At 40.0% G+C, this 60948-nt stretch overlaps 3 protein-coding genes across 4 annotated transcripts; 1 reads left to right on the top strand and 2 right to left on the bottom strand.

Moving 5' to 3' along the window:
• Nucleotides 1-2233: 2233 nt before the first annotated feature.
• Nucleotides 2234-11314, top strand: LOC137168757 (reticulon-4-interacting protein 1 homolog, mitochondrial-like). Its single transcript, XM_067571485.1, has 9 exons — nucleotides 2234-2884; nucleotides 2992-3143; nucleotides 5019-5087; nucleotides 5572-5696; nucleotides 6162-6210; nucleotides 6329-6465; nucleotides 7094-7277; nucleotides 9173-9268; nucleotides 10361-11314. The coding sequence occupies exons 1-9, from the start codon at nucleotides 2605-2607 to the stop codon at nucleotides 10562-10564; spliced, it is 1296 nt and encodes a 431-aa protein (XP_067427586.1). The 5' UTR covers nucleotides 2234-2604; the 3' UTR covers nucleotides 10565-11314.
• Nucleotides 11219-36556, bottom strand: LOC137168756 (beta/gamma crystallin domain-containing protein 1-like). Of its 2 annotated transcripts, none has more exons than XM_067571483.1 (23): nucleotides 36336-36556; nucleotides 36088-36159; nucleotides 34384-35807; nucleotides 30318-33861; nucleotides 29301-29480; nucleotides 28305-28343; nucleotides 27354-27472; nucleotides 26229-26385; nucleotides 25818-25957; nucleotides 24101-24227; nucleotides 22857-22892; nucleotides 21676-21818; nucleotides 21351-21474; nucleotides 20257-20402; nucleotides 18762-18888; nucleotides 18010-18039; nucleotides 17759-17871; nucleotides 17389-17521; nucleotides 15718-15857; nucleotides 14200-14323; nucleotides 13371-13532; nucleotides 12731-12893; nucleotides 11219-11848 (listed from the first exon to the last, which is right to left on the bottom strand). In XM_067571483.1, the coding sequence occupies exons 2-23, from the start codon at nucleotides 36133-36135 to the stop codon at nucleotides 11760-11762; spliced, it is 7308 nt and encodes a 2435-aa protein (XP_067427584.1). In that variant the 5' UTR covers nucleotides 36136-36159; nucleotides 36336-36556; the 3' UTR covers nucleotides 11219-11759. The 2 variants fall into 2 exon arrangements, with proteins under 2 accessions (XP_067427584.1, XP_067427585.1); XM_067571484.1 differs by having other exon boundaries at nucleotides 13371-13529.
• Nucleotides 36557-47442: 10886 nt separating this feature from the next.
• On the bottom strand, nucleotides 47443-50665 carry LOC137169185 (melanocortin-2 receptor accessory protein 2A-like). Its single transcript, XM_067572218.1, has 4 exons — nucleotides 50292-50665; nucleotides 50070-50206; nucleotides 49392-49491; nucleotides 47443-48716 (listed from the first exon to the last, which is right to left on the bottom strand). The coding sequence occupies exons 2-4, from the start codon at nucleotides 50185-50187 to the stop codon at nucleotides 48248-48250; spliced, it is 687 nt and encodes a 228-aa protein (XP_067428319.1). The 5' UTR covers nucleotides 50188-50206; nucleotides 50292-50665; the 3' UTR covers nucleotides 47443-48247.
• Nucleotides 50666-60948: the final 10283 nt, after the last annotated feature.

Here is a 60948-nt window from a genome sequence, read left to right as displayed (position 1 = left end):
TTGTTGCCTGGTTTCATGCTGAATCACGATCACACAGCCACAGGGCCCCCTATTCCCTCTCTTTTCTCACACCTTGTGTCTCTGGAAAAAAAGAGAACATCACATCTGCTAGCAGATGATGTCATTTGCATGAGGCAAGTGTGATTTGTTTTATTTATTTATTTCACCGGCCTATAATTATGAGGACATTACGAGGTGACAGAGATGCTTCTTCATGCATCATGAGAGCTCCTGACAGGAAGCCGTGTTGCACAGAGGCAGCTGCGGTTTACATGGTCACCAGTGTGAAGCAGACCGACTGTCACTTTAAGAGTTAAAAGGCCAACAAGTTGTGGTTCAGGCTATCTTGTTTATGACCACATTTCCCAAAAGAGTCGTTGAGACATACACTGATAGGCTAAAGCCATGCTATAACTGTGAAGCATCATGTAAACATTAAAACAAACCCTCTGTGTATTGCACAGGATTAAAGAGATAATGTTTTCTGTCCATTTGCCTTTGGGTATCTCGGCTAATATGCGTCCTGTCCATTAGTCTTTGCTACACTGGCATGTATTCCACACATTTTTCTCCTGCTGATGAAGCACTCAGCAGTCGCTTTATTGTTAAGCGGACCTCTCAAGCATATTGGGTTATAATTTTTTCATGTACACTGTGCATTTTTATGATAATAGGCTATTACTGCTACATAATGACTTTCTGTGTTTGAGCCTTAATGGAGGCAGTTACATTCAAATCTTTCTCCTCTGTTAGGGTTTAGGTTTGTTTAAGTTTTTGGTTTGTTACTGTACAGCATTTAATCAATTATTATCATAATTATATTATCAACTTATATATTATGTCACTATGTATTATTATTATGATGATTATTATGATCATTGTAACAATGAACATACAATTCAAAAACATTACTGTAATACAGGTGATATATTACAATATTTTCTGCTTTTTTCAAAAGAAGTTCAGAACTTAATATCAACATAATAAACAACAATGACAGCTTTATGACATGATATTTCAAAAATAGTACATTTATGCTAACTTATTATAATTTAAAGAAATATATTAAAAGTAGATATTGATATTGATACTTTTTGTATAACAAAATAATAATATAATAACAATATAAACCAATTGTTATCATTGTTATTACATCAGAGCCTATTCTCTTATTCCATTGGCCAGAGTATTTTAGCTAGAGAATGCAGAGCTTGAAATAAGTATGGTAGTAAAATATAGCAAGGCTGAGGTTAAAAGGACATTGTTCTCTGGTATGAAAGCCTTTGAGAAGGGACACTGAACTGGGGCCAACTATGAACTGATGATGGGACTAAAAGCTAAAGTCTAAGACAGTGGTTCTCAAATTTTTTTCACGTCAAGGACCCCCTGGAACACAAATTAGACCACGGACCCCCATTTGGTAAGATTTTTGCTTTTAGATGTTTTATTACAGAAACTATATGAAACCCATGACCAAAATAGCCATACACTCTGTCATTGTGTTACTTATGGATGGAATTATAGTGAAAATTAATTATTCCCCTTTTTTTCTGGGGATCCCCTGGAACCCCCTCACGTAGCTTTGGGGGTCTGTGGTCCCCACTTTGAAAACCACTGTTCTAAGATAAGGATATGTGGCGTGGGGCTGGACTTTTCTGGGCAATTTTGTTTTGTTTTATGTTGTTGTTAAGTTGCTGAGTCTTAATATATATTGATATAGATTCTGTTGATATTATAAAAATTAATGAAATTAGAATTTTTAAAAAGTATAATCAAATCAGAAATGAAAACACAATGGCAGGAAGAGTGGGATGGAGGAAATAAAGACCAATACTACTAAAGCATTCAAAAAAGAAAAGGAGTAGGAATGAGAGGAAGCAATAGAAACAGAAAGGAGGACGACATTAAATTTAGGATGAGGTTTGGTCACACTGGTCTGAAAACTACATTAAACATCATGAATAAGCTACTGGTAGATGTGAACATTGTAGGCTACAGGAAATGGTGGAGCATGTATTTTTATACGGTTCTAAATATCAGCAAGAGAAGCAGACACTTGAGATTACACTTCAGAAGGAATCACATGACACTTGGTTATAGAAATGTTACAGATCAGTTCAGGTGATGAAGGGGTACAGGGCTATTTTTTTTAGATTTTTAATACGATAGTATAGTAACCGTCCTGAGCCACACTCCAATCCAGAAGGTGGCGGTAATGCACCTAAAAGCTGTTTGCCAACCGACATCACAACAAACGAAGAAGAAAGGTTAGCTTGTTATGTAGCCACCTAGCCGACGAGAGGGCTGCTATTTATTATTTTTAAACAGTGCTTCTTCTTTAAGCCTAATGTAACACTCGATTATACATTTTAAATTGTATGCAGGTATTGTCGTTCATTTACTGGACCTGTTTTGTACATATTTTGGTGTGCCGTGACGTGAGTGGCGACAACCTGGACATGTTAGCAGAGTAGCTAACTTACCTAATTTACGTAGTGACAAGTGTTCCTCCAAGTGTCTGTACGTTATGTAGCTGTCAAAAGCTGACCTTGTATACACAGTCAGCTGAAGGACGGTTTACTCTGAATTGGCTCTCTCAGAGACATGGCGTCAACCAGGCTCCTGTGCTTGTTGAGCGCCAGAGCAGCAGGCTCGACCAAAACATTAGCCAGGGCAGGGTGCAGTGTGTGCTTTAGAAGAAATGTCTGCAGCTCACCTTCAAGACTGCAGAGCTGCATGTCAGCCTGGGTCATTGATCAGTATGGCACTAATGGGGTGTTGAGGCGCACAGAAGAAATCACCGTCCCCCTTGTCAGTTCACCCAGTGAGGTTATGATTCAAGTCCATGCGGCTAGTCTCAACCCTCTTGATATATCTATGAGGGGTAAGTGTTAAATTAATATCCATTAAACTCACTCTGGGCAACATACACACACAATCAGTGATTTTTAGTTGAATGTTTCACCTAATTGCTCACTTGCTTGATTTCAGGTGGTTATGGAGCTAAACTGCTTAAGTTAAGAAGGGATCCAATGTCTGTGATGGGCACTGATAGTGAATTTCCTCTGATCCTGGGTCGTGATGTGTCTGGTATAGTGGTGGACTGTGGATCTGAGGTTACCCATTTTGAACCAGGAGATGAGGTAGGAGCTGCACTTGTGACAAAGAAGGTGTTAGTTGGTTGCATGAACCCAGTCACAATCCCCAGGTGTAGTTTCCTAAATGAATTTGCAATCACCACACGTAGTCCAGTAAGAACTGGAGAAGAAGAAGATGTCCTTAATGCAAGCTGCTCTCTATTAAACTGATTTCAGATCAGTATCTGTGGACTGATGTGGTTTCTGGAACATAACAAAGAGTAGGAACAGTGTTATCCACTAATTATGCAATCTACAACTGTTCCACACCTACATGAAACTACTATACAACTACACTGATCAGGAAAAAGCAATTAATAGCTGTTCATATTAAAAATAATATGACAGTAATACATAAAGCAAATAGAGAGCAAAATTACTGCACTAAGGCCACTTACACACTGATCCACACACGCATTAAAGGAAATAAAATGAGAATTATACACAGACAGCGAATTACAGCACTGCACAACTTTCCTGTAGAGAATATGAATTAGGAGTAGACAATTTGGATAATTTCTTTTTATTAATTTAACCAGAAAACCTGTTGAGAGACAGTATTGTTTTTGCAAGAGAGACCTGGTCAAAATAGCAGCTTAGGGTATATTACACAGAGTCACATAAAACATTCTCATGCAAAATAACATACGATCTAAGAGACATATAGCAGAGTGACTATATAAAACAGTTTCATTTTTCATAAAATTTACTCTGCAAGTGGTGCTTGAGTGCCTGATATGAACACTGTGTTTCTAAATCAAATTTGTCAAGTTGTAAATTATTCCAGGTCCACTGTGTATAATACAACAAAGCAGTTTTGCCAAGTTCAGAACAGACTATGGGGACTCTGAAGATTATCCATCTAGATAAACTGGTCTGGAGAAAATCTGTTATCACAGTATTTCATATGGAAGTTTACTGTGTATTGTGAAACAGTGAATCTTCTGGAAAATGAAGTGAGAAACTATTTATGGATAAGATGGTAAAATAATCAGACAGGAATGGCTAATCCAGTCAGTTAAGTACCAGAAACATCAAGGTTCTTTGTCACATCATATTAAAATCCAATATTTCCATAAATCAGTCCTGCTCATTGATTTACAACAGTGCCTACAATGTTCTAACACAGTGGTTTCTAGCATGGGGGTCAGGATCTCCTCAAGATAAATTTAAAGGGTTGTGAGATGAACAAACAGGATAGTGAAGCAGAAAAAGACACCTACACAAAAGCTTTTTTCTCTTATGAATAACTGAATAATTTGACCTATCCAGACCTCTAAAAATTATTCACATAAATGGAGAAAAAAGTAATGAAACCAGTAATGAGGGGTCACAGGTCAACAAGATTGGGAACAACAGGTTTAATACACCCAACGATGTAAATGAGATAGCTATATAAACGCTAGTGCACAATCACTGATTGTGAACAAATTTATATTGTCTCACAGTATATATCACCATTCCACCAGCTCTATAGTCAAGTCATACAAAGACTCCAAGTTTCTTGGAAGAAAGATTGTGCTTTGCGTTATTTCTGCTTTGTCATCACATGAATGTGACTCATATCAGTTTGAAGATTCTGCTGCGCGCTCTCCCTAACAATCTGAAATTACTGTCCTCACGCAGACAGAAAAACGCAATTATGAAAACCCAGTGTGAATGTGATAAAATTATACGCAGATACCGATTTTCACATACAGTATTCCAGAAACCTTGTCCGATAAGTATAAAAATATCCTTGGAAATGACGACTAATGATAAGAACTGACAAGAACAGCAGACTTAGAGCTTAATAGCTGATCAACTAGATTTAAAGAGAAAAAGTGTAGGTGGTTAAATTGAGTCATGGACGGCATGTTAAATGTCATATTTGTGTTTCAGGTGTGGGCTGCTGTTCCCCCATGGAAACAAGGCAGCCTGGCAGAATTTGTCACTCTAACAGAGTATGAGGTGAGCTACAGAGAAAGTAGAGTTTAAGAGAATTGATTTAGAGCTCTTATGTGAATTGAAAAAAAAAAAAAAAAAATGCGCTGAACAGAAAAGTTTGGAAGAAGTGCATTATGTAGTCTTGAAGTATAAGAATTAATTAGGATTAAGTTTGCTTGGTTGCAGGAGCCACTGTGGCAGCAATTACAGAGACACATAAATTGCCCTGTATTTTTCTTGCTTTTATCGTACTTCATTTAATCTGCAGCTCTGAGCTAACTGCTCTCACAGCAGCTCCAGTGAGTAGACAGAGCTTTCAAATCATAAATTAAAAAGACAAAGGGAAGCTTCTGGGCTTACTTCAGGCGCACTCCCACCGAGCCAAGGATGTAGTTAAAATGATTATTGTTCTTCTTGTTATCATTGTATTGCATAAATTAAAAAGATTGTTTACATGTTGATATATTTGTAACTGTTGACTCTATGTTTTTCTGTCTGTCTCTTAAAGGTTTCCCATAAGCCAAAATTATTGAGTCACACAGAGGCAGCATCCATCCCTTATGTAGCCAACACCGCTCTGTCTGCACTTGTCAATGCAGGTGGTCTTTGCCGAGACAGCTCTTCCAATAAAAGGCAAGCACCCGCCTGATCCTGGATAACCTTAAACTGAACCACTCCACCCCCCCCATGATTCATACACAGAATATTTGAAGTGGGAATCATAGTGTTAGGGGGGAAAAAGGAAGATGTCTAAGTCCATGAATACTCTCTTTTCCTGTTGAGAAATCGATCCTGCAAACTTATCCTTTAATAAGACACCTTTTTCCATTGCATTCATTTCAGTGGTGAAATTGGTCCATTACTTCATTTTAATTGACATCAAAGGGGGGTTAAAATTGTGCCTTTAACCCACAGACTGTAAAAATCTCACCTGATGTTAAATCTAATGGAACGTCACCTCCTCCTTCAATGTAATAGCTTTCAATCCTGAAAATCCCCTTTTTACCCCCCGAAGCTCCCGCTTCTTTCAGTAGCTTCGCTTAAATGACTCACGCAGTAATTGAATGACCCTCTGGTTGCTGGGGTTTCTCCTCTTAGAGTTATGATCACCGGCGGATCGGGAGGTGTTGGAACATTCTCCATTCAGGTAAGACAAAGTGTGCTACCGCAAGCTGTTACCAGTGTCTTTACTCTGCATGAGCATACGAGCCGCTCGTTGTGTCTTTGTGTTTATTTATGACTTTTTTTCCTCTTTGTGCTGCCAGCTATTGAAGGCCTGGGGTGCCCATGTAACCGTTACCTGCTCTCAGAATGCAGAGGGCCTTGTTAGAGGGCTGGGGGCCGACGAGGTTGTGGACTACACAGCAGGAGATGTGGCTGACCAGCTAGAAATAATGGAGAAGTAGGTGTTGTCGCTGTGAACAGTGTGTATTTTTAGAAGTACCCAGCCTTTCAAATCATACAGTACATTATGTGTACAGTGGTGACATTGTATTTTTTTTCTTTAAAAAAGGATCAGAGCAGAATGTTCTTTACTAGCCCAAGGCCCAGACTCTAATTACGTATCATTAGAGTCTGTGCTAGGCCATTAAAGGTTCTAATAAAAAGGAATCATGCTTTCCTCCAGGGCTGCTAGAATTGTGTGAATCTCCTCCATAAACACCACAAATGTGGTAAACATCTCCCTGTCAGCATGGCACACCTGCTTACGGATTCACTTTCTAGTTTCCATGGATACCAGGGCTCAAGGCCTGAATGGACGCTGGTTCACCCCTCTCCCTGCCCCCATAACAAAATTGGTAAACCCTGGCTTTAGCTTGAAGACTAAACAAATGAGCACACAAGTAATCTTTTCCTAACAGAAGGTTTTATCGATTTGCAGGATTCTGGCATAAGATGATAAAACATGCTGTGCCCTCATAAGTAATGACTTGCTATGAAATGTGTGTGTGTGTGTGTGTACGCTTAGCAGTATTTTAAAGCCTCTGCCACCAGGGTTGCACTAAATTTGACTGTTTCTGCACCAACAGGTTTGACGTGATTATCGACTGCGTGGGTGGTGATACAGAGCGGTGGGCGATGGGTCTGCTGAAGCCCTGGTCTGGGGCAAAGTACATCACACTAGTAACACCTTTACTCCTCAACACCGATTCCATGGGCCTGCTGAATGGGACCTTTAATGCTGTATTTACCCTGCACAGCAAGGCCGTACAGGTAAACATGAGCATATACTCATAGTCAAATATAGCTGAAAGATAATTCTGCTGTTCATGGCCTGAAATGCAAATCCACTGGCCTCCCAAGCAGAATTAAGACACAAAACATCATAACATCAATATTACCCTGTTGTTTATTTTATAAAACGCTTTGAGCCCAATATTTCTCATGAATCTGTTAGCATGGGTGTGAACCACAGGAGCTCCCAAAGTGAGATGGAATACTTGATCCCTAGTGGCATGGACAGACAACTTTCTGTAATGGGTGTATACCTGTTCGAGCCAGGTGAAGTTTCTGCTAAGCGTTATTTCCATTCAGTTGATCATATGAATTGATTTCAGTTGAAACAGGGAGGGAAAACTCATGTAAGGACTTGACTTAGCTTCTTGGCATACTCTCTCTCTCTGCAAAGGTTTACGCTTGATCTGTTGAAATATACCCTGCAGGGTGTAATAAATCGACTGTGCGCAGGTGAAAAGGGAAATTCAAGCATCGAGAGTTTAAGTCCCTGCATGTGTGTGAGCTTCATAACTTTTGCGTGTCTCTCCAGCTGCTCTGTTTGTGGAGTGCATGTGTAATGAGGGGTAGTGGATGATCAGGCAGGGACAGGGTGGAGCTGCTCTCAGTCAAGTTGTGCTGGGCAGTGGAGGCACGGAGTTGTGTATGTGTGGATGTAGCTGTGTGTGTGTGTGTGTGTGTGTGTCTTTGTGTGTGTGTGTGAGAGAGAGAGTGGGGGTGTTAGTCTGGATGCAGTGAGTGTGTGCGTGCATTTGTTGGCTGCTGAACCAGCAGTATTTGGTGTTTGTGCAGATTGTAGCCAACTATCTCCCCCCGGCAAATGCCAGTGTTTGTGTGTTTCTTGCCAAGCCTCCGGGCCCCTTTGTCCACGGGAGCAGCCAGGTGGTCAGTTTGGTCGGGCTCAGCCACAGCAGTCACACCCTCAGAGCCCAGCAAGTCTTTCTCATTGGGGAGATCACAGCGCAACTGAGCCCTCTAGTGTTCAACTTCTCGGCAGCACTGAACGATCAGGAAGAGTCAGTTGGTTTTTTTTTTCACAGAAGGGATAGTTTTACCCGAGGCTAAAGAGGTGTGGCAAGCGATGCCACATAATAATATAATTATAATAATATCAAGCAGTGTTTTAGTTCCAGATTAGCACATATGAATGACTCATTGTTTTTTTTAGATGTGTTCTGGTTCACCTTTGTTGGGATTTTTTTTTGAATATGCAAGTTTTTCCTTGTTACATGATAAAAACAAAATACTTGTTTTCAGTAGAAGGATTCAATTTTTATTAACAATCAAAGCTATCACGTAAAAAGGTGAAAGTAGTGACACTATTATGTGTAAAACTGGAATGATCTCTTTTTTTTTTCCAGTCTGCTAGTCAATTGTAGCAAATGTTTCTGTCAACTCATGGTGAGAAAAGCACTGTATGAAACTTTATAGTAAGAAATAGTCCTGATAGAAACTTCCACTAACTATGGTAGTGTAGTAAATAGTTTATCAGCAAATTGACAATGATTGTTTTTTTTCCTTCTATAAAGTCTGTTACCTCTTACTCTGAATACGATGTTACACAAGTCACTGTGATCAGACTGTGTCCAATATTTATTATGTGTGTATTGGCTTGCGTTGTGCCTCAGTTTCTTTTTGTAACTCAAAAAATATACTGATTCAGATTTTTGAGAGTCAGAGTCTCATGGTATTTTTAGCATTATGTTTAAACTCCTGAGGTTTATGAGAATATAGAGATCTAATCAGGATACATTTGAACGGTCTCTTCCTCATCCTTTCACGCCTGGATTACCACTCTGTGTGTTCTTTTATACCCAGTGAGCTGCAGACCTGCCTGACTTCTAATTATTGCCTCCACTCTGTTCACCTCTTAGAATATAATATCAAATGGAGTCTTCTACCGCTGGGGATTTTATGTTCCAGATGGGCCCGCCCTGGACGAGGTCAGCAAGCTGGTGGACGCGGGGAAGGTACAGTACTGCCTTATTAATGATAACATACAGTACCAGTCATACCAGTACTCATTCCCTTGAATGAGAAAGTGTGTCCAAACTTTTGACTGGTACTGTACATACTGGCATACTTGTCATTCAATACCACTTACACCAACAGAGTGGGGGGGTTGAAAATCCTTTCATTTGCACATCAGTCGCAGCTTGAGAGTGAAATTCATGCAGGGATGGAGATCATGCCGCAGAATGAATATGAACATACCAGGGATTCCATACATGCATACATATTCAAGGCTGCCCGCAGCTTTGTTAAGGAGTAAGCATTGCATTCCCGCTGTGCTGGTTGGTTGTGGGTGTGCATGGTTGACTGTTGGGTGATTGAGTCAGGCGCCAGGAGGCGATGAATGGATTTTTAAACAGTGCTGAGCAGCCATTCGCAAAAGCATGTGGGACCTCTGTCCTTTTGTCCCGGGGGCTTATAGCAAGCGGCACATTCAGACCAGTGGCGGGAAGCTACGGACACACACACACACACACACACACACACACACACAGCCCCCCCCACCCACCTCCCGCACACAAACACACACTCTCTCTCTGCATGTCCTATTCTCAGTCAGAGGTGTGGATGATTTCCAGTGTGACGCCACTGCTCTCCCCATTCATTGTTACCAACAAGAGATGCTGACCAGAATAACAAGCCTGGCTGCTCATGTTGTGGGACCAGCACAGGATTGTCCAGCCTCATCACATTCTAAACCCCTCCCTCACTTTTTCACATTTGAGGCTATGAAAGCAAAGATGATGTAGCATTAGGAGCTTGTGACTATTTGTTTGTCTAAATTAAATAAATGACATGAATACTATCATTCCCCAGCTACAACATCTTGATCCTAGATCCAGTAATATGAAAATACTAAAATAAGTCATTTAATCTGGTTTAGAGTCTTTTGTCACAGAAAAATATATGGATTTGCCCAATTTGCAAAAAAAAAAAAGCAAAAGTCAAAACCCATTTTCAAGTACTGTTTAACCCTGATAATGCTGTGAAACTTCATTGTTTCCTGATATTCCACTCATATTCCTTATATTTCTGCTGGCTCATCACAGATCCTGCCAGTTGTGGAAGCGCAGTTTCCATTTACCCAAGTGCCGCAGGCTTTTCAGAAGTTGGAGCAAGGCCACGCCAGAGGGAAGACGGTAGTCAGGGTGGCAGACGAGGACGACAGACAGGCTGAAGAGCTGGTGCAGAACAGTCGCACAGAGACTGCAGAGTCAGAGCAAGAAGTGCAAGAAACGGCAACGCAAAACTAGAGACAGACAGAAAGATTCTTCTCTCTTCTCACTTCTCACTCTTTGACAGCAGCAGACTGTATCATCCAGAGATCAGAGCTCCTGCTGTTGTGCTGCAGACTACAAGCGTGACCTGAACTTGTAATGGGAGTGTGCCAGAGGCTGCTGTTCTTGTTAAAGCTTAAACCCTCCTGCACTGTCTTGATGTTTTCATAAAGGTGCTTGAGTTATGCTGCGTTGACGTCATGGTGAAGTTACTAAAATTGCAAACTGCGGACTAATAAATACCATTCAAGTCAGCATCCAACTGGTAATAACAACCAGGCTTTTGGCAGTTTGACTGATTGCTGCAATCTGTGTAGCAGTTACATGAAAGTACATGACAGTCAGCTGGAAATGTTGTTATCAATAGAAGTTAATGAGATACCAGGCGATGCAGAAGCAGCACTGTAAGACAGGTAGCAATTTGTATTCTGTTGCATCTGCACTTGTTGGGTTGTTTGACTGTTTCCATGAGCACTTGCGCGTTGTTACATGGAAATCTTCCCCATTGTCACATCGCATCTCACATCGCGCATAATGTGAATGCAGAATACAGTAAGTGAGCTGAACACAATGAAACCCTCCAATATAAACTACTTTTGCATCAAGTTGAACATCAAGTGCAAATCAATCTACTGTAAAAATGTATTTAATACATTTATTGACAAAAATACATATTCTGAAAACAACAATGTGTGTCATATAGGTTTGCACAGAATAAAGAGACAATGTGCTAAGCAAAGTTGTATTTTTTGTTTCCTCATGTTGTATGCAGCTGGAAAGTAAGGTAATCATATTGCATAAAAGTTATGAAAACATGTTAACACTGTTTAAGTTAATTACAAATCAGGCAAAGATTTATTCAACAAAAAAGACAAAATATAAACCTTGAGATATATTACTGGAAGTGTAAAATGTAAAGTGTTTCAAGTTCAAACCTCACTATTTGTCAAGTGGGTCGTAATACATTCTTACGGATTTTTTCCCATAGCTCTCAGAGCTGACTTCCTCGGTGGAAACTTTATAGTTCTCCTGCAGCAAAGGTTTCAGCAGACGCTCCAATGATGCGCGTTGTCCTCCAACACTTGTCATGCAGCCGCGTACAGTAACAGAACCTCCAGTAGAGCTGTGCGTCTGATTATATTAAGGATCCAGCTCTGCAGCTCAGTTTTTTTCATATAATCTCCACGTCCCACATTTGGGTCAGTTTATTTGGATCAAGAGTGTTCAGGATCACTTGGTTTTTGTCAAAATGATGGCCCCCTGTAAAAGAGAAGAAGAGATGTTTTTCAGATATTATACCATGTAGTCAATTTTTTTTTTTTTTAAGTGTGTCCTATTTAGTGCATCTGGGATGAGCTTATACTGAATATTAGTAATATTCCATTTATTAGAAACATACAGGACAATCATATAATCACTTGGATAATGAGGCATTTAAAAACATCCTGTTCATTGTTTAAGGTGACATGTAACTTGCCATAGGGTGTGATTGTATGGTCATGTTAACACAATTTAATTTATTCATATATATACGATTTTTTTTTAAATCTGTACCCATTAGATGTAATTGAAAATCTGCCTTTTTGTACACTGACATTATTTAGTCCACAAGGTGTCACTAATTGACAGTGATGTGCAAATGAATGTTTCACAAAACACATGAAAACCCAGTTGTCAGTTCAAGTGTAACTGCAGTTCACAGGAGGTCAGGCACCTGGTGACTTGTTCTGCTGGTAACACTTGTTTGGTTTCAACAAGAGTACAGAATTTGCATACTAAGTAACTGTGGTAGTGTGAAGTGGAGGAAAGTCAAACTGAGAACATATTTGAAAATGATTTTACAATTTGCTTTATATTCTTGTACTTTCAGGTGAGTAGGGCTTAACACATTTGATGAGATTTCACTATAAAACCAGAACATGAAATGTCTGGAAGGTTGACAAACACTGATGTATTATTGGTTAACTTTAACATAGTTAACTGTGATTGTTAAAGTTTTCTAACATCTAGATCCTCTGTGGAAATCTCATCACAGCTGGGTTTTTTTCAAGAGCTACATATCAAAGGTCTTCTATATAAACCATTACAACATTTAAGAGAAACCGGTTTTTATAGAGACACACGTGAATGACTCAGGCTCACCTTTCACCTCCAGGACCAGATCAGAGGTGGGGGTGTAGCGGATAAATCCCTCTGGGGTGATGCTCCAGAAGTGAGCTTGGTCGTCTTGCTCCGGCGTGAGGCCCGTACGGCTTCCTGCAATGGTCACACTGCCACTGGGACTCAGGCAGCACTCCTCCAGCAGCTGACGACACAGGGAGAGGAGTTGGTTGTTTCAGTGACATTTAGAATATCTTTTAAAAGTTGGATTGGTCAATGTTTCATATTTATTTATTATTTATTTATTTATATTGTTTGATAGTGGTACTTCATCTCTATTATATTATAGACTTACCAGATCAACGGTTAGTATGATATGGGAGGTTTGTGTTTTAAAAATAGTTTTAAATGTCCTTGTGTTTGAATTTTTCAATCAAGGATCAACTGACCCTATATAATTAGTTCCCAGGTCTGTGGTATAAAAGTTCAGTTTCAGTCTTTAGTCATAGTTATGCCTTTTGGTCAACCTGCTTTGGACCTGGTCTTGATTCTGATTCTGATGCTGTGATTAAGATGATCTGGACTCCAGCTTGTTCAAAACTCATTCACTATCCTTTCCTAGCACTATTCACAAGTCAAACCGTCCCTGACCTGATTAATAGTATCACAACAGTACTGGTACCTTGCAGTGGAGATGTCCATTCTGATAGAACCAGATCTGCTCAAAACCATCGGTCTCCTCCATTTCTTGAATCCGCAGCAGTTTGATATCATCCAAATCTCCGGTCACTGACATCATGAGCCCTGTCTGTCTGTTCCTTAAATGGAAGTGCACTTGCTTCTGCTCCAAAAACACACACATGACCAAACACATGATCAATGCCTCTACTCAGCAGATGGGAAAGACAAGCTTATTTTTTCAAAGAATATGTTGACATTATTACAAATCATTTTCTAAACTGAGTTTGAGCTTCACAAAATTAAAACCAAGCTTTAAAGGCAGCATCATTCACTCCATACAAACTAAACTATGTTTAATATCAGATTTCAAGTTAATATAAATGTAAGAAATGATGATTCGATTTTCACAGTGGGATTTATTCAAATTTCATCAAAGCTTGGTGATAATTCCCTACTACAGTATACAATTACATTTTTTTATGCCCCAATAATTACAGATACTGCAAAAGCCTTAATGATAACAATGACAAAATTTGCTATAATAAGCAGGCTGTTGAGGCGTGCACTGTGTAGCTTTCAGTCATCTTGTATCCATCAATTACAGCTGTTTTTTTTAATGAATACTGTTGGATAGTGTAATTATGGGCATTTGTTTTTGTTGTTTTCAGTTGAGTCACCCTGGTGCAGTTTTAATTGTTAGAACTGACCGTAGATCAAAGTAGATGAGGTGAACAGGTACAAAACATTTAGAGGTGTAAAAATAAAATGTGTACTTCCACCTTTGTGGAGTACTGATTTTTAAATACAAGAAACACTGTGGTACTTCATACCTGTAGAAGAGGGCGGAGGGATCCAATTTTCTTCCAATTGCTGATCTGATGCCAGTCATGTACCTCACCAGGTTTCAGCAAAATCTGAGCACCTCGATAGTTGACTCCCTCATATAGTACCCACCTGGTAATAAAGGAAACACAGCCAAGTTTCAACAGCTGCAATCAAACCAACTCCACTTCATCATCAGTTCCTCTCTTTAAGCACTTTAACTGGCCTTATGTTATGTGCTGCCAGTTGAATCGTGCTTACAACAGTTATTATATTTGGGCTGTTCATGTATTATTTCTTCATTTTGGCAGTCTGCATGGACATGTAGCTGAAAGTCTAGACAAGAAGTGTGGCTGAGACATGCCTTTCATATTTTTCTTTCTTTCGTTACACTGCTCTCTCATGCGAATGTTGGTTCCTGTAAAATTAATATGCCGCCATTTTGGCCAGGAGATTTCAACCTCATGAGGGCATCCTGGTTAAGTAAAGGCCAAATGAAAAATAAAATACAATGTGCACTTTTACAGAGTCAAAAAAGTGACGTCTGTAATTAGAAATCAGTGGCATATGCATATACCCGCACCTGTCAGGGTTCACTACCATGAATACATTTTCAGCCTCTGAGAAACAGAGTTTACAGTATTTACTAATATCCATTTGCCTTGTGATTTATGATGCTATAAACTCAACCTATGTAGTGTTTTATGCTGGTTGGAAGCCAATTTTCTTTTGAAATATAGCCTGAAATGTTCTTGATTTCACGCACCTCGCCAAAGACAATCTTCTAAAATGTGCTGAGCCACACAGCCATCCAATTTTCTCAGTGATGCTGAACTTTGCTTTTAACTCTGGCCTCAATGGTTCTGTTCTTTGGCTGATTGCCTGTCTCCCCTGTAGTAGGAATGTGCCACTCCAGAGGCAGCTCTGGCACACTGTGAGCCCTTTATTTTATCAGCATGGGCTCACACCTAGAGTCTGAATCTCACACATCAGCAGCAGGTTTCCATCATCGCTCAATCTGTCAGTATTGTCATACTGCATGATAAGATGTGCTGACCCTGCATTCTGCATCTAATGTATTTGAATCTGTGAAACAACCATGCAGGCTCCAAACTGCTGCACCTAAAAAACACTCCAGTGAGCCATCTTCACATGTTTGTCACAGTGACCGACGTGGATCTAATACTGTTTGTACAAATGTAAAGATAACCATCGCCAATTCAAAAGAACACCAAGCCACTTATGTAGAGAGACAACATTGATTTTGCTCCTTTTACTATCTCTAGAGAGGCTAAGAGGCTTCTGAACAATATGTCTGTGAAAAATAAAGGATATTTTTCTGTTTCACATGTTCCTGACAGAAAAAAATGTCTTTGACAGCACAGTGGGTTTAGTCCACAGTAGATACACACACATATATTCACACAGGCTGTTATGCATGAACCTGTCAAACTCACACTAAGAGGAGAACTTGGGGGACGGCTGAGTAACTGCTTTACATTCCGACATAGCCAGTTTATACTCACATGCCTCCCTCCACGAGCACGGACTGGACTCTGCCACAGCCTCCAGCCAGCTGAAGGTTGACTGATCCGTCTGTCAGAACCACCCTCTTTCCCCGGAGGCCATAGCGCTCAAAAAGAGTGATGGATGGCAGTGAAAACTCCTGTCGAGGTGGAGAGAAAGAGGGAGAAGGTATATTAAGGAATGGAGTGGGTGGAGAGCTGCAGGTCATGTAGGTTGAAATTAAGGTTATTGTGAGGTTACCATGGAAACGGACACACTCACACCTTTGTGCTTGCTGGCATACTGTAGATCATAAATGTCAAGATGAAATGAAAAATGCCTTTTTAACCCTTTTAGTTTGCATCTCCGGTCAGATTGTGAACATATTTAACAATATATGCCAAAAAAAATCCATTTATTTGTATTCTTATATCAAAATCCAATCATGTTTTCTTCTTCCTGTAAAACAAAATATGACGTGTGCATACATAGGCTTGAACCAACCAATTTCAACCAATAATATTATGACATCCACAGAGCTAAGATTCATTGTGACACATTATTCAAATCAAATTCCTCCCAACGTTACTGTCTCTCCTGTTTCACTCGGAAATACTTCACGACACGGAAGTTAGATACTCTTGAAATGCTGTTTCATCTCGAGTTTAGTAGCGACTCAATACAGATACACTGGATGGTATAGTTTTTCCCTTCAGCTGAGTTGTTATGTAGAGGACAATGACAGGTAACAGATACTTTCAGAAAAGGTGACACAGGTTTGATATATTTTCTCACACTGAGTGCTGTTTGTCAGTAACCATGCTGCTCATACAACTTTGGCAAGAATATCTTTTTGAAATAAACTTGTAAAATCTTTTATATTCATGTTTTTCAGTTACTTATAAACAAACTACCAAACTTAAAATATATGTAAAGCACGTTTAAGTGCCCTTGTGTATGACAGCTGTAGTATACTGTATGAATAATGTTTTTAACATTAACCATACTATTTCCACTACTGTACACATAGTTTACACATAGCCACTTCCAGTGGTTCTCAATGCACTCTCAATGTCAAATTCCTTGTTTGTTCAAACCTATTTGGCCAATAAAGCTGATTCTGGTAATTTAGCCTTGCTTTTCCTAAAAAAATACCTGGTTGGATGAGTTGGATAAGTTGAATCTTTAAGTGTTTTGCCTGTAGGTCGCTAGCACTATGCAGAACCTGTATTTTAGACGCTAAATTCTCCACTATGTTCACCATCTAGTCGCTAACTGTCTGCTTTTTGTTGCTGGGCAGATAGCGTACATAAAGTTGCAGATTGTAAAATGAAAACAATGAGCTGAAAGATGCTAAAACACTCCGTAGAGCCCAGGGGAACTGCAGAGTTGGGTGATAAATCTTTGTGGGTATGTCAGTGTCCCCTGTCACATTTCACATAGTCATTTGATCCATTGATACCAATATTAGAATAGCCTTATATCCAGATTAACATTCAAAGAAATCTGACTGTTCAACAATGTAATAATTCCTTGAAAAAATTGTTTCAGTTTGTTTCAATGTCCAATTTAATCATGAATGTCTAAACATAAGAAATAGTGTTAGGCAGAGCATCCCCGAAAGTTGGTGGGTGTATAAGAATTAAAATAAAGAATTAAATAGTAGTAATTAAAAATAGTTAAGAACTTACAAAGCCAACAGGCTGTAATGACAGGATGGAGGAACTTGCATTGACACAGCCCATCGCTCTCAGGTCTGGGTAATTTCCCACTTCTAACACGTACATCCTGTCGGTGAAGTCCTGGCCCTCAAATGCCAGCCAGCTGAAAGTAATTCACATGAATATAGGACGTTTTTAGTAAGTGGAGCAGTGACAGCCTGTAGAAGATCCTGAGTCTTACTTTTGTAACAGATCACCTTTGGGAAATCCAAAAGGGCATATTCCTTAAAATCTGTTTTTAAGGGTGGGACAAATTGTTTCAGATAACTATGATTCAATTTATACCTCACAACAACAACCCCAGAGTGATGTTTTGCCCATAGAGTACAGCATTACTCACCTGCCCGCCAGAACCTTGCAGGAAGCCACAGAGAAGCCTTCCTGCAGGGAGGTCACACTGTCCTCCAGAGCGAGGACAGAGCCTTGAAAACCTGGATCAGAGAAAAGCTGCACCTGAGGACACACAAAGCCAAATAATAACCCTGAGTCATCCACTCTGTGTCCCACGCACACTTCATCAGGTAAGAGAAACAATCTCTCAGCAAGATTAGACGTGTTTTTTGTTTTTTTTTTAAATTTGCCATCACCTACCTTAAACTTGGCTGCATTCTCGAAATCATCCTGAAATGAAACAACAGCTTAATGAGACTCATAAACACACTATGAACCACTACAGGAAGAAATACAAATTTTCTGTCATTCCTGTATCACAAAAACCACAGCAGAGGTTACTAGAGTGCTCATGTTGCTTAAAGACACTTTAAAGTGGTTAGGAAAGATAATTCCAAACAACATTATTTTCTTTCTTTATAATTTAAACAGTTTCAAGAAATGAAACTGTTAAACTGTGTAACTTGGAGGCAGAAACTTGTTTAGGATTTTTGAGTGCAGCAGCAACTCCACATCAGACTTTGCATGGAATTGGTGCCTGTTTGTCATCATCTGGTTTGGAACACACATTGCACAGATCAATTTACTCTGGTAATCTACTGTATAAAGGTTTGTCTGTCCAACCAGAGATTCCTGCTCTCCCTCTCAAATTATGATTTGGTCACAAGCATGAGTGTAGTGACTGATCACATGCAAAACCCCTTGGTTAGCCAGACTGGAACTATCAGGGGAAGTGAAAATACAGAAAAATTGCAAAATTATAAATGAAACCAGAAAACACAATTGATGCTATCATCTGCAATTAATTGTGCTGCTCAATCGAGCACGCTGCTGTTGCCATGATTAGACAGAAAATATCTGTTACACGATCTGTCTGTTTAATAACTGGGCAATTTTTTTCACCCAAGCAAAACAAGTTGATTTAATATCTTTGTCTGAGTCACTGCTCTTACCAGCACAATAGGCATCGCTGAGGCAATCCTGGGCTGTAGCGCCCCCCAGTCCTCTGGGCTTCCATACAGGCCTTTTTCCAGGATGTAGCACTCACCACAAAAGCCAGGCTCCTCAAACACAACCCAGCTAAGAAAGAAAACAGAGGAGGAGGAACATAATCGCCCTTTAATTTCAGAATTGACTGTGACATTTCAGAATTGTGTTTTATCTTTTCTTTTTCATGTTATCTTAATTCATGGAGAAACACAGTCTGTGATGCACCCACACTAGTTACCAAAGAAAAGCACAATAATCACAGTGCAACACACACAGTCAAAGCCTTATTCATTTATCATGTATGTCAACAACTCTTGGTCAGGGTCCAATTTGATAAAAGCCACCCACATGGAAGTATCTCAACAGTTATGTACTGTATGTACTTTCTTGGCAAATGTGGCGTGTCTTGGGTAGCAGTGTGTGTTATTGTGTACGGTTGAGTTCTTTCTGCTTGTAATACAGACGGGGGCTGTATTTACATTTGTGGGCCTCTGTGTATCCTAACGTGCAGGACAACAAACAAGTCTCTCGGAGCAACGCTGAGCCAACACACTGAGCCAATCAGAGGCTCGGAAAGACGGCAGCACGACATGGGCGAGGCTGTGCGATATAATAACAGGCTACCAGCACAGCCAGAAAAACCCTTCGATGTTGTGAGAGTCCTGCCTCCTAAAAAGCAGGACGAAATGTTCCACTCTACATTATTCACCATTTTGTTAGTTTCTCCCTTGAGGTAGCAGTAATCAGCACTACATGTTCTGCATTTCATTATTCTGATTTCCTTCTGGTTTTGTTTACTGCTGCATTTCTTTTCAGCTGATAATAGCACAAGGAAAATCCAACAAAAATAGAAACAGCTAGGGAGCACAGCCACATTTTAAGTAATCCACTGGCATTTTAGTTTGATATCTTACCATTCCCGTAGTGTGTACAGAAGATTAGATAAAGCCCTTAACAGGAGCGCACTCTTTGTTAACGATTTTTTAGCGTCAAGGAACACCTCTTCCACACCCTGCATTTATTTCACGTTTATTCTCGTTCCTGAAAGGGTGTGACACCAAGACCAACTTACAGTGAGAGGAAGTGGGGTGTGGCAGACTAAACATCAGTGAACTAGGTAATATGTCTCGACCTGTCAGCATGGGTGGGGCAACCTTACTGCTATGCACCTGAGCTGCAAGAAACAGCAATAAACTGCACAAAAAACAATCACTGGAACTGTAGCTTCAGCTGATTATCAGGTTGAAACATAGGAATGCATCTTAAAGCATGCACTGTATGTTTTTGTTTGTCAGTGGCAGCTGCAAAGGATTGCAGAGGAATTCCAATAAGCATAGACCCAAATTACTTCAGCAAGAGAGGTAATAATACTGTGAACTCATATAACCTTTCATTTCCCATTACCGCTCATGTAGCAGTGAAGGTTACATAGGGTAAAGTAAGATACTTGTAACTTACACACCACCCATGACGTCAATAGACTGCGTCCTCATGCCATAACCTGTGTCATCCATGTTAATAATAGGCACTCTCACGTCAATGCTGACTCCCAGCTCGCCAAAATCTCTGTCGCTGAACATTTTGAGATGTGGAGACATGAAATCCTGTAGCAGGAAGGAAACCATTAGTTAAAAATCTGACGAGCGGCACTCCAAGCTACATCACAAATTAACATACAAACATGGGGGTAGGGCCCTATGAAATCCGTTTTAATTTTTTCCGGATTCAGTTTTATTTCTTCCCAATCTCTGTGTTTTCCATTTTAATTTTTCTGAATCCTTGATTTAAGCACATCAGAAAGAGTGTCTAATCATGTGGTGGATGAATAAAATGTCAACAATTCAATAAGAAAGTATTCAAAATTTAGTCATACATTGAATGAAATGAATATATACCATTGGATTTGTAATGATGCAACACAGCATTGCACTATTTTTTAATCAAAGAAAATGCTTCGATACACAGTACACTCAGACATTAGCATGAAGAGGTGAAACAGGCATGTAAACGTTATGGCCTGAAGTAAATAACTATTGGTAAAACAAGGTTTATAGTTTGGATATTGCTCTGCTCTAAATTTAGCTGTTGGTGTCAAATTCCTCAGTTTTTTGGATGACTTAGCCATCTCAAAGGGCCTCTTCAACATGAATGTTTGTGTGTGTGTGGAGGAGGAGCTGAACCCTGCTCACAGTGAAACACAGACACAGACAGCAGAGGACAGAAGTTGCAGCAACATGCCCTAAATGACACCAAAAAGTAGTAGAGACTCTCAGCATAAAATGCTTAGGTCTTGGAGGGAAAACCCCGATTTTTATAAACTGCATCCACATTTTGGCAAATTCCACAATATAACATGTTTTGCAGTTGATCCCATTTTTATTATCAACTATTTACTTGTTTGTTATGAATCAATTCTGCAATAAAGACTTTTCCGCTCAGAGTTTTCTCTGGCATTTAATATAGATTATTTATTTTCTATTTATAGATTTACACACTAAAAATAGTCTGTGTTTCAGTGGAATATATATATATTTTCCTAGTGCAATACTCACAGACAGTATTGGTCGCAGTGACAGCAGCTGCTCTGAGCCTCCCCAGTCATTGCAGTCCAGGTACTCTCCTTCCTCCAGGATATACTGCTGGCCCTCAAACCCTGGTTGGCTGTAGCCCACCCAGCTGGATGGAAAGAAGATGTTGCAGAGATGTTGCTGGTTAGAGCTGCATTTGTAAATCAGGACTGCATTACATAACCTCAAAATCACCATCTGGCAGTAAAGTTATTCATGGATAAACTTTGCTGCAAGCCAAGATTACCACCTAAATCGATCCTGTGCAAGCAAAGAGAATGAAACATGATGCAATAGAAAGGAAACTCACAGTCCTCCGATGATCTTTATGGAGCCCACAGACGTCAGCTTCTTTGGCTCAAGGTTTGCTCCTTCACTCTCACAAAAACTGAAAATGTCACTGTCGATTTCCAGACAGGTGCCCTCAAAGCCAGGCTTCTCATACACCACAGCCTGTAGCACAGAAAGAAAAAGGCTAATATGAAACTTGACTCATCATTCACATAGAAAGAGTAGATAAGCTGGTATTTAAGTTGTGTTTTTGATTTTTTTAATCTTTGTTCTTTCTCTATTTTTGCTCAAATTCACTTAATTAAAGGACCAGTGTGTAGGATTTTGAGGCATCTAGCGGTGAGATTGCAGATTGCAACCAACTGAATACCCCTCCCCTCACCCTCCCCTTCCAAGGGTGTAGGTGGCCGCGAAATGCATGAAAAACGTGAAAGTCCCTCTCTAGAGCCAGTGTTTGGTTTGTCCTTTCTGGGCTACTGTAGAAACATTGCGGTGCAACATGGCAGCCAACATGGAAGAGGACCTGCTTATGTAGAAATAAAGGGCTCGTTCTAAGCTAACAAAAACACAACGATTCTTATTTTATACACTAACTAAAACATGCTTAGGAATATTACATTCCATGTCTGCCGAGTCCGTTCCACTAGATGCCACTAAATTCTACACACTACTCCTTTAAGTTCTTTTATTCACAGAATGACAGTTGTTGACATTGAGTAATGTTTTATTTATTGATGAATAAACAGTAGAGCATCTTACTGCACTTCAGCATGAACATAAATCATGACCTTCAATAAAAAATCTATCACTGGATACTTTTGTTGAACATTTGTGAGCACAATTGTGAATGTGAGCAAGTAAGGGGTTTTCACCTTGTATGATTGTTGTTACTTAATAATCTTACAAGTACAACATGATGGGTTTAGAAAAAGCTTGGTAAAACGCACTGTGTTTTACAGTGGAGATTTCTTGACCTCACATCTATTTTTTTAGCTTGAAGTAAGATAAACATAGCACTGAGCAGAAAAATCCTCTTAAGAATGCAATGCACAATGCCAACAGACCTTTTATAAAACATGTTTTCCCCTTAATAAGGGGCACAACACTCACAGTTTTACACTGATTATAATCACAGTACATAACTTAATACTATACAAATTAAGTAAAATAAAACCACAGAACTGCATATATTAGCCATACCTTGACTTCATTGGGATTCTCCACTTTATAACCACCCTGGAAGAAAGACAACATCAGCATCAGCAATCGGAAAAAAAGCCATTATTTATTTTTTTCTCAGAAATAATGAAAATTCTGTTTGACAGGGAGAAAAGAAAATTAACACACGCTGACCTGAACTTCTGTCCCTGTGGGTAACTAATTACTGCTAATTTTCACATTGACTGCCTTTACGCAGAGTGCCAGACAGACTCAGAGGGTATTTACATTAAGAAACAATACATTACAAAGTCACCATAGTGAGTCATTTTTAAAACTGATAAGAAAAGCATGTTCATGAAAGCTATATGTATTCATTCTACATGTTACTTTGCAGGCACAAATTTACTAAATATGATAAAGGAAGAATTGTGTGACCCTGCAAGTGGCTCTAAGGCAGTACTTCTATAGAGCAAAAAGCTAATTTTTATCATGCTAACATACTCACAATTACAATGTTAACATGCTGATGTCCTCCCCAGAAAAAAAAGTAATTTAAAACAAATTTCCTGCATTTCTACACCACCTAACCTCTTGGATTAAGTCAAGAAACAGCCACCTGCACTAATCTAGATTAGTTGGGTTGATTAAGAAAACCAAGAATGCATCAAGAACAGTATATAATTGTGTGGATCAGGACAGGAAATTATTATAAGAAGAATGGCTATTTCATATTTAAATTTTATTCATAAAAACATTATGTAGCCTAAAATGGCAGTAGGTTACCTAAAAACCTATTATTAGGAATTGCGAGAAAGTTTCAGAGCTACAGAGATACAGAGCATCACTGTAACCATAGTAACTATCTCTCACTCCTGCCTGTGTGCGCACGGCATGAGAGAAGAGGGAGAGACGTTGACTGAGATTACTCTGAGCTGCATGCATGGGAATACATTACAATATAATAGATTTGTGTATATTTCTTGCTTTCCCTTTGGTGGTCTAAATAACTCCCTGCTGCATGGTGCTGCTGTTACGATGTGCTGCTCTGTCTTGTCTATCTGTGCGCTGTCAGTGTCCTCTTTTCGCGCCACAACATTATCAGTTGTGAATTTGTATTTCACTGTGTGAGAAAAATGGACGTGCATCAGAGCGTGTGAAAAGTGTCAGTTGCGTGAGTCTCACGGTCAGTGCGTGAGAGTTGACAGCCCTGGAATAGCTGTTGAAATCTACATTATGAATCCTTTGAAGTCTACATTATGACGTTGTAGAGAAATGCTACAAACCATTTTAAGCGGTCTGAGAGATCCTACAAATGGTGATGGGAAGCCCCAGGTCTCAGGGTAAGGGTACACTCCTGTTTCCAGCACAGCTAGCATGCCCTGGAACCCCACATCACTGAACACCAGCCACCTGAAGGAAGGAAAAACACCCACGTAGCATTTTAATTAAGCATTAAGCCAAAAGGTCCCTCCACATTATGCCTCTGTATGGTTTTAAAACCAACTTTGTGTCATGACCTTCTGTGTTGTGTTGGTTTTGTAAAACAGTGACAAGATAGAGAACTACAAACTCACTGATGCTTGTTTTTCCCACATAGAAATCAACATCTATTGTTTCCCTCAGAACACAGACAAACAGAATTGATGATTTGCGCTCAGTACATTAAGCATTATTAAATCAAGGCAGTGTTTTAATTGGGTGTTTTATATTTATTTCAGATATGAGTCATGCAGCTGGGGCTGAGAACAAAAGCTAATTGTTGTATAATAAAATATCTTGGGAATGGCATGCTTCAATTCAAAGCCTTTTTCTTCACAATTCATTTTTAGCACGGGCAGCCTCTGCTGGAACTATGCCCCTACCTCTGGCATTTTGAGCCATTATGCAGAGCAACACAATGACTTATACTGATCACCAGATGTGAGCCGCGTGCAAAGAAAATAAACCCAGCTCATTCAGTCAGTGGTGTGGAAGTGATACCAAGAAGTGATACTGACCTCATGGTGCTGAAATATATACAATCAGAGAAGCCAATGAGTCACTCTGGTCAGTGAACTGAAGTGAGTCACGTGCATACAGTAAATTTGTTTATCAGAAAACTACATCTGCTCAACAGTTGCTCTGCTTGTCGCAGAACACCGTAGGAGGAGCTACTACTGAGATAGAATAATTTTGTAACTGTGCAGAGATGAGCTGGCATCTGACAGCAACTAGTTGAAGCTTATGTAGAAATTTAAGGAACGCTGAAACATTTTACAGAAGGTTTATACCAAAGGTGCCAAGGTAAACCTACAGAAATAGCTGTGGGAAAGAGGCCTGCTGTCATTAACTTCCTTCAGGGGTAGGGCACAAAATGTCCTGAATGCCTACACCTCTCACGTGGAAAAACATTCTCCCCTTTGCCAAATTCTCTCCACACCTTTGTCTGTTTCTCACTCTACATGTATTCTCCACCTCTTCACTCTGCTTTCCAAGTGCCCCCCGCCCAATCTGTCTCTTTTCTAACATGCAGCAGCAGGACAGACATTCCTGAGCAGGCAAGTGAGTGAGAGTCAAACCAAAGACAAAGATGAACACGTAGTAGAAATAATCATTATCTCTCAGCTATTTGTCAAAGCCAAACACTGAGAGCATACCATTAAAAAGACAGCACAGAATGCAAGATTTCCAAAGTCTACTCTCCTGGTGGGTAAGCCAGTCATTAGCAATCTAAAAATCACTGCAGAGAACTGGGATTGTCTCATTATCTGCACTTTACGCTTTGACGCAGCGAAGCAAAGACAGCTTCTCCTTTCTTAAGCGCCTGTGGCTTAAATGTATTGTATTTCAAATAATATCTAATCTCCAGATAACTACCACTCTGATCAATCACAATAAGAAGACAATGTGTCTAGTTAATGATTTGATTTTGTCAGCGTGTTCGTTATTGTCATGCACGCTTCACCACAGGTCCATCACAGGGATGTGAATGATTGCTTTTGCTGAAACAGCCATACTTACACCCCAGAGTGAACTTGAATGGAAGCAGTGCTCAGCGGGATGCCAAATGAACCCGTCTCTATTGCGTCGTCATGGTACGGTGTTACTCTGCCGTGTCCCTCTGGTTCAGTAAACAGATCAATATGGGGGATATTGTAATCCTACAGAGAAAGGGAAACAAACACAGCAATTATCAGTAGTGGCCCAAACTGGTCCTTAAATCATTCCTTGCAATGCAACCAAGCGGGATCTCAACTAAGCAGAGTCTATTTCACATTTATTATTTTCTGCTCTGAATGTGCCTGGACTGAATATCAATAAAGCAATATCACATTTTAGCTACACTTCAGAGGGCCATGGGAGGTGATGATTATGTATATTGAGACATGAAAGGGTAAATGAGGTCAAAGTATTTAACCAGTGTGCACTCACAGAGACAGCAAGTCGAATAGAGCCAATCAGCATTGGCAGGTTGTTGTGTGGCTCTGTCTCCAGCCCAGACTCTGCCCACTCATTTGTCAATTCTGTGCCCCCCTCCTCCAAGGCAATGGAGCGTCCCTGGAAGTCAGGCTTCTCGTATAGTACCCAACTGTAGTGAAAACAAAAACATGTTTTCATATGGCAGAAACACAGGATTATATGTTGAAAAAAAGAAAAAAAGGATCAGAATAAAAGCATCTAGAAATGTGTTTTAAAGCAATATTTTGACTTTTTGAGATATACGCTTATTTGCTTTCCTGCTGAAAGTTAGACAAGGAAATTGATAGTTAGCTTAGTTTAGCATAAAGACTGATAACAGTGAGAAACAGTGAGCAAAATCAACAAAATCTGCCTATGAGCACCTCTAGAACTCCCTAATTAGCACATTGTATCTTGTTTGTTTAATATGTCCAAAAAATGGAAGTGTAAAAATGTCAATTTGTGGTTTCACTTCCTGAAGTCCCCACTGGTTACCTCAGGATGTTTCTGCACTGGATTTTGTTACCTTTGGACAGAGCCAGGCCAGCTGTTTTCCCCTGTTTGTCTTTACGCTAGGTTAAGCTAATGGGCTGCTGTCTGTAGCAATACATGTACCAGACAGATAGGACAGTAATATTGATCTTCTCTACTAACTCTCAGCAAGAAAGCAAATAAGCATAGTTCCCAAAATATCCAACACTTTCTTTAAATATCAGCCAAGAAAAAAAAGTAGGTCATTAATTCATGACAACATAATAGCAGACTGTAGAAAGTGAGTGTGTATGTAAAATGTCCTCCAGGAGCCTTAACAGGCAACACTGGCATCCCAGAACCACTTCACACTAATTAGAACTACACTTCAGGAGCACCCCGGTAGCCAAAAGGTTACTGCACATGCTATATAACTGCAAAGTCCTTGGTTCGACTCTAGCTTGGGACCTTTGCATGTCATACCCATCTCCCCTTGTTTCCTGACTACTTCGCCACTATCAGCTCTCCATTAAAGGCCAAAATTGCCCAAAAAACATATCTTAAAAAAAGAACTACACTTCAGATTATCTTTCCATCCTCTAAAAGTTTTAGTTGAATATTACTTACCAGCCTCTAATGACCTTCACAGATATGAGAGGTGAGAGCCGCATAGACGTAGCATCTGCTATATCCCTGCAAATATCATAAGATTGCCCACAGAACTGAGCTTTCTCGAACAACACCATCTGTGTAGAGACATGAAGGGCAGTGTTGCAACAAATCAACACATTGACCATGAAGAGAAATAATCAATGGCAAAATGCATTACTCCATCACATTAAATCGTGATTTACCGAGTGGTGGGAAGGACCTAATAGCATGGGGCTTTCTTTCATTACTCTGTTATGCTACAGTAAAAGCATATTTATGATCCTCTAAACTGAAAAGCAGGGACACCATTACTTGAACCATCGGGGACATACTGTTAATGTAATGCACCACTTTAATATAATAGTTCAATTTTTTTATAGACCAACAGAATATTGAAGTTTGTGAATAATGAACTACTGGCTAAAAACTGGCTACAGTGGATTCTGTTGTCAATATTACTCTTACTTTTACTTAGCCCAAATCAATAACTCTAAACTACATTGTAAAATCCAAAATCTTCTCATGTAATGTGCTTTCTGTTAATGCCAGTTGTTACTGTGGATTCCCAGCACAGCTAAAGCTGGAGGTTGACTGAATTACAACAATGTGTAGGCAAAACAATGTAGTGAAATACTGTATGTTGCGTGCTCAGGGAATAGCCCTCTCTCTTGCAACAACTACTATATGAGCAATTAAGTTCGACAATAATGAAGTGCCACAAGTTCTTGCACTGCATTGACAGCACTGAATTCCACGACTGTAATCACATCCAGCTGTGCAATTGCCCTAGACTGTTTTTTTTATTCTTTGTTTACCCCTAAGAACAACATATGAAAAGCAGATGTTTCCAGAGAACAGACTTGTCTGTCCAGATTCCTCCCTCCATCTTGTTTCTATTGTACGTAGGCAAAGCTGTGCCAACTGTACCTTTCCAGGGCGCTTGTGAAATCCTCTGGCAGTTCTTATCTGGAATGCAAAAACACAGAATTATCATTGCGATAAAGACTGTGGAGCATGGCAAATATCTATGAAGAGCTAGAGAAGCTAATCTGCATTTCTTTGTGCAGCAGCTCTGTGGATAATAATTGTCCTGACCTTTCAGTTCACTTCCAGGAACACAGTGGGTCCATGAAGACTACACTGTTTTAACTGTTCTTAGTCAACTACTACACTAAGAGGAATACCCGGCTGAAGAAACATGTGTCTTTATACAGCATACTTGCACTGGCAGCTACAAATTACAGTGAAAAATGTCAACTGCAGCAACCATCTTGTTACATCAAGTCATGACAGGTCTAATGACTGATTAGTTTATCAACAGAAAATGAATCACCAGCAAATTTGATAGTAGTTGATTAATCGTCATCTTTTAAGCAAAAATGGTTTTCTTACTCCTCTTTTAAAGTAAATGAATAATTTGGGGATTTGAACTGTTGGTGGACAAAATAAGCGATTTGAACATGTCAGCTTGGGCTTTGGCAAATTGTGATGAGTAATTTATTTATTTGACCTATTATATCAGCAGATTAATCAATAATGCAAATGATTTTGAGTCACAGACTTAAACACAGCATAATTATTTTTTTATCTGCCCAAATGACATCAAAGGGACAAGCCAGGCAAAAGATCCACTGTTAGTTTCAATAGAGAACCTTTCCTATTAATGATGATACCTCATACCAGAATGCTAATAAGATGTAAAAAAAAACAAAACAAAACTGAATATTTCCATAAAAGACGTTTGTCGTGCAGCTTTAAGGGAAGCTGCACCACACACTGGATATAAATAGTTTCCACCTGCCAGTGCAGCAAGCAGGTGTGTTTGCCAGAAAGTGTAAGCTGTTGAAAGGTGAGATGTACAGCTTTAATTTGTAATACTAAACGATTAGTTATGCTTTTACAGTATGCATGCAGCACACTTACATTATTACTAAGTAGCCCCTGTGGCTGAGCCGGAGGCTGTTTAATCTCAGGGAGTGTCGGGTTTGTGGTTGGAGGAATCCCAGGAAAAGATGAAGGCACAGCATCAGGAAACACCAGACCTGGTTTTACATGCAGGTCTGCTTCAACTACAGGGACTGGAGTTGTCATTTTTCCAGTAACCTGATGCATAAACAGAAAAGTGTAAGTGGTGAAAGTTGTACATTCTGTTCCTTAAAGAATAGGTCCACAATTTTTCAAGTCTATCTTACAGTCTGGTGCCCATATAAACATTGAAACAGGTTTTGCTCGGTGTAACATTCCTCCTGCTCATACTGACCATTAGAAGATCCCCTCCAGATGTGCTTACAATGTAGGTGCAGGGGGACAAAATCCACAATCCTCGTTATAAGCAAAAATGTATTCAAGAGTTTATGTGAAGATAATATGAGGCTTCAACTGGAATTTGTACTAAAAAGACAGTAACTTTGGAAGATATTTACTTGGTTTGACTAACTGAGACCACTGAAGCCTCATATTATCTTCACATAAACTTTTAAATACATTTTTGCACATGCACTTTTTTGCATATGTCCCCCATCTCTTATATTAAAAGTACATTATGAAGGGATCTTCTAATGGCCAGTAGAAACAGAAGGAATGATTGTAGCAAGAAATAACACGTGTCAATGTTCATTTGGGCATCTGACTATTGTTTTAGAAAACTTGAAAAATTGTGAACCTACCCCTTAAGTCAGAAAATATTGTAATTGCATTTATAGTGATTTAGAAACATGTTTAAACAGAGAACAAAGCTGTATGAGTAGTTTTCATTGGACAGTTTAAACACTGATTGCTGATATAATTGGTCAATAGCTTTGCTTAACTTCAACTTGTCTTTGCTTGCAGGAGGTATTTTACTTGTTAGGCTCTGATTACATGGAAATCTCTTTGTTGTAAGGACTTGATTAACATTTACATCATTTTTAGTTGGGGAAAATAGCATACAGAAAAACTGACCTCGGTGTTGGCTTGATCCTGTCCTTGTATGCTCTGCACTGGTTTCGCTGGTTCTCGGGGGAGGTACTTCTCTAAATAGTCTGGCAGTTTGATGTTGTTGAAGGAGGGAAGTGGAGGAACTGAGTCACTGACCACAGCCTCCACGGCCTGGGCTTCCTCTCTGTCGCCCGGGGCAAGGCTCTGCTTGGACAGTGTGTTTTTGAGTGGAGCTGTGGCAGTTGGGCTTGGCAGGGGTGGCTGGGATAAAAGTGTGGGGCTGGGCAGGGGGCCTTCGCTGGGTGACGCATCCCCAGATTTAGTGCCTTCTGCCTGCGTTTGAGCTCCATTTCTCTTCCCTCTGCTGGAGCTGGTGAGACTGCTGAAGACACAGCTCCCCTCCAAGCGAGACTTCACTTTAAAATGCTCATCTCTCTCTTCCTTAACATCCTCCTCATCCTTGACAGGGCTCTTGTCCTTGAGGCGAGAGTGGGTGTCCAAGCTATTAAGCAATATACTCCTGTCTGCTAAACTAGCCCTGACAGGCCTTAGACCTGTTTTCGTATCTGAGCTTTGGAGCTTGTCAAATAGGTTTGTGGATGTGTCTAAGACGAAATTATTCTTCCTCAAGCCAAACTTAAACTCCTCAAGGTCAAATGTCTTCTCAAAATGGTCTTCCTTGATGGCTGGCATCGCAAAGGCGGGCTGAGGTGGCCGGAGGTGGTTGTGTTTACGAGGCGGGAGGGAGAAGGGAGCACAAAGCTTCTTGATTTTCTCAACAAACTCCTCATCATCTAGCTCACCGGAAGTGTCAAGAAGATTGCTCTCACTTCCAGAAGAACTCAATTTGGGGGCCATGACTTTAAGTTTCCGTTTGGGAAAGTCCACATCCAGCCAGCTAGAAGGGGCATCTTGCCGTATTGCTGAATCATCTCTGCTTAGTCCCCGTGGCAAATTGAGCTTCTTCATGGACGAACACTGCATTGAGTCTGGGATCAGCTTATTAGCCTTTGAGGACGGGGGCGCTTTTACAGTTTGATTTGGTTTGTTATTGACTGGTTCCTTTTTCACTGTGCAGAGCTGTGGATGTGGGGAGATACCACCATTAGCAGCAGGTGAAAGTTCAGTCGCTGGCATATTTAATGTTTTCTCAGCTGTCTTCTCCATCATTTTAACTGTGGAGCTAGAAGCAGCACTGTCTGGAGAACTCTGTGGTTTGGTTTCTGTGCCCTTGAATGACGTGATATCACTTATACTTGTATTTTTTAATTCCTCACACTGTGGGCGGCTAGGCGCTGGTTTCATCTCATCTGCTGAGATTTGGACTTTTGAGTCCATTGATTTGTCAACTGATCTTTTATTCCCATCATCCTGGCTTGTTACCTTGCTGCTCACTGACTTAGAGACAGAAATAGAAGTGGGCTCTTTAACAGATGAGCCCTTCTCTGCAATATTGTCAGTCTGTGCAGTTATCAGCCCTGGAGTGTCATTAGCGACCTTTATGGTCACTTCCTCAATTGCTGTAGTTGCTTTGGTAATAGGCTTTGAGCTGGAGAACTCAGCATCATTAGCTCCATGTGTATGTGAGTCATCAGCTGAATTCTCTGTTTTTTCCACAAATACAGAATTAGGCTGTGGTTCGGCTGCAATCACCACTGGCTCTGTGTCTGTTCCAGAGCTTTCTGTAGACGTTGTTTGCAACACAGGCGCATTTGTAGCCTTCTCCCTCTTCGAAGTCTGCCTATCACTCTTGGTTCCAGCCTCATCAGCCTGGTTGACGGCACAAACAGCAGTGTTTTCTGGATGTGAAGTCACCGTCTGAATGACATGTTGTGTTTGAGTGTGGAGGTCTGACGATCCAACTGTCTTGTCTGAGGGCTGAGAAGCTGGTTTTGTTTGGTTGGCCTCTGGTTTTGTTATGCTTCTAACAGGCTGTGCTTCCCCCTTTCTTGCAGCATTTTTTTTCTGATCATCCCTAGCAACACTTCCTTCTATCCCTGAGATACCTTGTCCACTGTGTGAAACCTTGCCCTTTGTTGTATTTTCATCTGAAGGCAAGAGCTGCTGAGGTTCTTCTTTGTCTTTGTTCTCACTCTGATTTGTTTTTCCCCTCTCTGCCTTTTTCAGTTTCTCCAAATCTTTACCCTCAGTCTGATTTATTGGTTCTGTGTTGCTGTTTTGTTGTTGCCGTGGTTGCCCTATGTCTTTTTTACTGGAATTCCTTGCTTTTACTTTACTTTTTGACTCAGATTGCATTGAGAATTCTTTATCTATTTTGGTGGCTTCAGCTAGCGGGTTTTGCTCCACTGAAGGAGTCTTCTCAATAAGTCGTTCAACCGAAGGTGAGGGGGAGGAGGCTGATGTTTCTCTGCTGTCCTTGGAGACATTTTTTCTCTCTTGTGTGAATGAGAGGCTGTTTCCCCCTGCATTTTCCTCTTGGTGTAAAATAACAGGAACCTGGTCAATAGGTTTCTTTGTTCCTCTGCCACAAGGAGCAGTATCAGGTCCATCTTTCTTGACAGATGGTTCAGGTAATCCCTCCTGTCTGTTGACTGGTTTGTCAATGTTGTCCTTTTTAGATGAAGAATCTAACTGTTTTTTCTGTTTGCCTAATACCTCTGGTTCCTTTTTAATTGCTTGCTGTTTGGTATCAGAAACATGCTGTTTATCTGATGTGTTTTTTTCTATTTTATCAGCTCGTAATGAGACTTTTTCTGTAAAATGTTTGGAGGCTGAAGCAGTCTCCTCTGTATCATCCATGTGATGTATGTCAGTGAATTCTTGCTTACTAGTAAAGTGGTCTGACTTGTTTTCACTGTTGGGGCTGAGGGGACTGGCTGGTTCTCTGCTTTTTCTTCTTTTAGAGCGGGAGCCTGCTCTGCTAGAGCCTTTGACCTGTGGGCTTACATTATTAGTCAGTTCTGCAGAATCACCTGTCCCTTTAGCTGGAGCATCTGATTCAACACTGTTAGGTTTTGTACCCTGGTCTGCTGTTTTTGAGGTCTCTGTGTGCTTTACTTTGGAGTCTATACGTTGTTCTTTAGTAATGGAAATCTTTACCCCCCTATCAGTGGTATCTCGTCCATCTGGTTTTAATGTTGTCTCTGACATTGCTATTGTCGCTATCTGCTCTTTAGTATCCTGTTTACCCTGACGCTCCAGTTCTGGCGACTTTGATGCAGCAACTGTCGCAGACGAGGTGGATTTTTGAGACATTCCTGTCATGGTTGGCTTTTGAGGTAGTGCTGCTTTCTCTGCTGTTACAGATGCCTCGAAAAGGTTCTTCACACGCTCCTTGATCGTCATCGGTTTCTCCGTGACAGGTGATGCAGATCTGGAGCCTGCAGTGCCACAGCGTTCAGCTGATCTGGACCTCTGATCTGACAACACAAGGTCTTTTTTCAGCCTCTCAGTGGCTTTCCTGACTGGAGAGACATCGGCACTCCTTGGGCTTTGAAAGGTCTGCTTGCGGCCCCCCATCGCCTGGCGCTCAAAGAGGCTGATCTTATCTCCAATCCTGCCAATGGCTGGCTTAGGCTCCTCATCAAGTTTCTTCAGGTCTTGTAGTCTGTGTGTGGTAGGTAACAGTTGAAACATAAATTATATATTCTGCAAAAATAAACAAGTAAATTTGAAGTAGATTTTAATGAATGTATGTGTAATGTATTAAACTGGCAAAAGTTAGTTTTATATTTGGGTGATTTGTTAAATCTAATCTGACCTACATTTTAATCTGATCTGTACTTTACAGTGTGAGTCTTGAAGAATAGGGCTGTACTTTGAGTTCTGACTCATATATTTGTTTCACTGTGGATACACGCCTGTGATGTTCCACCCATAGCACATTCCCTGTTTTGACACCAATGTCATGATAGACAAAAGCTAAACAGGTAGGTTAAAATGTTGTCTGACATTGGAAGTACACTAGTTGTAGCATGTAACATTCATTCCTAACAAACAAGCTATTTTTAATACATTATTGGAAGGCTTTGCTGTATACACTTCAGTTTGTGAAAATGTCATTGTCATTGTTTCATTCATTCCCAAATCACAAACAGTTCTCTTTCTATATTATAAGGTGAACACTTACCTTGCGTGAATCTCTGTTTTGGTCTTATCCTTTGCTTCATTTTTAGTAATCTTTAACGCTGCCTTAAAATCCAGGTCATCTTCAGCTGAACTCTGCTCAGCATTAAAAGGCACATTCTTTGAAAAAAGCTTCACCTCACTCCGAGAAACCTTCATACTCCTGCGTTTGGACTCTGGTGTCTCTGTCTTCCTTTCCACTTTGTAAAAGCTATCATCGTCCTCCATGTCTGCACCCCCCTCAACCACACATGCCCGAGTGGCTAAAATGACTGAGTTTGAGTCCTGGAAGTTGGCCAAATGCTTGGCTGAGTCAGGGCAGGAAGTCTTACTTTCCACTCCCCCAGGTGAGACCTGAGAGGTGGGGTTGGGCTTGGTGGAGGAGTTTACAGGCGACTCTCCCATGTGAATTGGACTTTTGCCCTGAGGACTGTTCACTGAGTTATCTGATGTAGGGCATCCCTCTGACACAGGTTGGGCATTGGAAGGTATTTGTTCCTGGGGGCTACTCCCTCCATCTCCCTGAGAGTTCTTCCTGCATTTCTTTCTGGCTGCATTTTTTCGCCCCATGCTGTCTGCCTCTGTTTGTTCTTGATAAGGTTCAGGCTCTAACTGCAAGTCTTTGGGTGATTTCAGTGACACTCCCTCTACAGCACTGTAATAATTCTGTGCCCCAACAGCAGGCCTCACATTTAGCCTTTTGTTTTCTGTACTTGTTGAACTTAAGCTCTTTGATGAATCAAAACTTGGTGATGACTTTGCCTTAGGGAGAACTTGTAGGCTTTTCTTGATTTTGGTGCGAACCACTTCCTGCCCAGCACAGGTGTCTTGGCCACAGTGAATCACACTGGTCTCCTCCAGGTACACATGGAGCCTCCTGCCTGCCTGGGCGTGTGCTTGTTTCTGGGCCTCAGGCTGGGTGTGGGCCTGATCTGACTCCCATACCACTCCTTGCTCAGAGCAGGAAGACAGATGTGTCAGATGACTGGCATTCTCAGGATTCCCGCTCACCGAAGTACCGTTGCTGCTCTCCTCCCTCTCCTTGCCCTGCCCTATTCTCTTCCTTCTACACACCACAGACTCCTCCTCTTTTGGACCTCCTTCTCCTGTCTCACTGCTGCTCACAACGAAGCCGTCTCTGTGGGCAGACTGCGTGGCGTCCTCCTCTTCACAGAGGAAAATCTCTCTGTGGAGACCCAGAGAATTGGGATTGGAGCTGTGTTCCTTCTCCTCCTCCCACTGCTGTTCCCTTGCCTGCCGTCTCACAGGCTCCTCACTCTCCCCTTCTGCCTCTAACTTGACAGCCTGATCACTAGTTGGGAAGGCATTTTCATTAGGATTCTTTGAACTCTTTCCCTTCCATGGAGAGAACCAGCTCCCGATTCGGCCCAAGACCCCAGTGCTTGGCTGCTCCTCGGGGTTCTCGGACTAAAGCAAAGCAGAGAAATAACTCACTTAAATGTCTGCTTACATGTGAAACAGTAGTTAATAAACATGCATTTCAAATGAACATATGCAAACTTTTAAGTAGTTACATGTGGCAGCACAAATATCATCAATTGTCTATGAACAAAGGAAGGGAGTGCAGGTTTATGATCCGAAGTAAATATAAGTAGGGATTGTTTGTCCATAGACCTTTTTTTAGTATGGCCATGCATCTCTCAGCATAGCAAAGGCATGCAGGAGTGCTTATAACCTGAAAGCTTACCGTAGGAAATACCATATCATTCAGACTCTTTATGTAGGTTGTGAACATGATTTTGGTTTAGAACTTAAACTCCTACAGAGCATAGAACAAAAACAAAATCATTCCACCAGGATAAACAACGGAAAGTGTGAAAAAGCAGAAAATGTTCATTTAAAAAAAAAGATATTCTGCCTTAGCAAAGTGATAGATCCATCCATAACTGTAACTGAGAGCAATCAGTTTTGGCAGTAATTTCAAGATCAACTTACCCTTAATTAGACTTAGAAGAAAACTTTTCTCCCCCCCTCCAACAGAAACACGGCTGTCAGTGTGTACAGCTTGTGTTTTGCACTAAGGTGCATGTCTAACTGACAAACATGTTGTGTTTAGTCCTCCTTGCATCCAATGAAGCATCCACAACGATAGAAGTGCGGTAGACTGTGACATCGGAGCTTTGAGTGCTGTTGAAGTTCTGCCCCTCCAGCGGAGCGCACGGAGCCCGCTGGTAGAATGATGCCTTCAAGTACTCCTCGTAAACTTCTAACACCAGTGTCGCTATGAAGCCGGTTGGACAACAAGTGAATTTTCCCACGTCAGCCACAAAACCGCAAAATATTCTGGTACTAGCCAACATATTTTGTTGTCACCTCCAGCATTTCTCAAGCTTTCACTTTAACTGGGTGTTGTTTCTGTGGTGTCACTGGCTCAATGATAATTTTGATCGACCTGTTGTCCTGTATAAACACTTAAAATGGGGTTGTTCTGTTTACTGTTGTCAATTTTTGCCATTATAGCAGGGAAATATAGTTTAAATGTGTCGATTAATTATTTCTGTGAATGATAAATGCTTAAAGGAACAAAAGTGCTTCATGCAGATATCATATAGCTTTCTTCCATCTTCAACAACTTTTAGTTCCCAGTAGTCACTTAACAGCATGCAATATATATGCTACTCATATATGTCTTATTTCAAAGAAAAAATATAGTTGGCGTAGGCCTATGTGCACGCCAAGTAGAGAAAGTGCTCCTTTAGATACATATCTATTATATGTTCTGATGAGTGTCTCAGTGTCTCTGGATAAATATTATTGCAGTCAACCTGTTCTACTTTAGAAACGGAGCGCCATAGCTTCACTGCACCGTAGCAGGAGAATAAAAGACAAGAACTGGTTTGACATTACCTGTTGCATTTAATGAATATCTTTACACCTATTGCAATTTAACCAATGTAACACACAGAAAAAATAAATGGGACAACGGAATAATACTAATCATTACACAGCATTCTACATGCTACTTGATACACCTCGGCCAAGTGAGTACAAATGTTGTCTTGTAATGGGTTAAGGAAAGTGAAAATAATAACCACCTTCCTTGAGTATTTTAAATTCCGAAGTTTATTGTGCAGCACCTGAAGGCAGCAGGAGGCCGTGTCCAAACAAAGTTTTCCAAGGGAAATGACGCATTGGCTGTGTGGGTTTCAGAGCCTGTTGAATTTAGTATTTTGGTTTTCCAAATCTGCGGGCCCCTGTTTCACTTGGCGGGCAGCTCAAGTCAGTCTTTCCGTGCTGCTTGGTCGAGGAAATTAACCCTTTAACTGCTTGTGTCTATACTTGTTTGAATTTTAAGAAAATAAAATAAAATAAAGGAATGCCATGTCGTGACATGTCATTTCAATGTTGCAGTTTTTTCTTTCTTTTTTTTTTTTTTTTTTTTTTTTTTTTTACTTTTTTTAATTTGACACAATCCACCCTGCCTGAAGGTGTGGGAGCGCTCCTGTTTATTCTTGTTTGAAAAAAAAAAAACATACCCTTGGTTATTATTTTAGACAATAATTCAGTTTAATCTTTTACAGGCCAATGATTTACAACGTGTTTTTCTATGTGTGTGTGTTTGAAAGTAGCTTACAGTCTCAAATGTTTACAGCCTAATAAAACGATAATTTATAAGGTTAATTAATAAGGTTAATTTTTTTACAAAGGACCCACGTCAATTCTGAAGGTCAAACCAGTATCTACATGAACTGTAGCTCCATACCCTGTTAACTAGCCAGTCTAGTCCTCAAATAGTCTCAACCAAGAGGCTCTAGTTCATTTCCTTACAAGTCAGAGACAGAGAGAGCGTGATCTTACCATGTTTACTGTGTTCTCCTGCCTTCTCGGCTGTCTTGGGAATACCCGGTAAAATGCAGCCCGCTGCAAAAGCCCTCATGAGAATGAAGCCTTTCAATGTGCCACCGCCTCTCTGAGGTAAACTGTCCCTCCTCAGACAGGCAGGGGAGCCTAATTAATATTTAGTGTGGTCTAAAACCCGAAAAGAAAAATATCAACACTAACTCTCAAGTACACTAGTTAAGTGTCATTGTGAATGTTGCTTTAGAAGTTATTTTTTTTCCATGGCAATGAGAGCTGAGGGGTGGAATCTGCCCAGACAAGGTAACACACCCAGACGTTTTGAGCACTGTGACACAGTAGGCAGCAATGGAGGCTTATTGCGCAACTATGGTAGAGCTGCAAACAAAAACAAAAGCAAGTTCAGACTGTGGCTTTTTGCCCTCAGTGGTTGCAGTATATTCATAGAGTAGTCCACTAACTTTCCTTTTTAATACTCTGTTTGTGAGGTTTAGATTATGGTGGGTTAGTATGTAATTATACAGTAAAATCCTTCACATTATGGATTCTCTAACTGGTATTAATACTAATCTGTTTCATTTAGCATTTGACTTCTCAGAATGTAAACCCAAGTGACCTCACCACCTTTAAAACCAGTGGTATGAGGCCTTTCGTACACCCCAAACCACACACACACACACACACACACACACACACACACACACACACATACACACAACATTCACAAATACGTTCCCTCCCTGCCTCTCTCTTCATCTGTTTCTTTACCATGACTTATTAATGTGCTGCTGAAGCTGAAACCCATCTCATTCTGCACCGCATGAAAAATTTACACATTGCCTTTCACAGTTTTTTTTTTTTTTTTTTACTCTTAGCAAAACACATGGGAACCCAAACATGTCATTTTCACTGTAAGAGAAATAATATTATTCTGGGTTTCTAAATTTTATGCATTTTCAAGTACCAAGTAGCTAACTCATGTTGGTGCAGTGAGAGGTGTGCATGTTTTGAGGCAGTGTATGAAAATGATGACGCTTATCACAGTTATCACTCAGAGGAGTTGAGGTCTAGTTTTGCTGGTTTGGAGCTATTAAACAAGCCATTGATTAAAAAAAGAAAAAATGCTGACATTTAAAAACACTGAGAAGAAAATGCCCTTTTACCTCTGCTGCCTCCACTAATTGACCTGTATTATCAGGATTAGCTCCAGCTTATTATACACTGACAATGCAAATGTGAGGGGGATGAGTCACACATTCAACCTTACTTATCTACTTCTATTGGGCCAATTATAATATACAGTGTAATTAGACAGAGTTTGTTTTTGTAGCACTGCCCTGTGTCACATTCATACAGTTACAGACATGCTAGCCTGGCAGCTGCTCCCTGCATGCAGTCTCCTTTTGTTGCACTGAGCAGCTCCACTGGAGGCATGTGTAAACAGCTGCTTTGTTGTTTTTGATGTAGGGGGAAGTGTTACTCATCCTCTGTATCCACCCAGATTTTACTCGCTTGGCAAGATATTTGAATTGACAGGCTTATGGAGCCAGACAGACTTCTGAAGTTACATTTCAGACTGATTTTTGTTACCACAGAGAGGTTCTTGGGTGCAGATCTTCAGCATTTTTTGTCTCAGAAACATCTGGCAATTTTTCTTTTGTGAAAGTCTCAAATAGGACTATGACTGTGATTTTTGTCCTCTTCAGCAGCATAATTCAGACTATATTTTAGTTCAATTTAACTTAAGTGTAGGAAAATGACAGGTTTGCGATTTTTCAAGTCTGTCTTAAAACAACAGTCAGGTGCCCAAATTAACATCGACATAGGTTTTTCTTGCTGTAATTATTCCTCCTTTCTATACTGGCCATTAAGAGATCCCTTCATAAAACACTTACATTGTAAGTGATAGGGGCCAAAATCAACAGTCCTCCTTCTGAGCAAAAATGTATTTAAACGTTTATCTGAAGCTAATATGAAACTTTAGCTGTCCAAATGAGTCAAATCAAGTAGATACCTTTCAACATTACAGTCTTTTTAGTGTCAAAGTCCCTCTTTTTGTTACTATTCTTCCACCACAGCTCAACAAGGAAACTCTGTCCGAGGAAACAAAGAGGGAATTTGATGCTAAAAAGACTGTAAATGTGGCAGATATCCACTTGATATGACTAAGTCAGACTGCTGAAGCCTCATTTAAGTTTCAGACAAACTTTTAAATGCATTTTTGCATGCATTGCTTTAAATTGTGAATGATCATAGATCATTTCAACAAATAAAAATGTCAAGCCAAATTTAACATTTTTTTAAAATAAGAAATGGCAGAAATCACTTCATATGAATACAAAATGAGAGAGATGAAGAGGCTTGGACATATGGGTTGATGCAGTGAGTCATCAACAGCATCAATCTGGGCCCAGCGCCACAAGGTGTCTTAAGGGGGCTTAGCCCCCTCTGTTTAAGCTTTATGTATCTATAGAAAAATAGCATAAACAACAAAATTTTTGGCCAAGATACATGTAACTATCGCTTAGCTGTTGTTTTAGAACAATGGACAGAGCTGTTTGTCGCACATGACATGTTAAAAAAAGAAAAGCTGCCAAAACCCAAGTTAGCTTGTTTACTTGCAGTTCAACTAATGTTAATGCTAATGTATCACCTGCATGTTAAGGCCAGTTCAGATCAATGATTCACAACAAGACTGGATGCAACTTGTAAAAGAATCCCAAAACATCGGATCTTTAATATTTTACAACTGGGCCGTTTACATCAAAGCAATGCACACAGACACAGATAACTGTTTCCATAGCAATGATGCACTGGCATACCCCACTACTTCTGTGTTGATATATTGTATTAAGTGGATTAGCTGGATTTATGTTTGTGTTGACCTGGCAAGAAAAAAGAAAGACATGGATGACAGTGACAGTGTTTTGTTTGTTAACATTAGCTAACTTAACTCATTACATAAGTTTAACGTGAATGAAAAAGAACAAGATGTAACATACCGGTCACACCCAGGACGCTTGCAATCGAGCAAAGGTCGTTGTTTTTGTGTATTTTATTGGAGTATGTTTTTGAGCTACAATTGTAAAGTGAATGCTGTTCTGCAAACAGTTGGATGAGTTGCTCCTCCCTCTCCTCCATCCAGAAATCCGCCATGTTTACTGGCCTGTGCTGTTTCCTGACTGGCTGAAGAGAAATAGCTATGTCCTTACGTTATGCACTTGGCGATTTGACAAAGTAGGTCTTTGAAAATTTTGACACCCTAGGCAACGGCTTTTAGATGCTCTGCAACTAACTAGTTCACAATGCTGCAATTTTCTCCACAACATTCTGAAACTGTTTCATCTCGTTGTGAATCATTGATCAGAACTGGCATTAAAACACAGTTCAGGAATAAGGATGGATATCACAACATGGTTTTGAAAGAAAAAACAAAACAGTTTTGGACAGCCATGGACAGTAACCCCAGCAGCACCAATGATTTCGCCGAGGTTGAGCTGATACACCTGACAAAGAGTTTTTAACCCAGAGCCAAGAGTTTGGGATTTTAAGAAACAGACCTGGTTACATCCACAGAGGTTCATGTCATGGTTTCACTGTGGAATACGGAAGCGAAAAAAACTACGGCGTCAACGTTGGAAACATCGCAAGACTACCCTATACCAGGTGAGATGCAAAATATGGAGTGCATCACAGTGTACTGCAGAGTTTGCAGAGACTTCCATCCTCAGCTCTGTCTCCTGTCACCATGGAATCTATAAATCCCTCCTCATACATGACCACATCTTGGACAAGGGACTTAATTTCATGTGCCTAACTGAAACCTGGCATAAATCAGGGTACTACCCTATGTTTAATGAGGCCTGCTCTCCTGGCTATAGTTACATGGAAAAAGCCTGCAGCTCTGGCCACAGTGGTGGTTTAGCAATCATACACCAGGCTGTGCTGAAACTGTCTCCCTGCCAATGCCTGATCTTTCTTCCATTGAATGCCTTGCTCTAAAATAAAAACCTCCATACACCGTGATGATGCTTCTCATCTACTGCCCCCCCAAACCAAACTTACCTTTCCTCCCTGAGATACATGACCTCCTCACCTAACTATGCTCCATGTCAACCAACATTGGTTGGTGATATGAATATACATGCCAACGTCATTTTGCAGTGGAGTTCCTGAGTCTGACTGACTGTCTTGGCCTAAGGCAGCATGCTGATGTCCCTACTCACACCAGGGGGCACATACTTGACCTGGTAATCACTGACTCTGCTCCCATCAATAACGTACAGGTCTATGACCTGAGTGTGTCCAACCACAAGGAGGTCTCAATGAATTTGACGTTCTTGTCACCCTCTACTAAACCTAAGCATCAAATGCTTTTTGGAACTGGAAAAGCATTGACCCAGCCATCATGACTATGGACCTCCAGCACATCACTGCCCTCTGCATCAGTGGATGAACTAGTGGCACTCTACAATATATCTTTGAGCAGTGCCTTTCATCTTCATGCCCCTATCAAGACATGTGAGGTCAATTTTTCACGCTCTGCTCCCTGGTTCATTCATGACCTGCGGAAAATAAAACAGCTGGATGTATCTGACACTTCAGATGCTCTGGGATTGCTGTCCATAAACTGGCCTTCTGTGAACATCAAAGGACTTACTCAAAGTCCCTTAAAGCTGCTCGATCACAGTTTTACTCCAACCTAATTAATAACAATCCTGGCAATCGTAAACATTTTTTTCTCCCCAAAAAATCATCTCCTGAAGCCACAATCATCTTCCTCAGTTGAGGGTATGAAAGAGCGATGTAACAGTTTCATTGACTTTTTCAGAGCCAAGGTCAACAACATCCACTTTCTGATGTCCAGTTCAGCTCTTCCTCTTTGCCTCCTCCTGTCATCGACCCTCTGTCTGGGAATTCACTGTCCATCTCACCGGCGTCAGGCATTTGAGGAAATCTTCAGGAGGATGAAACCTCGTACTTCTGCCCTGAACTTGAATCTCACAGTTCTGCTCAAATTGTAGATACCCATAAGTAATTCAATAGGGACTGTGAAGAATACAGCAGTACATGTGTAGGTATTATGTAGTAATTCAATAATAAATGTTGAAAGAATTAACAGTTTTTATGAAGTCATTTCCCAAAAGCTAAATAATAAGACAGAAGTAATTAAGTAATAATCATGCAGTGATTTAAATAGTCATTATGTAGTAATCAGTGGGCATACGTCCCAAAACGCTACTCATTACTACTGGCATTACTACATAAATCACTACAGTTTGCTACACATCTCAATAGCAATCAAGTAGTGGAACCAGTAGGTTTTGTGTAGATATTGTATAGTAGTGATGAGTAGTGGTTCAATAGTTTTTTTCATGAGGCAGACCCATCTCCAACCTCCCTCTCCTGTTCAGGTGTTGGAGAAGGTGGTTGCTTTTGAGCTTCAGGACCACCTTAAACACAACAACCAATTTGAAAAATTTCAGTCCTATCTATTCAGTCCTACCTTTCCAGTAGGACTTAATATGTCTCACTGGGAGGATGAAGGTCAAGATTGCTACCTGTCACCTGTGGTGTTCCGCAAGGATCGGTTCTCGGCCCCATTCTGTTTATCCTCTACATGCTTCCCCTAGAACGTGTCATCAGCAGACATGGGATGTCTTTTCATTGCTATGCTGATGACACCCCGCTGTAAATCAAAACTGCCCCAAGCCCTTCTGCAGCAATGTCACGCCTCAGCACCTGTCTGGAGGAGATAAAGGACTGGATGACCATAAATTTCCTCTGGTTAAATAGCAGCAAAACTGAAAACTTATTGGCACTCCACACTAGATTCAGTCAACCCCCATACCTCATCTTACCTTTGAGGGCCATGACATCCCCCTTTCCTCCTGCATCACTAATCTGGGTGTTAGGACCCTCAGCTGACTTTTGATGACCGCATAAGACATCGGTGCAAAACCTCTTTCTACCATCTCAAAAACATCTTTAAAGTCCAACCTTCTCTAACCCTGTCAGTTGCAGAGAAACTTCATGCCTTTATCTCCTCAAGACTGGACTACTGCAATGCACTCTTCACAGGGATCCCTAGCAGGAGCATCCAGAAGCGCCAGTACATTCAGAGCACCACTGCCAGGATCCTGATGAGTGCAAAAACCAATTCTGTTTTCATTGCACTGGCTCCCTGTCTCCTTCAGGATTGATTACAAAGTCCTGCTACTCACATACAAATCCATCAACGAACATGCGCCTCCCTTCCTACAGGAACTGATCATACCACAAACTTCCACCCGCATCCTCAGATCTGTCAGCAGCTTGCTCCTCAGGGCTTCCAGTACTAAGCTCTGCACCATGGGTTGTCGAGCCTTCTGCTCTGCTGCACCATGCTTGTGGAACAATCTTCCCAACCATCTGAGGGCTGCATAGACCCTAGTCTCTTTTAAAAAGGGCCTGAAAACCTTCTGTTCACGAAGGCTTTTTCATCTTAAATATATTCTTCATGTTGTGTATGTGTTCTATGTAGCACTTTGAGTTTCACTATGAATGAAAACTGTGGTACAAACTAAATGTATTATTATTATAGCCAGTGCATTTCTTCTCCAGTACTTATCCTTGAAGTAGTGAATAAAATCGTGTTGTTGCTTGTAACTATTCTATAACATTGCTCTTGCTCTTATCATAGCAGCATGAAAATAAATGACTTGACAAAATATATTGCGTGTCTTGTTTCTCAATTGCCATTTGACTGGTATTTCCTTGTGACACTCATCAGATTCCAGAATTTTCGGCATCAACAAAGTACGAATGCTTTCTCCTCTCTCATTGCTGCTCATTTGTTGAAGCATCATTGCAACTGTCAACCACTATACTGCTGAGACTGCCTTGAGGTATTTAGAAAAAAGTGAAAATAGTTCACTTTCTGTATAGAATTGATATAATTCTACTGCCCCACCCACTGGTTATTGATGCTCACTACATACCCTTGGAGGCCGGCCCCCTTAATAGCATAATTGGGAGCTTAACTGCTAAAGCATGTAGAGCCAGGAGTTGACAAAAAGTAATTCCTGCATGTATTATTAGAATAGCACAATGGGAGTTGGATAGACATGGTGCGAATATAATTATATGGGGCCACATTGAATGATAAAGAGATTGCTGATTTGTGGAGTGTGCAAATCCAGTTAAACAGATCAAGATGTACATGCAGTTTTCTCAATAATTTGTTCTCCTTGCAAATGGCCTGTCAGCTTTGTTGTCTTTTCGATCGTGCAGTGGACACAGTTTGATTGAACACCCCCTAATTCAGAAGATAAATAAGAATGTGATTCAGTGCTGCTCCCTCCCTAATTGCCACACAATTTAGTTCTAAATCACCAAAGCAACCATCTTCAATGATGTGTTAATAACTTTACACTGAAGTTCCGCCACTCTGAAGAGAGAGAATTATTAATTTCATGTGGTGAAAACAACTGTATTAGAGAAAATTCTGCAAAACATCACACTTGCTATGTTTTTGTTAGAAAGTCTACTTCATGAATAACCTTATTGTTCATGCTTACATTACGTAATCTCAGACATTGACCAACTGTCTGCCTCTGCAGCTCCTGTCTGTCTGAACTCTGCTGTCCCTAATACACTAATGCAGAGCCTGACAGAAGTCTACGCTCTCAGAAGTTACTTTTTTAGTCCTTCACTGCTAGAGAAGTGGAACTGAACAACACTTCTGAGTGTTACCTGCTCAAATGTGTTGATAAAGTGACAATTTAATGATTACTTTACTTGGCCCAGTGGCAAAGGCATAAAGGGAGGAATATACAGTAAGTGCTGTGCATGGTATTCTGCACTTAGAGGAAAGACGGAAAAGGATAAAGTAAAAAAATGCCATGATTTGTTCAACACTGTGCAATGCAATGCAGCTGAAATGATTACAGCCATGCACCAAATTTGCTCCATCAACATCTGTATGGCATATTACAGCACTTTTCATATTCAGTTGCTGAGAAAATAATGCACTGCTGTGTATGTAAAAGCATGATAATGCACTAAAATAATTAATGAATAACACTTCCCTGCTGGTGAGCTTGGCACAGAAAAAGAACACTGACCAAACTGTAAAAGCCTTCCCTGCAGACGGTTCTTGGTGACTAACTAATCACATTCATTCTGCTTGTTCCCAACTGCCTGCCTTTTAACAAACATCATAGGATAGAGGAGAATGTGAACATTTATTTTCCTCGGCACATCAAGAAAAGAATGAAAGGGCTGTTTGTCAAAATCTGAAAGACTGATTTGGTGGAGTTAGCATTGCGTTCATGTTGATAGACTCTCTGGCATTCCCAGCACATCCTTCTGTCAGTTAAATGTACGTGGCTCGGGCATTTGCTGATAGGTGACAATAATACAGCTAATGATGTTCCTTTGCATAATCATCTCCTGATCTTGCTCAAAGTATTTAATTTGTTTTGACTGGGGGGAGATTTCTGCATGAATAAAGACACAGACCAGTGTGCAGCACTGCCCAGTAAGTGTTTGCATGTCTTATGACCGAGCTCTTTTGTAATTAAAAAAAAAATCCAAGATATTGATTTTAAGGCCCATTACAATGGTTACTTTTATCTGATCTTGTGATCCAGAGTATCCCTCTGCCGCACTGTCACCATGGTAAGAGAAAAAATATATACAGCATAAATATATATACATGTAAAGACTCCAAAGGTATTACCTAATGTAAAACTGCTTCAAATGTTTTTTTGGTTACTTGGAAGCAACGCAACAAACTGCAAGAACAAAATTGATATGGCCAAATTGTTAGCTAGTTAATTGTTATTAAAAGTTACTTGGTAAATGTAAGTCCAATATTCACTCTGTTTGTAGCTCTGCTTTGGTCTCCACAAACTCCTGGGGGATATACTCTATGTGGCTCTCTAGCTGCTAAATACTCCACTATATTCAGCAACTAGACACTAACTGTGTCTGTCTGTTGTTTGGTGCTGGCAGGTAGTGTACAGTGGGGTTATTGGAGCATTTGTGCAGAGAACAAGGCTGATGAACTGTACCAAAACAATTGAATTGGGGGCTGTAGAACAAAAACAGTGAGCTAAAAGACATTCTGTAGAGTTTAAAATTCTCACTCTTACTATAAGTGGCACCTTTCACATTGCACATTGTCATTTGATCTATTGTAATATTAAAATAATGGTTGGTGCAGCTTTAAGTTCTTGTGTCTTGTTGCACCGGACAAAGCTTGACAAAATTGCAAAGTGATCTTATTTGATAACCACTGTGTAATGTTAACAAATGCTACACCACACCAATGTTGAGTTGATATCCAAAACCACTAGGCTTTATTTGGGCAATCAACATTCAGCATTTTTAAATTCAGGAAGATTCTGTCTACAAAAGTATATCACATTCATCCAAGGTCTCAGATTAGCTAACCCTCACAAGTACAATGATATGTTTGATTTTGTGCTACTAATTACACAGTTAAAGCATACTTCGTCTTTTCTAATACAGGGCATAAAAATAATTGAATTCCATGCTTTTCATCATGTTACTTGACCAACTGGCATGTGTGTCTCGTTGGAAAAATAATGTCCATTATCTATAACTGCACAAGAAAACAAGACAGCAATAATAGCAAAATGAATTCAACAAAGCATCTCTCCCTGGTGACTTCACTGCCCTCTCATTTTTCGGTACCTTTGTGGAAAGCCATCTCATCCTGGTACAGTGTGGTCGAATCCAATTTGGAGGAGCTCAGCACTCAAAGTAAAAGGTAGCATTTGTGAGGCAATTTTATACGGAGGAATAAAAATTTCAGTTTATTACTGTAAGTTGCACTTAATATGGAATAGTATGGGCCACACTGTGTGTCCTTTTGCTAGTTTAAAAACACTCAAAGTAGAGATTATAAGAAAAGGGTAGGTTTTGTGGCAGGTAAGTGTGTTTCCTACTGTCAGGTCACAAATGGCCCTGTGAAAGGAAAGCAAATCATAATATTACAATACCACTATGTCCATGTCTGTAATCTCTTCATATTTGGAGCTTCAGTGGATGTCACAGTGAGGATCTTGCGAGTGAGACTGGCACTCCGGTTCATACAGCAGGTCATCCTCTCCTAGTGTGGAACTGTGCTCCAAGTTCACAAAGTTGGGAATGTTGAAGTGGGAGAGGAAGGCACACTCTCTGTCTGTCTTACTCTCCTCTATTAGTCCTGTGAGAGGCTGGTGTGCCCCAACTTCCTCTTCCATCTCGTCCATCGCTGAGGAGCTCATACCTTCAGGCCTGTTATAGGTCTCCTGCTGAGCTCGGGTCCCAGTGTGCTTCTCAACTCTCTTGTCATCTGGTTTTTGCTTCCCCAGACCCTGATCCTCCTCGTTGATATAGAAATGAAAGTATGAGCGGGACTCAGCCAGCAATGGACGAGAGAAGGCTTTGTCATTTTCGTCCTGGGGACTGCTGATGTCTACCAGACAGCTCCCTGGTCGATGACGCTTCTCAGCAGAGTCTGGGTTTCTGTTAATAAAGACAGAAAGATCCAGGGTGAGATTGCAGAAAGAAAAAGCGTGAAAATAAAAGCTTCCACTGTCATTTTTGTCATTAATTTATCTGTAGCTGAACGCTCAAAATTACTGAAATTTCTTGTTTTCATCAGTTTCACTATTTTTGTGTCTGTGTCTGGTCTGGAAAGTAATAGTAAAATAATGAAGCACTCTTCTCTTGGCAAAGGGAAAATAACCATGAAAAAAAGAAGAGAAAATTGCTGATTTTTTAGCCTGCCAATAAATACCCTATTTCACCGTGGCTTAACTAGAAATGATTTCTCTCCAATTTCCAACACTGATATTCATTTGAGCTGGCAATGTGCTTTTGTCCATATGAAGCTCATCTCTAAGTCTAATATCAGCTTTCAATCAAAGCACAATAACATCATATATATGCAGCCAGCCATGGTTTATCGAAATGACAATGACTCACAACTTAATCTACAGTTAGAATAGCAAAAGCATCCGTCCTGCTTCTGCATGCCTTTGCACACATCATCAATTCAGCTTGACATGAAAGCATGCCCCAGATCTGAGATGAGAGGAGCAAGAGCTGAATTGCTTGAGCTCTCCTTGGTGCTGAAATGGTCCCCGGAGGGCCAGATGTGAGAATAAAAGGAAGCATGGGCTGAAGCCTACTACTCACTCTTGATGTGGCGCTCCTGTCTTTGTCAGCAGTGTGAGAACAAAGAACATGAAAATAACAAACACAGCGAGTCCAACCCAGAAGCCAATTACGATGGAGTCTGCAATGTCAGAGAAGAATCTTGTTATAGTGCATTGTTTTAATGATTAAACTCATCCTCTGCTACTTGTGGTTTTCTCTCAGGGGCCATCTCTCTAAGAGCTAAATTCCTAATTACACAGTTTAAGTGAGCATTCAGTATTTCTAAAATTTGATTAAAGCAGCCACTTGTCTGGTATGTTTGCTGATGACCATTTTTTGTCTCATTAAGTGGCATGTCCATTACCATTTGAGGATACAGTCAATAAAGATGCTGTATGAGAATTGCTGCCAAATAATTTGTTTATTGAGAAGCAGGTGTCACCCTTCAGCTGAAGCAATAAAGATAAGGCAAGAAGTGAAATGTGGCAAGGGAAATTAATCATTATTATTTTAATGGTGGTGAATTTGAGTAGAGTAATCCTATTTGCTGTGACACACAGATATCGCATGCACTGAAAGGCACACGCACACAAACACACGCGCGCGGGCACACAAACACACACACACACACACACACACACTGCACAAAGTAAAGGGCAGTAAAAGCAATGCAAGGTTGTCTCAGTAGCCTAATTTATACAGTTCTATTGTGCTTACATCTGTGCGCCTTGAGTCCCTCAAAAGACACGGGCTCATCGTCGTCATAATATTCATATTGCCATACGTAGTCACTGCGACGTGCACTGGTTTGGCTCCGGTTGTGGGAATCGGACATTTCAAACCGATTTTACACACTTTGAACAGAAAACAAAATTAAATCAACCCAGCAAGGGAGCGATATAAGTGGATAATGTTATTATAGCCATAAAGTTTACTAACCGCAATCTCCAGGGATGTGATCTTCTCTGTGTTGTTGAAGATAATTTTACAGCATGTGAATTTGGGAAATCTGCCAACAACTCCTTGGAGGTTATATCCGTCTTCTGGAATTTAACAGTGTGTCAAAGAGGCGATAAAGAGCGGTGAAATCCATCGCTTTAGCGTTACGCAAAAACTCCATTCATCCTCGTGTAAGTCCTGTAAGAGGAGCAGCAGCCTTTTGGCGAGCTGTTCAGTGCGCATCACCTTTATCCAACCTAACATCCTCTTCTGCCGTCTGACTTACTCATTTGGATACTGACATTACACTGCAAAAAATGCTCATCTTAACCAGCCACTGACTCTGGTGTGGAGGGGATAAGATATTGGTTTCCTCGAACGTAAAAGGTGTTTCCGCTGAAAGTGATTCACAAAAAATCTCGGAAGAATTCTATTTTTAGTGGGATAATTCATATTTACTGAATACATATTATTTGTTGATTTGTATAAAAACAAGGACTTCTGACAAAATTTGAAGGATGGTGTGTGTGAGTGAGATGTAAATATATTTGCATTTGACTAATGATTGGCCACAAAATTATCGATTTGGACATATAAGGTGAAATAATTATGCTCCAAATGCAATTTCACTTGTTATAAAAATTTGCAGAATGAGACAATGAGTGGAAGCTACAAAGATCAACCAACCAATCACATCCAATCTGAGGGAATGCCCACCTCTGTCGACCCACCCACTTTAACTTCTACTCTCTAATCCATAAATAATGATACTATAAATTCTGCATGATGACACTGTACACCACTTAATTTGAGGAAACAAAACTAATTATGTACATAATAAAGAACACATTTGGAGCAATCCATCCGTGGTTAGTAAGCAGATTCACAGGCTTCAAGGAACTAATAATTTGACATTGCTTCATTAAAATTACATCTAGCAACCAGATGTCAAACTAACCATCATTGATAGTCCATGATTCAGTTATTTGAGGACAACTTAGTTCTCAATTCAGTCAGTCCATTTCCTGATTTGTTCCTTCCTCATTCCTTGGTAACTACTCTGAATTTGAGTACATCATTGTGAAGTGTGTTGTATACACAATGTAATATTATTGACATTGCACTCTTGAGCATACAATACATTAAAAAAAAAACATTCCACTTGTTTTATGAATTTCCCCAAATGCCTCTGTGTTATTACACCAATGACAATAGTGTCCAACAACACCACACTCAAAAATCAAGAGACTCTAATATAAATTTTATCCGAGTCCAATTTTATTACATCAACTCAGTCAGGACTAAAATTTGATGTTAAAGGAAGCTGGTGGGGACTGTAACAAAATCAGCCAGTGTATCTTTCATAAAATGTTCAAATAATATACTGTTGAAACGCTGAGGGACAATGGCAATATCCTACTTATGCCTTTGGTCTTAGTGATAAATTTTGTTCAAATCCCAAAGTGTGTTTTATAATTTGCCACCCACCAAGCCTCTTGAGGAAGTGCATATCTAAATTGCCTGACCATTTTCCATTTTAGTGGAACAGGGGTTTTTTGAAAGGCTGTAAACAAAGCAAACATGACTAATGATTTTAAAATTACTTGCACTGAGGACAATTTGAAAATGTGTCTGCTTGAGGTAGGAAATATTTGTTATATTTATTAATCACTAAATACTCTCTTTTCATCCTTTGATAAATATTCACTGAAGCAACTTCATTAGTAGTCCTGCATTACTGTCATTTTTGAAGAACCTCTTAATCAGAGCCACTTAAGGCATCCATTCATTCACTGATGCTCAACCTAATGGAATTTTACACATCATTAAAATAATTTTCATGTATGTAATTTTCAAAAAATTACATTCACCCAAATGATCCAAAATGTATACAGTACATTAAAATCTTGGTGCTATTAGTGTATAGTTCTTTAGTGAGTTTGCTTGTACTGTTACTGTTAGTATTCCTGGCCAAAACCCATCACATGTCTGGAAACATCAGCTGCTAGATGCTTCTTGGCTTTTTTTTTTGGCAGAGCTGGGATTGTTTTTGGCTTTCACCTCAGGATGTTGATGAAGCCAGATTTAACAACATTTGTGGAGTTTGCCTGTTACAAATCATGTCTTCTCTCTACTAAAGGAAGGACTCTCTGTTTGTATGTCTGTATGTATGTATGTCTTTCGCATATCTCTTGAACTGTTCATCCAATTGACTCCACACTTCACGGGTATATGTCTGGGGACCCAAGGAAATGCAGTGCACAAATTTGGTGCCATTTGGGAAAGCGACTCGTTCAATATTAATAAACTTTGAATTAACTAGATATCAGCGAGCAGCTCTACTCTGCAGCAACGGGGCTGGGAATCTGGGCTCTGCGACAGAAAGACAGTGGTGGAAAGCATTCTCTGAGAAAGAGAAAGCCTGTGAATGACAGATATACAATGTTATTTTCTGATTTTTTCATGAAGGTTACATTCTGAAGCATAAATAAACAATCAATAGACACTCAACAGATGATTTTCTGTGGAAACAGACACTCTTGGTTTCTGTTTCATTTTCCTCCTCTGCATTTCACCTTTTCATTAATTCATTACATCCAACAAATGCAACGGGACAAATCAATGTTTTTTCCTCATGTGTGAATGCTGTGTTTCAAGCAAGGCAGCTGAGAGAGAGAGAGAAAGCTTTCTCTGAAACAGAAAGCCCGTGAATGAGATAAATCCCTGACCAATCAGTGGTCTGCAGTGTTTTCACGTCACCTTTTAGTATCAGCCCAGCTCCAGAAAAGTTTTTTCACGTCATGCTCTAAAAAAAGAAAAGTAGACAGCGAATACAGAGCTTTTAATCAAGAATGGACAGACTCTGAGGCTGCTTCCCACAGGCAGTTCAAAACCAGCATGTCTCATAAAAGCACAAATCTTTTGAGCAAACATACCCACTCAAATGATATGAACTGAAGCCACAGAAAGTAAATGATCTAAGAGCCCAATATGATCAGTCAACTTCATTTTAGGACGCGCACTTTTTCAAAAGCTTTCTGTTATGTATTTTATTTTTAAATGCAGAACTCATTATACTTGAAATGAGAAAATATTCACTATTACAGTACTTAACATCTGTGTATAATAGAGTTTTGATTTCTTTCATGTTGTTGGTGTAAATACTCATTCCTACCTCACATCACCAGTATCAATTTTTCTCTGTGTTGAAACAGCAATACCAGAGGCCAAGCAATCAAGCCAGTTCTGAACAGGCATGTTTTGAATGGGCACTGCACTAGTTTTAATTAAAGTCACTATGTAAATGATTTAAACATTTAGTACTTAAGAGCCATTTGTTGGTAGGATCAAGAATGACACTGCAGCAGATCAAGCCTATTACATATAATGACAACCTTTAGTTCACCATCCAATGTCAACATCACATCAACACATAAAATCTTTTCTTTCATGCGGCAAACACAGTATGGTTATCATCCGTGAAATATTATGGAAATGGCAAATAAACTATAGTAAAGGTATGGTTAGGGTTAGACAACTAAAAAAAATGTGGTTACGGTTAAAAAACTTAAAATACTGGATTGTGTCGCAAAACAAACACCAGTCTCGTGCATGAAAGCTGGAAGCACTACTTGCCCACCCACCACACCAACCTGTACAATCTACTTCTTGCACTGGTACTGAACGTTGGCACTGGATGTAAATTGTGATGTGTAATTCATTCAGGTATACAGGACTGGGCAGATGAACCCACAACAGATCTGAACCAGGAATACAGAATAAATGGGCTGAAAGCAACTGAAATTGTGTGCTGAAATCAACAGCACTGATTTTGACCAGGATCATGCCTACAAGTAAATACTCATGATATCAGACAGGCAGGCATGAGGAAGGGAAGCTAAAGAGGGACTGATAAATAAGAAAAAAATTGCTCATAGCTCCTCAGGAGATAGCTACCACCAATCTAAGAACAGATCTTTTGTTGCAGTCAGAAACATTGCTTGTTTGCGGAGCTGGCAGCACCATGGGAGGGTGTGGTATAATTGGCCTATTAGAGGAAACTTAGATATACAGAGTTGGCAGCAGAGACACAGGAATGTGGTTGGAAACCAAAGGTCTGCCCAGTAGAGGTTGGTTGTTGGGGTTTTGTGGACAAATTAGTTTTGTCCCTTTTAAAGGCCCAATATGTAACTTTTCTGCATCAAAATGTCTGAAAATGACTATAGCTATGTTATAAATTCTGTTGAGTTCTGTAATTACATTATCCCAAATGTTTCCAATAACGTTCAAACCCAGAGAAATTTGTAATTTTAAGCAAGGTAAGGCCCTTTTCATTTGGTCGCCTGTCAGGCGACATATCCCTTTTGCACATGCGTCAGTGTTGTGGTTGTCTGCCAGAAGCTGTCATAAACTGATGTTTTATCCAGTTTTAAGCCACCTTTTTACAACAGCTACACTTTTTAGCTCTTGGTCAATTATAACTATATGTTTTAACCAGACGAAGGATTTTAGTCATCTAACATCTGGATCTTAAGTTATTAGAGAAACAAGCTGAGGAAACGTTAGCAGCAGCTTGGCTCAGTCTGGACATCCTGTGTCCACCAAACAGCATCAGAGGAACACTGATTTTAAACGTGAAACTGCTTTATTCAGTATTTTTACTGGTATTAATCACTGGGTCTGTTTGTTCTGGAGAGGAGACCTCTGGATAATTTGGCTCCTGGTAAAAACCTCCTGAACAATGAACACTGAATGAACGCTAACCAGGAGAAGCTGACTGCAATGACCATTGATGTATAAAGAGAACTGGATACAGTGTCAGAGGCGGGACCCCGTTCATTCCTATGAAAGTTTCTCAGTGGCGCATGAAGCCAAAAAAGTTCAACTTCTTCTGCATAGCTTCCGCATTTGTGGGGCCCATAGAGCAAGAGCACCAGTGACTTCTGCTGGCTGAGCTGGCTACTTCCAGTTTAGCCCTCCAGCTAACTTAAATGGGGATAAAACAATTCAATCATGCAACTCTTCTAGCCTTTAGAAATGTGATCGGACTGAATGGCTCAGTCTTTTTAGGCCAATGTGCATCACATGACATTGTAATTACACAATTTGGCTGCTATGTCGAATTGGCTTCACAGACCGGTGCTGTTCCTGGGTGCTTGGCAACGACGGCAATGGAGGTTGTTTAATAATGAAGACAAAAAACTGTTAAACTGTTGTTACCTGTTGTTAGCTGTTTTTTTGTTAGCTAGCATGTTGTTAGCTGGTGATGTTACAAAGGAGTTTACTTTGTTGCTTTCTAAGGCAAGTCAAGGAAGATTGGTTTGTCTGGTGCATCAGACAGTGTGCTGATTAGCTTGACATGTTGCTTGCAAGCTTCTTGATTGAACTGTATATATTCTCATTTGTAATTGCACTGTGTAGTTTCTTTTTTATGTCTGCAAAGACCTTTGTAAACTGGAAAATATATATAGTAAATAAAGCAGTAAATTAAGGATATTATTATTATTATTTTTAGATCTGATATCGATATGAGGGAGTAAAAAAATTCCAATATCGATATATCGGCTGATATTCTCTCTATATATATATATTTATATATATATATATGAAAAATCATCAGATATACATTTAAATGCTGCCTATATAACTTTAAAAAAAACAACATAATATATATTGGTGCATTTTGGATAACATATACGCTAATACCAATGTCATACTGATATATCTGTGATAGGCCTGGCTCTGACAGATAAGGGACATGATTTTTGCATCCAGTAGTTTCTAACACCAGGAAGGTTGCTAATTATTAGCTAGTTGTAAGGCTTGATAGGGCTTGATTAAGCAACTGAGTATCTGCTCTTTGCAGGGGTGAGGAGGATATGATTCAAGGACAGTTTAAAGTTGCATTAGATCACCGCAGTTTCTGATATACAGTAAAAGTTTTTACATACTTTCCCATTTACTTGAATGACAGAGTGTGTCCAAACTTTTGACTGGTACTGTAACTAGTGACTATTTGTAAGACAAGCAGGAATGGCTGGTGGACTGCTGAGCAGACCATGGCATTCAGGTGAAACTACTTGTCAAGCCAGTGCAGCCTGTGCGTACAAGTGATGACCAATTATAAATATATACCTGCCCTCTTCAGTGAAGCCTTACTGGTGTTAAAAGAGGACAAAACTCACACAGTTACATAAAGAAGACTGAAAATAAATTAAAAAGGCTCTTGGCACCAGGGTGAGTGACACAGACATTTTATAGAAGTAATAGCTGATTAAAGCATTACCAAGACAACACAAGCATGTACTGTATAAACAATACAACCCCACAGCAGCTGCAGAAAACAAAGGCACATATAAAAGCTAAAAGAGAGCTGCACAGTTTTTGCACACTGCATAGTGCATGCACACACACACACACACACACACACACACAATTCAATGTTGCTATGCAACGCAAGGGGTGAATGGTCGATGGACGTTCTCCTCTAGAGAGAGAGAGTTGCAACATTTTGAGCTGAGTGAACCCAACTGTGACAAAGTGTCAAATAAAAATAAAAGTTCATTACTTTGAAGTACACAAAAAAGACTTTTTGTACAGTAACAAGGATAAATATACATTTTTATTTCCACCCCCAAATGTAGATATACATGTACTTGCTATTTGCTTGGTTGAGGGTTGAATTCAAAGGCAGTTCACCTTAGGCCAGGGTGTCACCTGTCAGAAAGCTCAGTAGATTTATGATGATACAGCCTGATACCCACTACTGGGCCTAATGATAGGTCAAAACCTAATTTAACAGAATTTAACACCTACTGAACTTCCATAGAAATGCTCTCCAAGCTTTTTGTATATTCCATTGTGTGCATCTATCAAACATTGTGTCCATACACCATGGGTGGTGTTACAGAGTTCTAGGTTTTGTCTTAACATGACAGTATTACCTCTTGCCTCTCTGCTGCTCTGCTAAAGGAGACAATTGCTCACATTAAGTTATACAGTATTACAGAAATAGGCTTCAACTCTACAGAGTATTTTTGTCTTGAGGCTCAGAGCTTCACACAGGATTATGTGCATTAGATGGTAAATCACAAATGTTATAATACTACTTGCCTGCATTTACTAAAAGCTAAAAGGGGTGGAAAGGCTACATCAAAGCTTGCCGTCTACAGTAGTTTGTCTCATATTCATCTGCAGATTAATAATGTATATTTCATTGCAAACAGACAGTTTCTCAAAGCTGTCCCACTGGGTTTGCTTTAATCTGTTATGCTTTGGGCTGTTGCTTTGTTCTTTTTTAGCCACAGTGGTCATGGTAAGAATATATGCTGTGCTGTCTCACAGTGAATGTTGCAAGGGCTTTGATCTAAAGAAATGTGTCCATAGGGAGCTAGCAATTAAATGGTCAAAGCACTTGTCAGTGAGGAGTGAAACCTCTTTGTATCACCAAATGCAATCAGAATAGCAAATTTACAGCAGACCCCCTTCCTGGGTTATTATTCCTGTGCACATAGCCACATGTATTTAAAGAGTGAAATGATGACATTTCCTTAATAGCTGCCAGTCCTCATCTCCAGTTGGAGAGATAGATGTGGAAGCAAGGATCTAAATTCTTGCTCAGTAACATCAACAGTGGCACTCTATCTGGGATAGATTGTAGATAATAGTAAGTCAATAGCAATAGCAAAACAGATATAAATTTGTGCAAAACCTTTATAAACCGTCATATTAGCTTAGTTTAGCATTAGTAAGCTACATTAGCAGGCATGCATTAGCTTAGAAGCATTAGTGTGGAAACTATTATGCTTAAATTCTGCTTAACCATGACTTTAAAAGGTATTACCTGTTTCTTTTAAAGTTGGTTGTTTTGTTGCCTCTCCCCGGGTGTTTTTAAGTTTAAGTTTCTAACTAACCTTTAACAGTAATAGTTTCTATTTCATTTAAAAATTGCTTTTCACATTCAAAATGTCACGTTTGTTTTTCTGGGTGAGTGGCTGCATATTACACATCAATGGTCCAAAATTTTATGAACGAATTTCGATGTGTGAGTGTGGGCTCCAGCATAGAGCAAGATTAGGTTATTAAAAGTCTACATGCACTGTACTTCTGTTAATTTCACTTCAACACAGACTGCTTCTCTTGTGGAGATAATTTAAATTACATTCTCAATGGCAGGTGTCTGTGTAAATTTCTGACATAATGCAATTATGCCTTGATGATCTGAACATAAGCCCACTGCTACTGGTTAGCAGTACCTATCACCACCACATGATTTTCACCATAACCTTTCTTGAAGACACAGAGTCCAAACTTGTGCAAGGCACACCTCCTTCCAAGAGCCTGCAGACCTCTGACGCAGCTCTGACGAGAATCACCCTGAGGAGTAGGTGTTGAGCTCGCTGACTCACCACTGCAGGTAAAGCACATATTGATTAAGATTCCGCACAGTTAAACATCATAGCTACCACTTTCTCACAGAATATTTCTCTCCACCAATAAAAGATTAAAAAAAATTGCAAAGGATTCCAGGATAAAAGAAAGTGAAGGTTACATGAAACTTTACTAACTTAAGCAAGACTATGCTTCACACTTATTCATCAATGCACTGTGTGTTCTGTATGGCCCATTATGACTCAACTGTTTCTTTGTATTTACTTTCATTTCTTTCATTTGGCCACTCCGCCCAATAACATTCTCATGATAAGCTTTTACCACCCACTGCTCTGACTGCTCTGATTCTGACCGTTTGTGAATTGGGAATAGACACAGTCAGGGCTCCAAAATAGATAATATGAAATATTCATAGGTTCTGCATGAGCGCCGTTGCTACGTGCAAAGCATAGTTCTGATGTTTCTGTGATAAATTCTGTATTCTCTCGTTGACAGTGACGGGCATTTGAGCTCCCTTTGTTTTCTCTGGTCCTATTCTTGTCTTTCTCCTAAAGTGTAAAAAAAAGATTCATTCACTCATAATTCTCTTATACCCTTCTCTGTGTCTCGTATCACGTTCAACCCCAGTTTTAGTCTCTGAAGAATATTTTTTTCAATTTCCACAACTTTAGTTTGAGCTCACATAGGCTGAAATACTGAGCTCCCCCTCCCACCCCCAATACATTATACAACTCCCACACAGACGCACTTTTCATTCAGCAGACACTATTTCCCTATTTTTTGTTCCGCAATACAACAGTTAAAAAAAAAATTCAGTGCATAAGCTCTGTCTTTGTCAGCATGAACCCAAAACAATGCTGGATATTGAGCAGTCACAAGTTAATCCCATTGCTGAGCAGAAAGAAAAGACAGGTCACTGTCATCTTGACCCTGGTTTAGGGATTTATTTCCTTTTCTTCTGCAGTAGCGGGTCATTGGCTGAAATGAAGATGACAGAGTAAGAAAGAAAGAAAGAACAGAAATCAAAGCAAAGGCAGTGTATATAAATGGATTAGGAATGAAAACATGAAAGATGGAGGAGACCACAGATTATTCTAGATTCAATCATAAATTAATTAATAAATAACAACTACTGTTCGTAGGCAGATGTTATTATGGCATGTCCTTCTTTTAGCTGCAGACCCATTTGTCTAACTAAAAGCATTGCTATACAGATAAAGTCTCCCTGACTCTTGGTACCATGATGGAGCCTTTTAGTTTAAAATTGTATGATTTTTTGCTTCTTTATACTGCATGGTTTAATTTGTTTTTCTTTTTTCCTCATATTTTTCTCTGAACCCTGCCATTACATTTAAACCTTGTCACATGGTTTTCAACACTCAAAACCTTCAATTTAACTGGGACCTGGATCAGTTTGACCTTCAGCATGGCCATTCTCAGAACATGACTAGAAACTCATAGAAGCCCATATAAACACACATAAACATATGCCCACTCCTGCTCCATCATGACGTCAAATACCAGCTATGAAATTTTGTATGTGAGTGAGGTTAATCTTAATTGATTGTTGCAGCTCATGGAGGTGGAGGATTTGAATACCAAATAGGTTTCATTAAGCTGCCACTAGACACCTGATGTATGAACGATGTGCTATTTTTTTCTGCAGCTCGGTTGTTATTAACTATCTCTGAGTCTTGTGCCCTGGTGGTCACTGATCATTTTATATTCTGTACGGATAATTCATACAAGAAAGGTTCTGATCAGAATGCAAATACTATATGGAACCTATGCAGTATTGCTCAGTCAGTAATGTAAAAAGGGAATGAGATGTAAGAACCTGCATCTCAATGGAAGCTGAGGTGTCTATGAAAAGCATACTTATATGATTACCACTACTAAGTCTATGAGAGGAGCTCATGATGTTGCTTAGCAAATTTACCTCACAATATAGATCACAAGAAAAGGATTTTAAAGATGAGAAACAGATACAGCTTTGCACCTACAAAGCCTTTTCCCTTTAAAATACTAATTAAAGTCAAGCTGGAAGCGGGAAGGGGGTATTAGTGTTTATTAGGTATTAGGCTGTAGTGTCCCCTCTCCTCAGTGAACACACCAGGAGTTCCCTCACCTCCCGCCTCTTGTCATATGGAGGAATGTTTTCCTTGTTACGCCAGGAGTCACCTTGAGTCTCAGCATTACCACAACAGTAAGAGCAAAGATCAATACCACTGCGACCTGGAATACATTCATCAAATATTCTTGCGTG

Source organism: Thunnus thynnus, chromosome 18 (assembly GCF_963924715.1).
Source record: "Thunnus thynnus chromosome 18, fThuThy2.1, whole genome shotgun sequence".
NCBI lineage: Eukaryota > Metazoa > Chordata > Actinopteri > Scombriformes > Scombridae > Thunnus > Thunnus thynnus.
The sequence above is the reverse complement of the archived record's forward strand: the minus strand, read 5'-3'. Positions and strand labels throughout refer to the sequence as shown.

What these genes read in the sequence shown, in the direction of transcription:
- LOC137168756 (XM_067571483.1), bottom strand. Translation starts at nt 36,135, where the DNA reads ATGTTCACAACCTACATAAAGAGTCTGAATGATATGGTATTTCCTACG. An exon ending in CTCTCAGACCGCTTAAAATG is followed by an intron (nt 22,893 to 24,100) that starts GTTTGTAGCATT and finishes TCTTTCTTCCAG; the next exon opens with GGTGGTTATAAAGTGGAGAA. An exon ending in ATTGACGTCATGGGTGGTGT is followed by an intron (nt 18,889 to 20,256) that starts GTAAGTTACAAG and finishes TTTCTTTCTTAG; the next exon opens with CTGGGTTGTGTTTGAGGAGC.
- LOC137169185 (XM_067572218.1), bottom strand. Translation starts at nt 50,187, where the DNA reads ATGTCCGATTCCCACAACCGGAGCCAAACCAGTGCACGTCGCAGTGAC. An exon ending in GGGACTCAAGGCGCACAGAT is followed by an intron (nt 49,492 to 50,069) that starts GTAAGCACAATA and finishes CTGACATTGCAG; the next exon opens with ACTCCATCGTAATTGGCTTC. An exon ending in ACAGGAGCGCCACATCAAGA is followed by an intron (nt 48,717 to 49,391) that starts GTGAGTAGTAGG and finishes CTTTATTAACAG; the next exon opens with AAACCCAGACTCTGCTGAGA.
- LOC137168757 (XM_067571485.1), top strand. Translation starts at nt 2,605, where the DNA reads ATGGCGTCAACCAGGCTCCTGTGCTTGTTGAGCGCCAGAGCAGCAGGC. An exon ending in TCTTGATATATCTATGAGGG is followed by an intron (nt 2,885 to 2,991) that starts GTAAGTGTTAAA and finishes GCTTGATTTCAG; the next exon opens with GTGGTTATGGAGCTAAACTG. An exon ending in GACAGCTCTTCCAATAAAAG is followed by an intron (nt 5,697 to 6,161) that starts GCAAGCACCCGC and finishes TTCTCCTCTTAG; the next exon opens with AGTTATGATCACCGGCGGAT.